We start from the raw sequence: 72,089 nt of genomic DNA, 5'->3' as shown, positions 1-72,089 counted from the left end.
TCTTCAGTCTAAGCTTGTTGAAAAGATGTCTGCTGTTTTTCCAGGTCAAAGTGTGAAAGGCTGTAGAGTTGACTATGCTGTGATCTCAGGTCACATCCGGCATCATGTGTGTGGGGTGGGCCTGTCAGGTCCCCATCCCTACACTGCAGGCCAACCCATGGTTGCCATCTTGGTCCGTCAGGAACCACTCAGATACACATAAATTACATCAGATGCCACTCTGTGACCTCCGACCCAGCGAAGGCGACCCAGCGAAGGTGACAAAACATCTTTTTTTTTTCATAATATAAATGATGAAACCTTCACCATCAGCGGCTGTGTGGATCTGCACACTTGTGCTTATAACTGTGCCATCTAAGGGCGTTGGGGGACTATTTTGGATCTCTTGTGATGCAATGGCATCCTGTGGATCTCTCAGACTTGTGTGGAGGAGCCCCTCCCCATGATCTAACGTGTCTGAGAGCAGTCTTTTTCCGAGACTGCGACGTGCCCATTTCAGCGCAATCAGCCATGGATCTACCCAGTCATAGGAGGATAAAACACATTCATTTAGCGAGTTCTATTGCCAAACTAGACTCATAATGGTCTCTCAAAATGAGCATTGTGGTGTACGCCCAGTTACCAGCGTTACCTTTAAGGAGAGACTCTGTGTCTTCTGTAGGGTATGCAGGTTTAATGATGGTAGAGAGATGATTCTGTATTTTAAGAATTGTGTTTGATTCCTCCTCTAGGCGACACATTATTTTGGTGGTGGGTCAATTTGATGATCTTATAAATAGATCGGACTTAACGCTACAAATCTAAATGAGTCTTCTTCAGTCTAAGCTTGTTGAAAAGATGTCTGCAGTTTTTCCAGGTCAAAGTGTGAAAGGCTGTAGAGTTGACTATGCTGTGATCTCAGGTCACATCTGGCATCATGTGTGTGGGATGGGCCTGTCAGGTCCCCATCCCTACACTGCAGGCCAACCCATGGTTGCCATCTTGGTCCGTCAGGAACCACTCAGATACACATAAATTACATCAGATGCCACTCTGTGACCTCCGACCCAGCGAAGGTGACAAAACATATTTTTTTTTTCATAATATAAATGATGAAACCTGCTAATAAAAATGCAATGTAGTCTGCTGAGATAATAAATAACCCTTATATTGAGCATTTGTATCAATTCCTCCTATTTTGGAACAAGGTTTCGGTTAACCATACATTCATCCTTCAATATTAAGACTTGTTTGCATGCTACACATTTTGTAACATTTTAAACAAGTCCACACACATCAAGTGCATTATTTTTATCCCCGGGGCTATGAATTCTATTTCTTACTCATTCCATTTTTAAATACTGAGTGTGTTAATTATTATAGAGATTAGGGTTATAGGTTACAAAATTAGATGAATGTTTAGGGGTCAACCTAGGGGTTACTTTTAGGATTGAGGTTAGGGTTAGAGATCATCTTTGCTTTGGGTTTGGAGTTTGACTTTTGACCTGAGATGTTCAGTTTAGGTCAAAAGGAAAGGGAAAAACAAGCTATTTTTTTACTGTGCTGTTTCAATATTCAGACTTGTTTGCATAATATACATTTTATCACATTTTCAACAAGTCCACACACATCAAGTGCATTACATTGATCCCCAAAGCTATGGATTCTGTTTCTTATTCATTAAAATCCCTTTTTAAATACAGAATGTGTTTCTTACAAAAGAGATTAGGTTTATGAATTATATAATAAGATATACGTTTAAAAGCCCCCCTAGGGGTCAGGGTTAGAATAAAGGTAAGGGTCAAAGGTGATCTTTACTTAGGGTTTGAAATTTTGACCTTTCACCTGAGATGTTAAGGTTGGATTCCTCACTGAAGAGGAGGAAGTCGTGATGTCCAAGTCATGTCCCAGATGGAAAAGGTCATCTAATGTGCTATCACCCAGAGGCTCAGCAGTTTGCTCCGTCTGAAACATAGAGTGTGTGGCTGCTCCCAGCCTAATTAATGTGTCTTCAGGATTTGTTGGAGGCATTTATTCCACCCTCTGGGGTGATAAAACAGAGGGGGTGACATCTAACTCATCTCCCAATAACAGGAGATCTACTGTCTCTGCAACTCCCTCAGTCTGTGTCTCTGGTACACAAACATCTACCATTTAAGTGAGGAGGAGGGGAGGAGGGAGGAGAGACGTTCTTGACCTCTCCCGACACTTTTTGGGCAGGAGAGTAGGAGGAGGAGTGGTGGAGAATATAGCATCATGCTCGTCCATCTCCATGTTCAGTTCCTGAGTCTGGCCACCGGAGGGCGACAGTGATCTGGATTGAGATTCACCATCAGCGGCTGTGTGGATCTGCACACTTGTGCTTATAACTGTGCCATCTAACGGCGTTGGGGGACTATTTTGGATCTCTTGTGATGCAATGGCATCCTGTGGATCTCTCAGACTTGTGTGGAGGAGCCCCTCCCCATGATCTAACGTGTCTGAGAGCAGTCTTTTTCCAAGACTGCGACGTGCCCATTTCAGCGCAATCAGCCATGGATCTACCCAGTCATAGCAGGATAAAACACATTCATTTAGCGAGTTCTATTGCCAAGCTAGACTCATAATGGTCTCTCAAAATGAGCATTGTGGTGTACGCCCAGTTACCAGCGTTACCTTAAAGGAGAGACTCTGTGTCTTCTGTAGGGTATGCAGGTTTAATGATGGTAGAGAGATGATTCTGTATTTTAAGAATTGTGTTTGATTCCTCCTCTAGGCGACACATTATTTTGGTAGTGGGTCAATTTGATGATCTTATAAATAGATCGGACTTAACGCTACAAATCTAAATGAGTCTTCTTCAGTCTAAGCTTGTTGAAAAGATGTCTGCTGTTTTTCCAGGTCAAAGTGTGAAAGGCTGTAGAGTTGACTATGCTGTGATCTCAGGTCACATCCGGCATCATGTGTGTGGGGTGGGCCTGTCAGGTCCCCATCCCTACACTGCAGGCCAACCCATGGTTGCCATCTTGGTCCGTCAGGAACCACTCAGATACACATAAATTACATCAGATGCCACTCTGTGACCTCCGACCCAGCGAAGGTGACAAAACATCTTTTTTTTTTCATAATATAAATGATGAAACCTTCACCATCAGCGGCTGTGTGGATCTGCACACTTGTGCTTATAACTGTGCCATCTAACGGCGTTGGGGGACTATTTTGGATCTCTTGTGATGCAATGGCATCCTGTGGATCTCTCAGACTTGTGTGGAGGAGCCCCTCCCCATGATCTTACGTGTTTGAGAGCAGTCACTTTCCAAGACTGCGACGTGCCCATTTCAGCGCAATCAGCCATGGATCTACCCAGTCATAGGAGGATAAAACACATTCATTTAGCGAGTTCTATTGCCAAACTAGACTCATAATGGTCTCTCAAAATGAGCATTGTGGTGTACGCCCAGTTACCAGCGTTACCTTTAAGGAGAGACTCTGTGTCTTCTGTAGGGTATGCAGGTTTAATGATGGTAGAGGGATGATTCTGTATTTTAAGAATTGTGTTTGATTCCTCCTCTAGGCGACACATTATTTTGGTGGTGGGTCAATTTGATGAGTTTATAAATAGATCGGACTTAACGCTACAAATCTAAATGAGTCTTCTTCAGTCTAAGCTTGTTGAAAAGATGTCTGCTGTTTTTCCAGGTCAAAGTGTGAAAGGCTGTAGAGTTGACTATGCTGTGATCTCAGGTCACATCCGGCATCATGTGTGTGGGGTGGGCCTGTCAGGTCCCCATCCCTACACTGCAGGCCAACCCATGGTTGCCATCTTGGTCCGTCAGGAACCACTCAGATACACATAAATTACATCAGATGCCACTCTGTGACCTCCGACCCAGCGAAGGTGACAAAACATCTTTTTTTTTCATAATATAAATGATGAAACCTGCTAATAAAAATGCAATGTAGTCTGCTGAGATAATAAATAACCCTTATATTGAGCATTTGTATCAATTCCTCCTATTTTGGAACAAGGTTTCGGTTAACCATACATTCATCCTTCAATATTAAGACTTGTTTGCATGCTACACATTTTGTAACATTTTAAACAAGTCCACACACATCAAGTGCATTATATTTATCCCCGGGGCTATGAATTCTATTTCTTACTCATTCCATTTTTAAATACTGAGTGTGTTAATTATTATAGAGATTAGGGTTATAGGTTACAAAATTAGATGAATGTTTAGGGGTCAACCTAGGGGTTACTTTTAGGATTGAGGTTAGGGTTAGAGATCATCTTTGCTTTGGGTTTGGAGTTTGACTTTTGACCTGAGATGTTCAGTTTAGGTCAAAAGGAAAGGGAAAAACAAGCTATTTTTTTACTGTGCTGTTTCAATATTCAGACTTGTTTGCATAATTTACATTTTATCACATTTTCAACAAGTCCACACACATCAAGTGCATTACATTGATCCTCAAAGCTATGGATTCTGTTTCTTATTCATTAAAATCCCTTTTTAAATACAGAATGTGTTTCTTACAAAAGAGATTAGGTTTATGAATTATATAATAAGATATACGTTTAAAAGCCCCCCTAGGGGTCAGGGTTAGAATAAAGGTAAGGGTCAAAGGTGATCTTTACTTAGGGTTTGAAATTTTGACCTTTCACCTGAGATGTTAAGGTTGGATTCCTCACTGAAGAGGAGGAAGTCGTGATGTCCAAGTCATGTCCCAGATGGAAAAGGTCATCTAATGTGCTATCACCCAGAGGCTCAGCAGTTTGCTCCGTCTGAAACATAGAGTGTGTGGCTGCTCCCAGCCTAATTAATGTGTCTTCAGGATTTGTTGGAGGCATTTATTCCACCCTCTGGGGTGATAAAACAGAGGGGGTGACATCTAACTCATCTCCCAATAACAGGAGATCTACTGTCTCTGCAACTCCCTCAGTCTGTGTCTCTGGTACACAAACATCTACCATTTAAGTGAGGAGGAGGGGAGGAGGGAGGAGAGACGTTCTTGACCTCTCCCGACACTTTTTGGGCAGGAGAGTAGGAGGAGGAGTGGTGGAGAATATAGCATCATGCTTGTCCATCTCCATGTTCAGTTCCTGAGTCTGGCCACCGGAGGGCGACAGTGATCTGGATTGAGATTCACCATCAGCGGCTGTGTGGATCTGCACACTTGTGCTTATAACTGTGCCATCTAACGGCGTTGGGGGACTATTTTGAATCTCTTCTGATGCAATGGCATCCTGTGGATCTCTCAGACTTGTGTGGAGGAGCCCCTCCCCATGATCTAACGTGTCTGAGAGCAGTCTTTTTCCAAGACTGCGACGTGCCCATTTCAGCGCAATCAGCCATGGATCTACCCAGTCATAGGAGGATAAAACACATTCATTTAGCGAGTTCTATTGCCAAACTAGACTCATAATGGTCTCTCAAAATGAGCATTGTGGTGTACGCCCAGTTACCAGCGTTACCTTTAAGGAGAGACTCTGTGTCTTCTGTAGGGTATGCAGGTTTAATGATGGTAGAGGGATGATTCTGTATTTTAAGAATTGTGTTTGATTCCTCCTCTAGGCGACACATTATTTTGGTGGTGGGTCAATTTGATGAGTTTATAAATAGATCGGACTTAACGCTACAAATCTTAATGAGTCTTCTTCAGTCTAAGCTTGTTGAAAAGATGTCTGCTGTTTTTCCAGGTCAAAGTGTGAAAGGCTGTAGAGTTGACTATGCTGTGATCTCAGGTCACATCCGGCATCATGTGTGTGGGGTGGGCCTGTCAGGTCCCCATCCCTACACTGCAGGCCAACCCATGGTTGCCATCTTGGTCCGTCAGGAACCACTCAGATACACATAAATTACATCAGATGCCACTCTGTGACCTCCGACCCAGCGAAGGTGACAAAACATCTTTTTTTTTCATAATATAAATGATGAAACCTGCTAATAAAAATGCAATGTAGTCTGCTGAGATAATAAATAACCCTTATATTGAGCATTTGTATCAATTCCTCCTATTTTGGAACAAGGTTTCGGTTAACCATACATTCATCCTTCAATATTAAGACTTGTTTGCATGCTACACATTTTGTAACATTTTAAACAAGTCCACACACATCAAGTGCATTATTTTTATCCCCGGGGCTATGAATTCTATTTCTTACTCATTCCATTTTTAAATACTGAGTGTGTTAATTATTATAGAGATTAGGGTTATAGGTTACAAAATTAGATGAATGTTTAGGGGTCAACCTAGGGGTTACTTTTAGGATTGAGGTTAGGGTTAGAGATCATCTTTGCTTTGGGTTTGGAGTTTGACTTTTGACCTGAGATGTTCAGTTTAGGTCAAAAGGAAAGGGAAAAACAAGCTATTTTTTTACTGTGCTGTTTCAATATTCAGACTTGTTTGCATAATTTACATTTTATCACATTTTCAACAAGTCCACACACATCAAGTGCATTACATTGATCCTCAAAGCTATGGATTCTGTTTCTTATTCATTAAAATCCCTTTTTAAATACAGAATGTGTTTCTTACAAAAGAGATTAGGTTTATGAATTATATAATAAGATATACGTTTAAAAGCCCCCCTAGGGGTCGGGGTTAGAATAAAGGTAAGGGTCAAAGGTGATCTTTACTTAGGGTTTGAAATTTTGACCTTTCACCTGAGATGTTAAGGTTGGATTCCTCACTGAAGAGGAGGAAGTCGTGATGTCCAAGTCATGTCCCAGATGGAAAAGGTCATCTAATGTGCTATCACCCAGAGGCTCAGCAGTTTGCTCCGTCTGAAACATAGAGTGTGTGGCTGCTCCCAGCCTAATTAATGTGTCTTCAGGATTTGTTGGAGGCATTTATTCCACCCTCTGGGGTGATAAAACAGAGGGGGTGACATCTAACTCATCTCCCAATAACAGGAGATCTACTGTCTCTGCAACTCCCTCAGTCTGTGTCTCTGGTACACAAACATCTACCATTAAAGTGAGGAGGAGGGGAGGAGGGAGGAGAGACGTTCTTGACCTCTCCCGACACTTTTTGGGCAGGAGAGTAGGAGGAGGAGTGGTGGAGAATATAGCATCATGCTCGTCCATCTCCATGTTCAGTTCCTGAGTCTGGCCACCGGAGGGCGACAGTGATCTGGATTGAGATTCACCATCAGCGGCTGTGTGGATCTGCACACTTGTGCTTATAACTGTGCCATCTAACGGCGTTGGGGGACTATTTTGGATCTCTTGTGATGCAATGGCATCCTGTGGATCTCTCAGACTTGTGTGGAGGAGCCCCTCCCCATGATCTAACGTGTCTGAGAGCAGTCTTTTTCCAAGACTGCGACGTGCCCATTTCAGCGCAATCAGCCATGGATCTACCCAGTCATAGCAGGATAAAACACATTCATTTAGCGAGTTCTATTGCCAAGCTAGACTCATAATGGTCTCTCAAAATGAGCATTGTGGTGTACGCCCAGTTACCAGCGTTACCTTTAAGGAGAGACTCTGTGTCTTCTGTAGGGTATGCAGGTTTAATGATGGTAGAGAGATGATTCTGTATTTTAAGAATTGTGTTTGATTCCTCCTCTAGGCGACACATTATTTTGGTGGTGGGTCAATTTGATGATCTGATAAATAGATCGGACTTAACGCTACAAATCTAAATGAGTCTTCTTCAGTCTAAGCTTGTTGAAAAGATGTCTGCTGTTTGTCCAGGTCAAAGTGTGAAAGGCTGTAGAGTTGACTATGCTGTGATCTCAGGTCACATCCGGCATCATGTGTGTGGGGTGGGCCTGTCAGGTCCCCATCCCTACACTGCAGGCCAACCCATGGTTGCCATCTTGGTCCGTCAGGAACCACTCAGATACACATAAATTACATCAGATGCCACTCTGTGACCTCCGACCCAGCGAAGGTGACAAAACATCTTTTTTTTTTCATAATATAAATGATGAAACCTGCTAATAAAAATGCAATGTAGTCTGCTGAGATAATAAATAACCCTTATATTGAGCATTTGTATCAATTCCTCCTATTTTGGAACAAGGTTTCGGTTAACCATACATTCATCCTTCAATATTAAGACTTGTTTGCATGCTACACATTTTGTAACATTTTAAACAAGTCCACACACATCAAGTGCATTATATTTATCCCCGGGGCTATGAATTCTATTTCTTACTCATTCCATTTTTAAATACTGAGTGTGTTAATTATTATAGAGATTAGGGTTATAGGTTACAAAATTAGATGAATGTTTAGGGGTCAACCTAGGGGTTACTTTTAGGATTGAGGTTAGGGTTAGAGATCATCTTTGCTTTGGGTTTGGAGTTTGACTTTTGACCTGAGATGTTCTGTTTAGGTCAAAAGGAAAGGGAAAAACAAGCTATTTTTTTACTGTGCTGTTTCAATATTCAGACTTGTTTGCATAATATACATTTTATCACATTTTCAACAAGTCCACACACATCAAGTGCATTACATTGATCCCCAAAGCTATGGATTCTGTTTCTTATTCATTAAAATCCCTTTTTAAATACAGAATGTGTTTCTTACAAAAGAGATTAGGTTTATGAATTATATAATAAGATATACGTTTAAAAGCCCCCCTAGGGGTCAGGGTTAGAATAAAGGTAAGGGTCAAAGGTGATCTTTACTTAGGGTTTGAAATTTTGACCTTTCACCTGAGATGTTAAGGTTGGATTCCTCACTGAAGAGGAGGAAGTCGTGATGTCCAAGTCATGTCCCAGATGGAAAAGGTCATCTAATGTGCTATCACCCAGAGGCTCAGCAGTTTGCTCCGTCTGAAACATAGAGTGTGTGGCTGCTCCCATCCTAGTTAATGTGTCTTGAGGATTTGTTGGAGGCATTTATTCCACCCTCTGGGGTGATAAAACAGAGGGGGTGACATCTAACTCATCTCCCAATAACAGGAGATCTACTGTCTCTGCAACTCCCTCAGTCTGTGTCTCTGGTACACAAACATCTACATTTTAAGTGACGGGGAGGGGAGGAGGGAGGAGAGACGTTCTTGACCTCTCCCGACACTTTTTGGGCAGGAGAGTAGGAGGAGGAGTGGTGGAGAATATAGCATCATGCTCGTCCATCTCCATGTTCAGTTCCTGAGTCTGGCCACCGGAGGGCGACAGTGATCTGGATTGAGATTCACCATCAGTGGCTGTGTGGATCTGCACACTTGTGCTTATAACTGTGCCATCTAACGGCGTTGGGGGACTATTTTGGATCTCTTGTGATGCAATGGCATCCTGTGGATCTCTCAGACTTGTGTGGAGGAGCCCCTCCCCATGATCTAACGTGTCTGAGAGCAGTCTTTTTCCAAGACTGCGACGTGCCCATTTCAGCGCAATCAGCCATGGATCTACCCAGTCATAGCAGGATAAAACACATTCATTTAGCGAGTTCTATTGCCAAGCTAGACTCAAAATGGTCTCTCAAAATGAGCATTGTGGTGTACGCCCAGTTACCAGCGTTACCTTAAAGGAGAGACTCTGTGTCTTCTGTAGGGTATGCAGGTTTAATGATGGTAGAGAGATGATTCTGTATTTTAAGAATTGTGTTTGATTCCTCCTCTAGGCGACACATTATTTTGGTGGTGGGTCAATTTGATGATCTTATAAATAGATCGGACTTAACGCTACAAATCTAAATGAGTCTTCTTCAGTCTAAGCTTGTTGAAAAGATGTCTGCTGTTTGTCCAGGTCAAAGTGTGAAAGGCTGTAGAGTTGACTATGCTGTGATCTCAGGTCACATCCGGCATCATGTGTGTGGGGTGGGCCTGTCAGGTCCCCATCCCTACACTGCAGGCCAACCCATGGTTGCCATCTTGGTCCGTCAGGAACCACTCAGATACACATAAATTACATCAGATGCCACTCTGTGACCTCCGACCCAGCGAAGGTGACTTGTTTGCATGCTTCACATTTTGTAACATTTTAAACAAGTCCACACACATCAAGTGCATTATATTTATCCCCGGGGCTATGAATTCTATTTCTTACTCATTCCATTTTTAAATACTGAGTGTGTTAATTATTATAGAGATTAGGGTTATAGGTTACAAAGTTAGATGAATGTTTAGGGGTCAACCTAGGGGTTACTTTTAGGATTGAGGTTAGGGTTAGAGATCATCTTTGCTTTGGGTTTGGAGTTTGACTTTTGACCTGAGATGTTCAGTTTAGGTCAAAAGGAAAGGGAAAAACAAGCTATTTTTTTACTGTGCTGTTTCAATATTCAGACTTGTTTGCATAATATACATTTTATCACATTTTCAACAAGTCCACACACATCAAGTGCATTACATTGATCCCCAAAGCTATGGATTCTGTTTCTTATTCATTAAAATCCCTTTTTAAATACAGAATGTGTTTCTTACAAAAGAGATTAGGTTTATGAATTATATAATAAGATATACGTTTAAAAGCCCCCCTAGGGGTCAGGGTTAGAATAAAGGTAAGGGTCAAAGGTGATCTTTACTTAGGGTTTGAAATTTTGACCTTTCACCTGAGATGTTAAGGTTGGATTCCTCACTGAAGAGGAGGAAGTCGTGATGTCCAAGTCATGTCCCAGATGGAAAAGGTCATCTAATGTGCTATCACCCAGAGGCTCAGCAGTTTGCTCCGTCTGAAACATAGAGTGTGTGGCTGCTCCCAGCCTAATTAATGTGTCTTCAGGATTTGTTGGAGGCATTTATTCCACCCTCTGGGGTGATAAAACAGAGGGGGTGACATCTAACTCATCTCCCAATAACAGGAGATCTACTGTCTCTGCAACTCCCTCAGTCTGTGTCTCTGGTACACAAACATCTACCATTTAAGTGAGGAGGAGGGGAGGAGGGAGGAGAGACGTTCTTGACCTCTCCCGCCACTTTTTGGGCAGGAGAGTAGGAGGAGGAGTGGTGGAGAATATAGCATCATGCTCGTCCATCTCCATGTTCAGTTCCTGAGTCTGGCCACCGGAGGGCGACAGTGATCTGGATTGAGATTCACCATCAGCGGCTGTGTGGATCTGCACACTTGTGCTTATAACTGTGCCATCTAACGTCGTTGGGGGACTATTTTGGATCTCTTGTGATGCAATGGCATCCTGTGGATCTCTCAGACTTGTGTGGAGGAGCCCCTCCCCATGATCTAACGTGTCTGAGAGCAGTCTTTTTCCAAGACTGCGACGTGCCCATTTCAGCGCAATCAGCCATGGATCTACCCAGTCATAGGAGGATAAAACACATTCATTTAGCGAGTTCTATTGCCAAACTAGACTCATAATGGTCTCTCAAAATGAGCATTGTGGTGTACGCCCAGTTACCAGCGTTACCTTTAAGGAGAGACTCTGTGTCTTCTGTAGGGTATGCAGGTTTAATGATGGTAGAGAGATGATTCTGTATTTTAAGAATTGTGTTTGATTCCTCCTCTAGGAGACACATTATTTTGGTGGTGGGTCAATTTGATGATCTTATAAATAGATCGGACTTAACGCTACAAATCTAAATGAGTCTTCTTCAAGTCTAAGCTTGTTGAAAAGATGTCTGCTGTTTGTCCAGGTCAAAGTGTGAAAGGCTGTAGAGTTGACTATGCTGTGATCTCAGGTCACATCCGGCATCATGTGTGTGGGGTGGGCCTGTCAGGTCCCCATCCCTACACTGCAGGCCAACCCATGGTTGCCATCTTGGTCCGTCAGGAACCACTCAGATACACATAAATTACATCAGATGCCACTCTGTGACCTCCGACCCAGCGAAGGTGACAAAACATCTTTTTTTGTCATAATATAAATGATGAAACCTGCTAATAAAAATGCAACGTAGTCTGCTGAGATAATAAATAACCCTTATATTGAGCATTTGTATCAATTCCTCCTATTTTGGAACAAGGTTTCGGTTTACCATACATTCATCCTTCAATATTAAGACTTGTTTGCATGCTACACATTTTGTAACATTTTAAACAAGTCCACACACATCAAGTGCATTATATTTATCCCCGGGGCTATGAATTCTATTTCTTACTCATTCCATTTTTAAATACTGAGTGTGTTAATTATTATAGAGATTAGGGTTATAGGTTACAAAATTAGATGAATGTTTAGGGGTCAACCTAGGGGTTACTTTTAGGATTGAGGTTAGGGTTAGAGATCATCTTTGCTTTGGGTTTGGAGTTTGACTTTTGACCTGAGATGTTCAGTTTAGGTCAAAAGGAAAGGGAAAAACAAGCTATTTTTTTACTGTGCTGTTTCAATATTCAGACTTGTTTGCATAATATACATTTTATCACATTTTCAACAAGTCCACACACATCAAGTGCATTACATTGATCCCCAAAGCTATGGATTCTGTTTCTTATTCATTAAAATCCCTTTTTAAATACAGAATGTGTTTCTTACAAAAGAGATTAGGTTTATGAATTATATAATAAGATATACGTTTAAAAGCCCCCCTAGGGGTCAGGGTTAGAATAAAGGTAAGGGTCAAAGGTGATCTTTACTTAGGGTTTGAAATTTTGACCTTTCACCTGAGATGTTAAGGTTGGATTCCTCACTGAAGAGGAGGAAGTCGTGATGTCCAAGTCATGTCCCAGATGGAAAAGGTCATCTAATGTGCTATCACCCAGAGGCTCAGCAGTTTGCTCCGTCTGAAACATAGAGTGTGTGGCTGCTCCCAGCCTAATTAATGTGTCTTCAGGATTTGTTGGAGGCATTTATTCCACCCTCTGGGGTGATAAAACAGAGGGGGTGACATCTAACTCATCTCCCAATAACAGGAGATCTACTGTCTCTGCAACTCCCTCAGTCTGTGTCTCTGGTACACAAACATCTACCATTTAAGTGAGGAGGAGGGGAGGAGGGAGGAGAGACGTTCTTGACCTCTCCCGCCACTTTTTGGGCAGGAGAGTAGGAGGAGGAGTGGTGGAGAATATAGCATCATGCTTGTCCATCTCCATGTTCAGTTCCTGAGTCTGGCCACCGGAGGGCGACAGTGATCTGGATTGAGATTCACCATCAGTGGCTGTGTGGATCTGCACACTTGTGCTTATAACTGTGCCATCTAACGGCGTTGGGGGACTATTTTGGATCTCTTGTGATGCAATGGCATCCTGTGGATCTCTCAGACTTGTGTGGAGGAGCCCCTCCCCATGATCTAACGTGTCTGAGAGCAGTCTTTTTCCAAGACTGCGACGTGCCCATTTCAGCGCAATCAGCCATGGATCTACCCAGTCATAGGAGGATAAAACACATTCATATATTGAGTTCTATTGCCAAACTAGACTCATAATGGTCTCTCAAAATGAGCATTGTGGTGTACGCCCAGTTACCAGCGTTACCTTTAAGGAGAGACTCTGTGTCTTCTGTAGGGTATGCAGGTTTAATGATGGTAGAGAGATGATTCTGTATTTTAAGAATTGTGTTTGATTCCTCCTCTAGGCGACACATTATTTTGGTGGTGGGTCAATTTGATGATCTTATAAATAGATCGGACTTAACGCTACAAATCTAAATGAGTCTTCTTCAGTCTAAGCTTGTTGAAAAGATGTCTGCTGTTTGTCCAGGTCAAAGTGTGAAAGGCTGTAGAGTTGACTATGCTGTGATCTCAGGTCACATCCGGCATCATGTGTGTGGGGTGGGCCTGTCAGGTCCCCATCCCTACACTGCAGGCCAACCCATGGTTGCCATCTTGGTCCGTCAGGAACCACTCAGATACACATAAATTACATCAGATGCCACTCTGTGACCTCCGACCCAGCGAAGGTGACAAAACATCTTTTTTTTTCATAATATAAATGATGAAACCTGCTAATAAAAATGCAATGTAGTCTGCTGAGATAATAAATAACCCTTATATTGAGCATTTGTATCAATTCCTCCTATTTTGGAACAAGGTTTCGGTTAACCATACATTCATCCTTCAATATTAAGACTTGTTTGCATGCTACACATTTTGTAACATTTTAAACAAGTCCACACACATCAAGTGCATTATATTTATCCCCGGGGCTATGAATTCTATTTCTTACTCATTCCATTTTTAAATACAAAGTGTGTTAATTATTATAGAGATTAGGGTTATAGGTTACAAAATTAGATGAATGTTTAGGGGTCAACCTAGGGGTTACTTTTAGGATTGAGGTAAGGGTTAAAGATCATCTTTGCTTTGGGTTTGGAGTTTGACTTTTGACCTGAGATGTTCAGTTTAGGTCAAAAGGAAAGGGAAAAACAAGCTATTTTTTTACTGTGCTGTTTCAATATTCAGACTTGTTTGCATAATATACATTTTATCACATTTTCAACAAGTCCACACACATCAAGTGCATTACATTGATCCCCAAAGCTATGGATTCTGTTTCTTATTCATTAAAATCCCTTTTTAAATACAGAATGTGTTTCTTACAAAAGAGATTAGGTTTATGAATTATATAATAAGATATACGTTTAAAAGCCCCCCTAGGGGTCAGGGTTAGAATAAAGGTAAGGGTCAAAGGTGATCTTTACTTAGGGTTTGAAATTTTGACCTTTCACCTGAGATGTTAAGGTTGGATTCCTCACTGAAGAGGAGGAAGTCGTGATGTCCAAGTCATGTCCCAGATGGAAAAGGTCATCTAATGTGCTATCACCCAGAGGCTCAGCAGTTTGCTCCGTCTGAAACATAGAGTGTGTGGCTGCTCCCAGCCTAATTAATGTGTCTTCAGGATTTGTTGGAGGCATTTATTCCACCCTCTGGGGTGATAAAACAGAGGGGGTGACATCTAACTCATCTCCCAATAACAGGAGATCTACTGTCTCTGCAACTCCCTCAGTCTGTGTCTCTGGTACACAAACATCTACCATTTAAGTGAGGAGGAGGGGAGGAGGGAGGAGAGACGTTCTTGACCTCTCCCGACACTTTTTGGGCAGGAGAGTAGGAGGAGGAGTGGTGGAGAATATAGCATCATGCTCGTCCATCTCCATGTTCAGTTCCTGAGTCTGGCCACCGGAGGGCGACAGTGATCTGGATTGAGATTCACCATCAGCGGCTGTGTGGATCTGCACACTTGTGCTTATAACTGTGCCATCTAACGGCGTTGGGGGACTATTTTGGATCTCTTGTGATGCAATGGCATCCTGTGGATCTCTCAGACTTGTGTGGAGGAGCCCCTCCCCATGATCTAACGTGTCTGAGAGCAGTCTTTTTCCAAGACTGCGACGTGCCCATTTCAGCGCAATCAGCCATGGATCTACCCAGTCATAGCAGGATAAAACACATTCATTTAGCGAGTTCTATTGCCAAGCTAGATTCATAATGGTCTCTCAAAATGAGCATTGTGGTGTACGCCCAGTTACCAGCGTTACCTTTAAGGAGAGACTCTGTGTCTTCTGTAGGGTATGCAGGTTTAATGATGGTAGAGAGATGATTCTGTATTTTAAGAATTGTGTTTGATTCCTCCTCTAGGCGACACATTATTTTGGTGGTGGGTCAATTTGATGATCTGATAAATAGATCGGACTTAACGCTACAAATCTAAATGAGTCTTCTTCAGTCTAAGCTTGTTGAAAAGATGTCTGCTGTTTGTCCAGGTCAAAGTGTGAAAGGCTGTAGAGTTGACTATGCTGTGATCTCAGGTCACATCCGGCATCATGTGTGTGGGGTGGGCCTGTCAGGTCCCCATCCCTACACTGCAGGCCAACCCATGGTTGCCATCTTGGTCCGTCAGGAACCACTCAGATACACATAAATTACATCAGATGCCACTCTGTGACCTCCGACCCAGCGAAGGTGACAAAACATCTTTTTTTTTTCATAATATAAATGATGAAACCTGCTAATAAAAATGCAATGTAGTCTGCTGAGATAATAAATAACCCTTATATTGAGCATTTGTATCAATTCCTCCTATTTTGGAACAAGGTTTCGGTTAACCATACATTCATCCTTCAATATTAAGACTTGTTTGCATGCTACACATTTTGTAACATTTTAAACAAGTCCACACACATCAAGTGCATTATATTTATCCCCGGGGCTATGAATTCTATTTCTTACTCATTCCATTTTTAAATACTGAGTGTGTTAATTATTATAGAGATTAGGGTTATAGGTTACAAAATTAGATGAATGTTTAGGGGTCAACCTAGGGGTTACTTTTAGGATTGAGGTTAGGGTTAGAGATCATCTTTGCTTTGGGTTTGGAGTTTGACTTTTGACCTGAGATGTTCTGTTTAGGTCAAAAGGAAAGGGAAAAACAAGCTATTTTTTTACTGTGCTGTTTCAATATTCAGACTTGTTTGCATAATATACATTTTATCACATTTTCAACAAGTCCACACACATCAAGTGCATTACATTGATCCCCAAAGCTATGGATTCTGTTTCTTATTCATTAAAATCCCTTTTTAAATACAGAATGTGTTTCTTACAAAAGAGATTAGGTTTATGAATTATATAATAAGATATACGTTTAAAAGCCCCCCTAGGGGTCAGGGTTAGAATAAAGGTAAGGGTCAAAGGTGATCTTTACTTAGGGTTTGAAATTTTGACCTTTCACCTGAGATGTTAAGGTTGGATTCCTCACTGAAGAGGAGGAAGTCGTGATGTCCAAGTCATGTCCCAGATGGAAAAGGTCATCTAATGTGCTATCACCCAGAGGCTCAGCAGTTTGCTCCGTCTGAAACATAGAGTGTGTGGCTGCTCCCATCCTAGTTAATGTGTCTTGAGGATTTGTTGGAGGCATTTATTCCACCCTCTGGGGTGATAAAACAGAGGGGGTGACATCTAACTCATCTCCCAATAACAGGAGATCTACTGTCTCTGCAACTCCCTCAGTCTGTGTCTCTGGTACACAAACATCTACATTTTAAGTGACGGGGAGGGGAGGAGGGAGGAGAGACGTTCTTGACCTCTCCCGACACTTTTTGGGCAGGAGAGTAGGAGGAGGAGTGGTGGAGAATATAGCATCATGCTCGTCCATCTCCATGTTCAGTTCCTGAGTCTGGCCACCGGAGGGCGACAGTGATCTGGATTGAGATTCACCATCAGTGGCTGTGTGGATCTGCACACTTGTGCTTATAACTGTGCCATCTAACGGCGTTGGGGGACTATTTTGGATCTCTTGTGATGCAATGGCATCCTGTGGATCTCTCAGACTTGTGTGGAGGAGCCCCTCCCCATGATCTAACGTGTCTGAGAGCAGTCTTTTTCCAAGACTGCGACGTGCCCATTTCAGCGCAATCAGCCATGGATCTACCCAGTCATAGCAGGATAAAACACATTCATTTAGCGAGTTCTATTGCCAAGCTAGACTCAAAATGGTCTCTCAAAATGAGCATTGTGGTGTACGCCCAGTTACCAGCGTTACCTTAAAGGAGAGACTCTGTGTCTTCTGTAGGGTATGCAGGTTTAATGATGGTAGAGAGATGATTCTGTATTTTAAGAATTGTGTTTGATTCCTCCTCTAGGCGACACATTATTTTGGTGGTGGGTCAATTTGATGATCTTATAAATAGATCGGACTTAACGCTACAAATCTAAATGAGTCTTCTTCAGTCTAAGCTTGTTGAAAAGATGTCTGCTGTTTGTCCAGGTCAAAGTGTGAAAGGCTGTAGAGTTGACTATGCTGTGATCTCAGGTCACATCCGGCATCATGTGTGTGGGGTGGGCCTGTCAGGTCCCCATCCCTACACTGCAGGCCAACCCATGGTTGCCATCTTGGTCCGTCAGGAACCACTCAGATACACATAAATTACATCAGATGCCACTCTGTGACCTCCGACCCAGCGAAGGTGACTTGTTTGCATGCTTCACATTTTGTAACATTTTAAACAAGTCCACACACATCAAGTGCATTATATTTATCCCCGGGGCTATGAATTCTATTTCTTACTCATTCCATTTTTAAATACTGAGTGTGTTAATTATTATAGAGATTAGGGTTATAGGTTACAAAGTTAGATGAATGTTTAGGGGTCAACCTAGGGGTTACTTTTAGGATTGAGGTTAGGGTTAGAGATCATCTTTGCTTTGGGTTTGGAGTTTGACTTTTGACCTGAGATGTTCAGTTTAGGTCAAAAGGAAAGGGAAAAACAAGCTATTTTTTTACTGTGCTGTTTCAATATTCAGACTTGTTTGCATAATATACATTTTATCACATTTTCAACAAGTCCACACACATCAAGTGCATTACATTGATCCCCAAAGCTATGGATTCTGTTTCTTATTCATTAAAATCCCTTTTTAAATACAGAATGTGTTTCTTACAAAAGAGATTAGGTTTATGAATTATATAATAAGATATACGTTTAAAAGCCCCCCTAGGGGTCAGGGTTAGAATAAAGGTAAGGGTCAAAGGTGATCTTTACTTAGGGTTTGAAATTTTGACCTTTCACCTGAGATGTTAAGGTTGGATTCCTCACTGAAGAGGAGGAAGTCGTGATGTCCAAGTCATGTCCCAGATGGAAAAGGTCATCTAATGTGCTATCACCCAGAGGCTCAGCAGTTTGCTCCGTCTGAAACATAGAGTGTGTGGCTGCTCCCAGCCTAATTAATGTGTCTTCAGGATTTGTTGGAGGCATTTATTCCACCCTCTGGGGTGATAAAACAGAGGGGGTGACATCTAACTCATCTCCCAATAACAGGAGATCTACTGTCTCTGCAACTCCCTCAGTCTGTGTCTCTGGTACACAAACATCTACCATTTAAGTGAGGAGGAGGGGAGGAGGGAGGAGAGACGTTCTTGACCTCTCCCGCCACTTTTTGGGCAGGAGAGTAGGAGGAGGAGTGGTGGAGAATATAGCATCATGCTCGTCCATCTCCATGTTCAGTTCCTGAGTCTGGCCACCGGAGGGCGACAGTGATCTGGATTGAGATTCACCATCAGCGGCTGTGTGGATCTGCACACTTGTGCTTATAACTGTGCCATCTAACGTCGTTGGGGGACTATTTTGGATCTCTTGTGATGCAATGGCATCCTGTGGATCTCTCAGACTTGTGTGGAGGAGCCCCTCCCCATGATCTAACGTGTCTGAGAGCAGTCTTTTTCCAAGACTGCGACGTGCCCATTTCAGCGCAATCAGCCATGGATCTACCCAGTCATAGGAGGATAAAACACATTCATTTAGCGAGTTCTATTGCCAAACTAGACTCATAATGGTCTCTCAAAATGAGCATTGTGGTGTACGCCCAGTTACCAGCGTTACCTTTAAGGAGAGACTCTGTGTCTTCTGTAGGGTATGCAGGTTTAATGATGGTAGAGAGATGATTCTGTATTTTAAGAATTGTGTTTGATTCCTCCTCTAGGAGACACATTATTTTGGTGGTGGGTCAATTTGATGATCTTATAAATAGATCGGACTTAACGCTACAAATCTAAATGAGTCTTCTTCAAGTCTAAGCTTGTTGAAAAGATGTCTGCTGTTTGTCCAGGTCAAAGTGTGAAAGGCTGTAGAGTTGACTATGCTGTGATCTCAGGTCACATCCGGCATCATGTGTGTGGGGTGGGCCTGTCAGGTCCCCATCCCTACACTGCAGGCCAACCCATGGTTGCCATCTTGGTCCGTCAGGAACCACTCAGATACACATAAATTACATCAGATGCCACTCTGTGACCTCCGACCCAGCGAAGGTGACAAAACATCTTTTTTTGTCATAATATAAATGATGAAACCTGCTAATAAAAATGCAACGTAGTCTGCTGAGATAATAAATAACCCTTATATTGAGCATTTGTATCAATTCCTCCTATTTTGGAACAAGGTTTCGGTTTACCATACATTCATCCTTCAATATTAAGACTTGTTTGCATGCTACACATTTTGTAACATTTTAAACAAGTCCACACACATCAAGTGCATTATATTTATCCCCGGGGCTATGAATTCTATTTCTTACTCATTCCATTTTTAAATACTGAGTGTGTTAATTATTATAGAGATTAGGGTTATAGGTTACAAAATTAGATGAATGTTTAGGGGTCAACCTAGGGGTTACTTTTAGGATTGAGGTTAGGGTTAGAGATCATCTTTGCTTTGGGTTTGGAGTTTGACTTTTGACCTGAGATGTTCAGTTTAGGTCAAAAGGAAAGGGAAAAACAAGCTATTTTTTTACTGTGCTGTTTCAATATTCAGACTTGTTTGCATAATATACATTTTATCACATTTTCAACAAGTCCACACACATCAAGTGCATTACATTGATCCCCAAAGCTATGGATTCTGTTTCTTATTCATTAAAATCCCTTTTTAAATACAGAATGTGTTTCTTACAAAAGAGATTAGGTTTATGAATTATATAATAAGATATACGTTTAAAAGCCCCCCTAGGGGTCAGGGTTAGAATAAAGGTAAGGGTCAAAGGTGATCTTTACTTAGGGTTTGAAATTTTGACCTTTCACCTGAGATGTTAAGGTTGGATTCCTCACTGAAGAGGAGGAAGTCGTGATGTCCAAGTCATGTCCCAGATGGAAAAGGTCATCTAATGTGCTATCACCCAGAGGCTCAGCAGTTTGCTCCGTCTGAAACATAGAGTGTGTGGCTGCTCCCAGCCTAATTAATGTGTCTTCAGGATTTGTTGGAGGCATTTATTCCACCCTCTGGGGTGATAAAACAGAGGGGGTGACATCTAACTCATCTCCCAATAACAGGAGATCTACTGTCTCTGCAACTCCCTCAGTCTGTGTCTCTGGTACACAAACATCTACCATTTAAGTGAGGAGGAGGGGAGGAGGGAGGAGAGACGTTCTTGACCTCTCCCGCCACTTTTTGGGCAGGAGAGTAGGAGGAGGAGTGGTGGAGAATATAGCATCATGCTTGTCCATCTCCATGTTCAGTTCCTGAGTCTGGCCACCGGAGGGCGACAGTGATCTGGATTGAGATTCACCATCAGTGGCTGTGTGGATCTGCACACTTGTGCTTATAACTGTGCCATCTAACGGCGTTGGGGGACTATTTTGGATCTCTTGTGATGCAATGGCATCCTGTGGATCTCTCAGACTTGTGTGGAGGAGCCCCTCCCCATGATCTAACGTGTCTGAGAGCAGTCTTTTTCCAAGACTGCGACGTGCCCATTTCAGCGCAATCAGCCATGGATCTACCCAGTCATAGGAGGATAAAACACATTCATATATTGAGTTCTATTGCCAAACTAGACTCATAATGGTCTCTCAAAATGAGCATTGTGGTGTACGCCCAGTTACCAGCGTTACCTTTAAGGAGAGACTCTGTGTCTTCTGTAGGGTATGCAGGTTTAATGATGGTAGAGAGATGATTCTGTATTTTAAGAATTGTGTTTGATTCCTCCTCTAGGCGACACATTATTTTGGTGGTGGGTCAATTTGATGATCTTATAAATAGATCGGACTTAACGCTACAAATCTAAATGAGTCTTCTTCAGTCTAAGCTTGTTGAAAAGATGTCTGCTGTTTGTCCAGGTCAAAGTGTGAAAGGCTGTAGAGTTGACTATGCTGTGATCTCAGGTCACATCCGGCATCATGTGTGTGGGGTGGGCCTGTCAGGTCCCCATCCCTACACTGCAGGCCAACCCATGGTTGCCATCTTGGTCCGTCAGGAACCACTCAGATACACATAAATTACATCAGATGCCACTCTGTGACCTCCGACCCAGCGAAGGTGACAAAACATCTTTTTTTTTCATAATATAAATGATGAAACCTGCTAATAAAAATGCAATGTAGTCTGCTGAGATAATAAATAACCCTTATATTGAGCATTTGTATCAATTCCTCCTATTTTGGAACAAGGTTTCGGTTAACCATACATTCATCCTTCAATATTAAGACTTGTTTGCATGCTACACATTTTGTAACATTTTAAACAAGTCCACACACATCAAGTGCATTATATTTATCCCCGGGGCTATGAATTCTATTTCTTACTCATTCCATTTTTAAATACAAAGTGTGTTAATTATTATAGAGATTAGGGTTATAGGTTACAAAATTAGATGAATGTTTAGGGGTCAACCTAGGGGTTACTTTTAGGATTGAGGTAAGGGTTAAAGATCATCTTTGCTTTGGGTTTGGAGTTTGACTTTTGACCTGAGATGTTCAGTTTAGGTCAAAAGGAAAGGGAAAAACAAGCTATTTTTTTACTGTGCTGTTTCAATATTCAGACTTGTTTGCATAATATACATTTTATCACATTTTCAACAAGTCCACACACATCAAGTGCATTACATTGATCCCCAAAGCTATGGATTCTGTTTCTTATTCATTAAAATCCCTTTTTAAATACAGAATGTGTTTCTTACAAAAGAGATTAGGTTTATGAATTATATAATAAGATATACGTTTAAAAGCCCCCCTAGGGGTCAGGGTTAGAATAAAGGTAAGGGTCAAAGGTGATCTTTACTTAGGGTTTGAAATTTTGACCTTTCACCTGAGATGTTAAGGTTGGATTCCTCACTGAAGAGGAGGAAGTCGTGATGTCCAAGTCATGTCCCAGATGGAAAAGGTCATCTAATGTGCTATCACCCAGAGGCTCAGCAGTTTGCTCCGTCTGAAACATAGAGTGTGTGGCTGCTCCCAGCCTAATTAATGTGTCTTCAGGATTTGTTGGAGGCATTTATTCCACCCTCTGGGGTGATAAAACAGAGGGGGTGACATCTAACTCATCTCCCAATAACAGGAGATCTACTGTCTCTGCAACTCCCTCAGTCTGTGTCTCTGGTACACAAACATCTACCATTTAAGTGAGGAGGAGGGGAGGAGGGAGGAGAGACGTTCTTGACCTCTCCCGCCACTTTTTGGGCAGGAGAGTAGGAGGAGGAGTGGTGGAGAATATAGCATCATGCTTGTCCATCTCCATGTTCAGTTCCTGAGTCTGGCCACCGGAGGGCGACAGTGATCTGGATTGAGATTCACCATCAGTGGCTGTGTGGATCTGCACACTTGTGCTTATAACTGTGCCATCTAACGGCGTTGGGGGACTATTTTGGATCTCTTGTGATGCAATGGCATCCTGTGGATCTCTCAGACTTGTGTGGAGGAGCCCCTCCCCATGATCTAACGTGTCTGAGAGCAGTCTTTTTCCAAGACTGCGACGTGCCCATTTCAGCGCAATCAGCCATGGATCTACCCAGTCATAGGAGGATAAAACACATTCATATATTGAGTTCTATTGCCAAACTAGACTCATAATGGTCTCTCAAAATGAGCATTGTGGTGTACGCCCAGTTACCAGCGTTACCTTTAAGGAGAGACTCTGTGTCTTCTGTAGGGTATGCAGGTTTAATGATGGTAGAGAGATGATTCTGTATTTTAAGAATTGTGTTTGATTCCTCCTCTAGGCGACACATTATTTTGGTGGTGGGTCAATTTGATGATCTTATAAATAGATCGGACTTAACGCTACAAATCTAAATGAGTCTTCTTCAGTCTAAGCTTGTTGAAAAGATGTCTGCTGTTTGTCCAGGTCAAAGTGTGAAAGGCTGTAGAGTTGACTATGCTGTGATCTCAGGTCACATCCGGCATCATGTGTGTGGGGTGGGCCTGTCAGGTCCCCATCCCTACACTGCAGGCCAACCCATGGTTGCCATCTTGGTCCGTCAGGAACCACTCAGATACACATAAATTACATCAGATGCCACTCTGTGACCTCCGACCCAGCGAAGGTGACAAAACATCTTTTTTTTTCATAATATAAATGATGAAACCTGCTAATAAAAATGCAATGTAGTCTGCTGAGATAATAAATAACCCTTATATTGAGCATTTGTATCAATTCCTCCTATTTTGGAACAAGGTTTCGGTTAACCATACATTCATCCTTCAATATTAAGACTTGTTTGCATGCTACACATTTTGTAACATTTTAAACAAGTCCACACACATCAAGTGCATTATATTTATCCCCGGGGCTATGAATTCTATTTCTTACTCATTCCATTTTTAAATACAAAGTGTGTTAATTATTATAGAGATTAGGGTTATAGGTTACAAAATTAGATGAATGTTTAGGGGTCAACCTAGGGGTTACTTTTAGGATTGAGGTTAGGGTTAAAGATCATCTTTGCTTTGGGTTTGGAGTTTGACTTTTGACCTGAGATGTTCAGTTTAGGTCAAAAGGAAAGGGAAAAACAAGCTATTTTTTTACTGTGCTGTTTCAATATTCAGACTTGTTTGCATAATATACATTTTATCACATTTTCAACAAGTCCACACACATCAAGTGCATTACATTGATCCCCAAAGCTATGGATTCTGTTTCTTATTCATTAAAATCCCTTTTTAAATACAGAATGTGTTTCTTACAAAAGAGATTAGGTTTATGAATTATATAATAAGATATACGTTTAAAAGCCCCCCTAGGGGTCAGGGTTAGAATAAAGGTAAGGGTCAAAAGTGATCTTTACTTAGGGTTTGAAATTTTGACCTTTCACCTGAGATGTTAAGGTTGGATTCCTCACTGAAGAGGAGGAAGTCGTGATGTCCAAGTCATGTCCCAGATGGAAAAGGTCATCTAATGTGCTATCACCCAGAGGCTCAGCAGTTTGCTCCGTCTGAAACATAGAGTGTGTGGCTGCTCCCAGCCTAATTAATGTGTCTTCAGGATTTGTTGGAGGCATTTATTCCACCCTCTGCGGTGATAAAACAGAGGGGGTGACATCTAACTCATCTCCCAATAACAGGAGATCTACTGTCTCTGCAACTCCCTCAGTCTGTGTCTCTGGTACACAAACATCTACCATTTAAGTGAGGAGGAGGGGAGGAGGGAGGAGAGACGTTCTTGACCTCTCCCGCCACTTTTTGGGCAGGAGAGTAGGAGGAGGAGTGGTGGAGAATATAGCATCATGCTTGTCCATCTCCATGTTCAGTTCCTGAGTCTGGCCACCGGAGGGCGACAGTGATCTGGATTGAGATTCACCATCAGCGGCTGTGTGGATCTGCACACTTGTGCTTATAACTGTGCCATCTAACGGCGTTGGGGGACTATTTTGGATCTCTTGTGATGCAATGGCATCCTGTGGATCTCTCAGACTTGTGTGGAGGAGCCCCTCCCCATGATCTAACGTGTCTGAGAGCAGTCTTTTTCCAAGACTGCGACGTGCCCATTTCAGCGCAATCAGCCATGGATCTACCCAGTCATAGGAGGATAAAACACATTCATTTAGCGAGTTCTATTGCCAAACTAGACTCATAATGGTCTCTCAAAATGAGCATTGTGGTGTACGCCCAGTTACCAGCGTTACCTTTAAGGAGAGACTCTGTGTCTTCTGTAGGGTATGCAGGTTTAATGATGGTAGAGAGATGATTCTGTAATTTAAGAATTGTGTTTGATTCCTCCTCTAGGCGACACATTATTTTGGTGGTGGGTCAATTTGATGATCTTATCAATAGATCGGACTTAACGCTACAAATCTAAATGAGTCTTCTTCAGTCTAAGCTTGTTGAAAAGATATCTGCTGTTTGTCCAGGTCAAAGTGTGAAAGGCTGTAGAGTTGACTATGCTGTGATCTCAGGTCACATCCGGCATCATGTGTGTGGGGTGGGCCTGTCAGGTCCCCATCCCTACACTGCAGGCCAACCCATGGTTGCCATCTTGGTCCGTCAGGAACCACTCAGATACACATAAATTACATCAGATGCCACTCTGTGACCTCCGACCCAGTGAAGGTGACAAAACATCTTTTTTTTTATAATATAAATGATGAAACCTGCTAATAAAAATGCAATGTAGTCTGCTGAGATAATAAATAACCCTTATATTGAGCATTTGTATCAATTCCTCCTATTTTGGAACAAGGTTTCGGTTAACCATACATTCATCCTTCAATATTAAGACTTGTTTGCATGCTACACATTTTGTAACATTTTAAACAAGTCCACACACATCAAGTGCATTATATTTATCCCCGGGGCTATGAATTCTATTTCTTACTCATTCCATTTTTAAATACTGAGTGTGTTAATTATTATAGAGATTAGGGTTATAGGTAACAAAATTAGATGAATGTTTAGGGGTCAACCTAGGGGTTACTTTTAGGTTTGAGCTTAGGGTTAGAGATCATCTTTGCTTTGGGTTTGGAGTTTGACTTTTGACCTGAGATGTTCAGTTTAGGTCAAAAGGAAAGGGAAAAACAAGCTATTTTTTTACTGTGCTGTTTCAATATTCAGACTTGTTTGCATAATATACATTTTATCACATTTTCAACAAGTCCACACACATCAAGTGCATTACATTGATCCCCAAAGCTATGGATTCTGTTTCTTATTCATTAAAATCCCTTTTTAAATACAGAATGTGTTTCTTACAAAAGAGATTAGGTTTATGAATTATATAATAAGATATACGTTTAAAAGCCCCCCTAGGGGTCAGGGTTAGAATAAAGGTAAGGGTCAAAAGTGATCTTTACTTAGGGTTTGAAATTTTGACCTTTCACCTGAGATGTTAAGGTTGGATTCCTCACTGAAGAGGAGGAAGTCGTGATGTCCAAGTCATGTCCCAGATGGAAAAGGTCATCTAATGTGCTATCACCCAGAGGCTCAGCAGTTTGCTCCGTCTGAAACATAGAGTGTGTGGCTGCTCCCAGCCTAATTAATGTGTCTTCAGGATTTGTTGGAGGCATTTATTCCACCCTCTGCGGTGATAAAACAGAGGGGGTGACATCTAACTCATCTCCCAATAACAGGAGATCTACTGTCTCTGCAACTCCCTCAGTCTGTGTCTCTGGTACACAAACATCTACCATTTAAGTGAGGAGGAGGGGAGGAGGGAGGAGAGACGTTCTTGACCTCTCCCGCCACTTTTTGGGCAGGAGAGTAGGAGGAGGAGTGGTGGAGAATATAGCATCATGCTCGTCCATCTCCATGTTCAGTTCCTGAGTCTGGCCACCGGAGGGCGACAGTGATCTGGATTGAGATTCACCATCAGCGGCTGTGTGGATCTGCACACTTGTGCTTATAACTGTGCCATCTAACGGCGTTGGGGGACTATTTTGGATCTCTTGTGATGCAATGGCATCCTGTGGATCTCTCAGACTTGTGTGGAGGAGCCCCTCCCCATGATCTAACGTGTCTGAGAGCAGTCTTTTTCCAAGACTGCGACGTGCCCATTTCAGCGCAATCAGCCATGGATCTACCCAGTCATAGGAGGATAAAACACATTCATTTAGCGAGTTCTATTGCCAAACTAGACTCATAATGGTCTCTCAAAATGAGCATTGTGGTGTACGCCCAGTTACCAGCGTTACCTTTAAGGAGAGACTCTGTGTCTTCTGTAGGGTATGCAGGTTTAATGATGGTAGAGAGATGATTCTGTATTTTAAGAATTGTGTTTGATTCCTCCTCTAGGCGACACATTATTTTGGTGGTGGGTCAATTTGATGATCTTATAAATAGATCGGACTTAACGCTACAAATCTAAATGAGTCTTCTTCAGTCTAAGCTTGTTGAAAAGATGTCTGCAGTTTTTCCAGGTCAAAGTGTGAAAGGCTGTAGAGTTGACTATGCTGTGATCTCAGGCCACATCTGGCATCATGTGTGTGGGATGGGCCTGTCAGGTCCCCATCCCTACACTGCAGGCCAACCCATGGTTGCCATCTTGGTCCGTCAGGAACCACTCAGATACACATAAATTACATCAGATGCCACTCTGTGACCTCCGACCCAGCGAAGGTGACAAAACATATTTTTTTTTTCATAATATAAATGATGAAACCTGCTTATAAAAATGCAATGTAGTCTGCTGAGATAATAAATAACCCTTATATTGAGCATTTGTATCAATTCCTCCTATTTTGGAACAAGGTTTCAGTTAACCATACATTCATCCTTCAATATTAAGACTTGTTTGCATGCTACACATTTTGTAACATTTTAAACAAGTCCACACACATCAAGTGCATTATATTTATTCCCGGGGCTATGAATTCTATTTCTTACTCATTCCATTTTTAAATACTGAGTGTGTTAATTATTATAGAGATTAGGGTTATAGGTTACAAAATTAGATGAATGTTTAGGGGTCAACCTAGGGGTTACTTTTAGGATTGAGCTTAGGGTTAGAGATCATCTTTGCTTTGGGTTTGGAGTTTGACTTTTGACCTGAGATGTTCAGTTTAGGTCAAAAGGAAAGGGAAAAACAAGCTATTTTTTTACTGTGCTGTTTCAATATTCAGACTTGTTTGCATAATATACATTTTATCACATTTTCAACAAGTCCACACACATCAAGTGCATTACATTGATCCCCAAAGCTATGGATTCTGTTTCTTATTCATTAAAATCCCTTTTTAAATACAGAATGTGTTTCTTACAAAAGAGATTAGGTTTATGAATTATATAATAAGATATACGTTTAAAAGCCCCCCTAGGGGTCAGGGTTAGAATAAAGGTAAGGGTCAAAGGTGATCTTTACTTAGGGTTTGAAATTTTGACCTTTCACCTGAGATGTTGAGGTTGGATTCCTCACTGAAGAGGAGGAAGTCGTGATGTCCAAGTCATGTCCCAGATGGAAAAGGTCATCTAATGTGCTATCACCCAGAGGCTCAGCAGTTTGCTCCGTCTGAAACATAGAGTGTGTGGCTGCTCCCAGCCTAATTAATGTGTCTTCAGGATTTGTTGGAGGCATTTATTCCACCCTCTGGGGTGATAAAACAGAGGGGGTGACATCTAACTCATCTCCCAATAACAGGAGATCTACTGTCTCTGCAACTCCCTCAGTCTGTGTCTCTGGTACACAAACATCTACCATTTAAGTGAGGAGGAGGGGAGGAGGGAGGAGAGACGTTCTTGACCTCTCCCGCCACTTTTTGGGCAGGAGAGTAGGAGGAGGAGTGGTGGAGAATATAGCATCATGCTCGTCCATCTCCATGTTCAGTTCCTGAGTCTGGCCACCGGAGGGCGACAGTGATCTGGATTGAGATTCACCATCAGCGGCTGTGTGGATCTGCACACTTGTGCTTATAACTGTGCCATCTAACGGCGTTGGGGGACTATTTTGGATCTCTTGTGATGCAATGGCATCCTGTGGATCTCTCAGACTTGTGTGGAGGAGCCCCTCCCCATGATCTAACGTGTCTGAGAGCAGTCTTTTTCCAAGACTGCGACGTGCCCATTTCAGCGCAATCAGCCATGGATCTACCCAGTCATAGGAGGATAAAACACATTCATTTAGCGAGTTCTATTGCCAAACTAGACTCATAATGGTCTCTCAAAATGAGCATTGTGGTGTACGCCCAGTTACCAGCGTTACCTTTAAGGAGAGACTCTGTGTCTTCTGTAGGGTATGCAGGTTTAATGATGGTAGAGAGATGATTCTGTATTTTAAGAATTGTGTTTGATTCCTCCTCTAGGCGACACATTATTTTGGTGGTGGGTCAATTTGATGATCTTATAAATAGATCGGACTTAACGCTACAAATCTAAATGAGTCTTCTTCAGTCTAAGCTTGTTGAAAAGATGTCTGCTGTTTTTCCAGGTCAAAGTGTGAAAGGCTGTAGAGTTGACTATGCTGTGATCTCAGGTCACATCCGGCATCATGTGTGTGGGGTGGGCCTGTCAGGTCCCCATCCCTACACTGCAGGCCAACCCATGGTTGCCATCTTGGTCCGTCAGGAACCACTCAGATACACATAAATTACATCAGATGCCACTCTGTGACCTCCGACCCAGCGAAGGTGACAAAACATCTTTTTTTTTTCATAATATAAATGATGAAACCTGCTTATAAAAATGCAATGTAGTCTGCTGAGATAATAAATAACCCTTATATTGAGCATTTGTATCAATTCCTCCTATTTTGGAACAAGGTTTCAGTTAACCATACATTCATCCTTCAATATTAAGACTTGTTTGCATGCTACACATTTTGTAACATTTTAAACAAGTCCACACACATCAAGTGCATTATATTTATCCCCGGGGCTATGAATTCTATTTCTTACTCATTCCATTTTTAAATACTGAGTGTGTTAATTATTATAGAGATTAGGGTTATAGGTTACAAAATTAGATGAATGTTTAGGGGTCAACCTAGGGGTTACTTTTAGGATTGAGCTTAGGGTTAGAGATCATCTTTGCTTTGGGTTTGGAGTTTGACTTTTGACCTGAGATGTTCAGTTTAGGTCAAAAGGAAAGGGAAAAACAAGCTATTTTTTTACTGTGCTGTTTCAATATTCAGACTTGTTTGCATAATATACATTTTATCACATTTTCAACAAGTCCACACACATCAAGTGCATTACATTGATCCCCAAAGCTATGGATTCTGTTTCTTATTCATTAAAATCCCTTTTTAAATACAGAATGTGTTTCTTACAAAAGAGATTAGGTTTATGAATTATATAATAAGATATACGTTTAAAAGCCCCCCTAGGGGTCAGGGTTAGAATAAAGGTAAGGGTCAAAGGTGATCTTTACTTAGGGTTTGAAATTTTGACCTTTCACCTGAGATGTTGAGGTTGGATTCCTCACTGAAGAGGAGGAAGTCGTGATGTCCAAGTCATGTCCCAGATGGAAAAGGTCATCTAATGTGCTATCACCCAGAGGCTCAGCAGTTTGCTCCGTCTGAAACATAGAGTGTGTGGCTGCTCCCAGCCTAATTAATGTGTCTTCAGGATTTGTTGGAGGCATTTATTCCACCCTCTGGGGTGATAAAACAGAGGGGGTGACATCTAACTCATCTCCCAATAACAGGAGATCTACTGTCTCTGCAACTCCCTCAGTCTGTGTCTCTGGTACACAAACATCTACCATTTAAGTGAGGAGGAGGGGAGGAGGGAGGAGAGACGTTCTTGACCTCTCCCGCCACTTTTTGGGCAGGAGAGTAGGAGGAGGAGTGGTGGAGAATATAGCATCATGCTCGTCCATCTCCATGTTCAGTTCCTGAGTCTGGCCACCGGAGGGCGACAGTGATCTGGATTGAGATTCACCATCAGCGGCTGTGTGGATCTGCACACTTGTGCTTATAACTGTGCCATCTAACGGCGTTGGGGGACTATTTTGGATCTCTTGTGATGCAATGGCATCCTGTGGATCTCTCAGACTTGTGTGGAGGAGCCCCTCCCCATGATCTAACGTGTCTGAGAGCAGTCTTTTTCCAAGACTGCGACGTGCCCATTTCAGCGCAATCAGCCATGGATCTACCCAGTCATAGGAGGATAAAACACATTCATTTAGCGAGTTCTATTGCCAAACTAGACTCATAATGGTCTCTCAAAATGAGCATTGTGGTGTACGCCCAGTTACCAGCGTTACCTTTAAGGAGAGACTCTGTGTCTTCTGTAGGGTATGCAGGTTTAATGATGGTAGAGAGATGATTCTGTATTTTAAGAATTGTGTTTGATTCCTCCTCTAGGCGACACATTATTTTGGTGGTGGGTCAATTTGATGATCTTATAAATAGATCGGACTTAACGCTACAAATCTAAATGAGTCTTCTTCAGTCTAAGCTTGTTGAAAAGATGTCTGCTGTTTTTCCAGGTCAAAGTGTGAAAGGCTGTAGAGTTGACTATGCTGTGATCTCAGGTCACATCCGGCATCATGTGTGTGGGGTGGGCCTGTCAGGTCCCCATCCCTACACTGCAGGCCAACCCATGGTTGCCATCTTGGTCCGTCAGGAACCACTCAGATACACATAAATTACATCAGATGCCACTCTGTGACCTCCGACCCAGCGAAGGTGACAAAACATCTTTTTTTTTTCATAATATAAATGATGAAACCTTCACCATCAGCGGCTGTGTGGATCTGCACACTTGTGCTTATAACTGTGCCATCTAACGGCGTTGGGGGACTATTTTGGATCTCTTGTGATGCAATGGCATTTTGTGGATCTCTCAGACTTGTGTGGAGGAGCCCCTCCCCATGATCTAACATGTCTGAGAGCAGTCTTTTTCCAAGACTGCGACGTGCCCATTTCAGCGCAATCAGCCATGGATCTACCCAGTCATAGGAGGATAAAACACATTCATTTAGCGAGTTCTATTGCCAAACTAGACTCATAATGGTCTCTCAAAATGAGCATTGTGGTGTACGCCCAGTTACCAGCGTTACCTTTAAGGAGAGACTCTGTGTCTTCTGTAGGGTATGCAGGTTTAATGATGGTAGAGAGATGATTCTGTATTTTAAGAATTGTGTTTGATTCCTCCTCTAGGCGACACATTATTTTGGTGGTGGGTCAATTTGATGATCTTATAAATAGATCGGACTTAACGCTACAAATCTAAATGAGTCTTCTTCAGTCTAAGCTTGTTGAAAAGATGTCTGCTGTTTTTCCAGGTCAAAGTGTGAAAGGCTGTAGAGTTGACTATGCTGTGATCTCAGGTCACATCCGGCATCATGTGTGTGGGGTGGGCCTGTCAGGTCCCCATCCCTACACTGCAGGCCAACCCATGGTTGCCATCTTGGTCCGTCAGGAACCACTCAGATACACATAAATTACATCAGATGCCACTCTGTGACCTCCGACCCAGCGAAGGTGACAAAACATCTTTTTTTTTTCATAATATAAATGATGAAACCTGCTAATAAAAATGCAATGTAGTCTGCTGAGATAATAAATAACCCTTATATTGAGCATTTGTATCAATTCCTCCTATTTTGGAACAAGGTTTCGGTTAACCATACATTCATCCTTCAATATTAAGACTTGTTTGCATGCTACACATTTTGTAACATTTTAAACAAGTCCACACACATCAAGTGCATTATATTTATCCCCGGGGCTATGAATTCTATTTCTTACTCATTCCATTTTTAAATACTGAGTGTGTTAATTATTATAGAGATTAGGGTTATAGGTTACAAAATTAGATGAATGTTTAGGGGTCAACCTAGGGGTTACTTTTAGGATTGAGCTTAGGGTTAGAGATCATCTTTGCTTTGGGTTTGGAGTTTGACTTTTGACCTGAGATGTTCAGTTTAGGTCAAAAGGAAAGGGAAAAACAAGCTATTTTTTTACTGTGCTGTTTCAATATTCAGACTTGTTTGCATAATATACATTTTATCACATTTTCAACAAGTCCACACACATCAAGTGCATTACATTGATCCCCAAAGCTATGGATTCTGTTTCTTATTCATTAAAATCCCTTTTTAAATACAGAATGTGTTTCTTACAAAAGAGATTAGGTTTATGAATTATATAATAAGATATACGTTTAAAAGCCCCCCTAGGGGTCAGGGTTAGAATAAAGGTAAGGGTCAAAGGTGATCTTTACTTAGGGTTTGAAATTTTGACCTTTCACCTGAGATGTTAAGGTTGGATTCCTCACTGAAGAGGAGGAAGTCGTGATGTCCAAGTCATGTCCCAGATGGAAAAGGTCATCTAATGTGCTATCACCCAGAGGCTCAGCAGTTTGCTCCGTCTGAAACATAGAGTGTGTGGCTGCTCCCAGCCTAATTAATGTGTCTTCAGGATTTGTTGGAGGCATTTATTCCACCCTCTGGGGTGATAAAACAGAGGGGGTGACATCTAACTCATCTCCCAATAACAGGAGATCTACTGTCTCTGCAACTCCCTCAGTCTGTGTCTCTGGTACACAAACATCTACCATTTAAGTGAGGAGGAGGGGAGGAGGGAGGAGAGACGTTCTTGACCTCTCCCGCCACTTTTTGGGCAGGAGAGTAGGAGGAGGAGTGGTGGAGAATATAGCATCATGCTCGTCCATCTCCATGTTCAGTTCCTGAGTCTGGCCACCGGAGGGCGACAGTGATCTGGATTGAGATTCACCATCAGCGGCTGTGTGGATCTGCACACTTGTGCTTATAACTGTGCCATCTAACGGCGTTGGGGGACTATTTTGGATCTCTTGTGATGCAATGGCATCCTGTGGATCTCTCAGACTTGTGTGGAGGAGCCCCTCCCCATGATCTAACGTGTCTGAGAGCAGTCTTTTTCCAAGACTGCGACGTGCCCATTTCAGCGCAATCAGCCATGGATCTACCCAGTCATAGGAGGATAAAACACATTCATTTAGCGAGTTCTATTGCCAAACTAGACTCATAATGGTCTCTCAAAATGAGCATTGTGGTGTACGCCCAGTTACCAGCGTTACCTTTAAGGAGAGACTCTGTGTCTTCTGTAGGGTATGCAGGTTTAATGATGGTAGAGAGATGATTCTGTATTTTAAGAATTGTGTTTGATTCCTCCTCTAGGAGACACATTATTTTGGTGGTGGGTCAATTTGATGATCTTATAAATAGATCGGACTTAACGCTACAAATCTAAATGAGTCTTCTTCAAGTCTAAGCTTGTTGAAAAGATGTCTGCTGTTTGTCCAGGTCAAAGTGTGAAAGGCTGTAGAGTTGACTATGCTGTGATCTCAGGTCACATCCGGCATCATGTGTGTGGGGTGGGCCTGTCAGGTCCCCATCCCTACACTGCAGGCCAACCCATGGTTGCCATCTTGGTCCGTCAGGAACCACTCAGATACACATAAATTACATCAGATGCCACTCTGTGACCTCCGACCCAGCGAAGGTGACAAAACATCTTTTTTTGTCATAATATAAATGATGAAACCTGCTAATAAAAATGCAACGTAGTCTGCTGAGATAATAAATAACCCTTATATTGAGCATTTGTATCAATTCCTCCTATTTTGGAACAAGGTTTCGGTTTACCATACATTCATCCTTCAATATTAAGACTTGTTTGCATGCTACACATTTTGTAACATTTTAAACAAGTCCACACACATCAAGTGCATTATATTTATCCCCGGGGCTATGAATTCTATTTCTTACTCATTCCATTTTTAAATACTGAGTGTGTTAATTATTATAGAGATTAGGGTTATAGGTTACAAAATTAGATGAATGTTTAGGGGTCAACCTAGGGGTTACTTTTAGGATTGAGGTAAGGGTTAAAGATCATATTTGCTTTGGGTTTGGAGTTTGACTTTTGACCTGAGATGTTCAGTTTAGGTCAAAAGGAAAGGGAAAAACAAGCTATTTTTTTACTGTGCTGTTTCAATATTCAGACTTGTTTGCATAATATACATTTTATCACATTTTCAACAAGTCCACACACATCAAGTGCATTACATTGATCCCCAAAGCTATGGATTCTGTTTCTTATTCATTAAAATCCCTTTTTAAATACAGAATGTGTTTCTTACAAAAGAGATTAGGTTTATGAATTATATAATAAGATATACGTTTAAAAGCCCCCCTAGGGGTCAGGGTTAGAATAAAGGTAAGGGTCAAAGGTGATCTTTACTTAGGGTTTGAAATTTTGACCTTTCACCTGAGATGTTAAGGTTGGATTCCTCACTGAAGAGGAGGAAGTCGTGATGTCCAAGTCATGTCCCAGATGGAAAAGGTCATCTAATGTGCTATCACCCAGAGGCTCAGCAGTTTGCTCCGTCTGAAACATAGAGTGTGTGGCTGCTCCCAGCCTAATTAATGTGTCTTCAGGATTTGTTGGAGGCATTTATTCCACCCTCTGGGGTGATAAAACAGAGGGGGTGACATCTAACTCATCTCCCAATAACAGGAGATCTACTGTCTCTGCAACTCCCTCAGTCTGTGTCTCTGGTACACAAACATCTACCATTTAAGTGAGGAGGAGGGGAGGAGGGAGGAGAGACGTTCTTGACCTCTCCCGCCACTTTTTGGGCAGGAGAGTAGGAGGAGGAGTGGTGGAGAATATAGCATCATGCTTGTCCATCTCCATGTTCAGTTCCTGAGTCTGGCCACCGGAGGGCGACAGTGATCTGGATTGAGATTCACCATCAGTGGCTGTGTGGATCTGCACACTTGTGCTTATAACTGTGCCATCTAACGGCGTTGGGGGACTATTTTGGATCTCTTGTGATGCAATGGCATCCTGTGGATCTCTCAGACTTGTGTGGAGGAGCCCCTCCCCATGATCTAACGTGTCTGAGAGCAGTCTTTTTCCAAGACTGCGACGTGCCCATTTCAGCGCAATCAGCCATGGATCTACCCAGTCATAGGAGGATAAAACACATTCATATATTGAGTTCTATTGCCAAACTAGACTCATAATGGTCTCTCAAAATGAGCATTGTGGTGTACGCCCAGTTACCAGCGTTACCTTTAAGGAGAGACTCTGTGTCTTCTGTAGGGTATGCAGGTTTAATGATGGTAGAGAGATGATTCTGTATTTTAAGAATTGTGTTTGATTCCTCCTCTAGGCGACACATTATTTTGGTGGTGGGTCAATTTGATGATCTTATAAATAGATCGGACTTAACGCTACAAATCTAAATGAGTCTTCTTCAGTCTAAGCTTGTTGAAAAGATGTCTGCTGTTTGTCCAGGTCAAAGTGTGAAAGGCTGTAGAGTTGACTATGCTGTGATCTCAGGTCACATCCGGCATCATGTGTGTGGGGTGGGCCTGTCAGGTCCCCATCCCTACACTGCAGGCCAACCCATGGTTGCCATCTTGGTCCGTCAGGAACCACTCAGATACACATAAATTACATCAGATGCCACTCTGTGACCTCCGACCCAGCGAAGGTGACAAAACATCTTTTTTTTTCATAATATAAATGATGAAACCTGCTAATAAAAATGCAATGTAGTCTGCTGAGATAATAAATAACCCTTATATTGAGCATTTGTATCAATTCCTCCTATTTTGGAACAAGGTTTCGGTTAACCATACATTCATCCTTCAATATTAAGACTTGTTTGCATGCTACACATTTTGTAACATTTTAAACAAGTCCACACACATCAAGTGCATTATATTTATCCCCGGGGCTATGAATTCTATTTCTTACTCATTCCATTTTTAAATACAAAGTGTGTTAATTATTATAGAGATTAGGGTTATAGGTTACAAAATTAGATGAATGTTTAGGGGTCAACCTAGGGGTTACTTTTAGGATTGAGGTTAGGGTTAAAGATCATCTTTGCTTTGGGTTTGGAGTTTGACTTTTGACCTGAGATGTTCAGTTTAGGTCAAAAGGAAAGGGAAAAACAAGCTATTTTTTTACTGTGCTGTTTCAATATTCAGACTTGTTTGCATAATATACATTTTATCACATTTTCAACAAGTCCACACACATCAAGTGCATTACATTGATCCCCAAAGCTATGGATTCTGTTTCTTATTCATTAAAATCCCTTTTTAAATACAGAATGTGTTTCTTACAAAAGAGATTAGGTTTATGAATTATATAATAAGATATACGTTTAAAAGCCCCCCTAGGGGTCAGGGTTAGAATAAAGGTAAGGGTCAAAAGTGATCTTTACTTAGGGTTTGAAATTTTGACCTTTCACCTGAGATGTTAAGGTTGGATTCCTCACTGAAGAGGAGGAAGTCGTGATGTCCAAGTCATGTCCCAGATGGAAAAGGTCATCTAATGTGCTATCACCCAGAGGCTCAGCAGTTTGCTCCGTCTGAAACATAGAGTGTGTGGCTGCTCCCAGCCTAATTAATGTGTCTTCAGGATTTGTTGGAGGCATTTATTCCACCCTCTGCGGTGATAAAACAGAGGGGGTGACATCTAACTCATCTCCCAATAACAGGAGATCTACTGTCTCTGCAACTCCCTCAGTCTGTGTCTCTGGTACACAAACATCTACCATTTAAGTGAGGAGGAGGGGAGGAGGGAGGAGAGACGTTCTTGACCTCTCCCGCCACTTTTTGGGCAGGAGAGTAGGAGGAGGAGTGGTGGAGAATATAGCATCATGCTCGTCCATCTCCATGTTCAGTTCCTGAGTCTGGCCACCGGAGGGCGACAGTGATCTGGATTGAGATTCACCATCAGCGGCTGTGTGGATCTGCACACTTGTGCTTATAACTGTGCCATCTAACGGCGTTGGGGGACTATTTTGGATCTCTTGTGATGCAATGGCATCCTGTGGATCTCTCAGACTTGTGTGGAGGAGCCCCTCCCCATGATCTAACGTGTCTGAGAGCAGTCTTTTTCCAAGACTGCGACGTGCCCATTTCAGCGCAATCAGCCATGGATCTACCCAGTCATAGGAGGATAAAACACATTCATTTAGCGAGTTCTATTGCCAAACTAGACTCATAATGGTCTCTCAAAATGAGCATTGTGGTGTACGCCCAGTTACCAGCGTTACCTTTAAGGAGAGACTCTGTGTCTTCTGTAGGGTATGCAGGTTTAATGATGGTAGAGAGATGATTCTGTATTTTAAGAATTGTGTTTGATTCCTCCTCTAGGCGACACGTTATTTTGGTGGTGGGTCAATTTGATGATCTTATAAATAGATCGGACTTAACGCTACAAATCTAAATGAGTCTTCTTCAGTCTAAGCTTGTTGAAAAGATGTCTGCTGTTTTTCCAGGTCAAAGTGTGAAAGGCTGTAGAGTTGACTATGCTGTGATCTCAGGTCACATCCGGCATCATGTGTGTGGGGTGGGCCTGTCAGGTCCCCATCCCTACACTGCAGGCCAACCCATGGTTGCCATCTTGGTCCGTCAGGAACCACTCAGATACACATAAATTACATCAGATGCCACTCTGTGACCTCCGACCCAGCGAAGGTGACAAAACATCTTTTTTTTTTCATAATATAAATGATGAAACCTGCTAATAAAAATGCAATGTAGTCTGCTGAGATAATAAATAACCCTTATATTGAGCATTTGTATCAATTCCTCCTATTTTGGAACAAGGTTTCGGTTAACCATACATTCATCCTTCAATATTACGATTGTTTGCATGCTACACATTTTGTATCATTTTAAACAAGTCCACACACATCAAGTGCATTATATTTATCCCCGGGGCTATGAATTCTATTTCTTACTCATTCCATTTTTAAATACTGAGTGTGTTAATTATTATAGAGATTAGGGTTATAGGTTACAAAATTAGATGAATGTTTAGGGGTCAACCTAGGGGTTACTTTTAGGATTGAGCTTAGGGTTAGAGATCATCTTTGCTTTGGGTTTGGAGTTTGACTTTTGACCTGAGATGTTCAGTTTAGGTCAAAAGGAAAGGGAAAAACAAGCTATTTTTTTACTGTGCTGTTTCAATATTCAGACTTGTTTGCATAATATACATTTTATCACATTTTCAACAAGTCCACACACATCAAGTGCATTACATTGATCCCCAAAGCTATGGATTCTGTTTCTTATTCATTAAAATCCCTTTTTAAATACAGAATGTGTTTCTTACAAAAGAGATTAGGTTTATGAATTATATAATAAGATATACGTTTAAAAGCCCCCCTAGGGGTCAGGGTTAGAATAAAGGTAAGGGTCAAAGGTGATCTTTACTTAGGGTTTGAAATTTTGACCTTTCACCTGAGATGTTAAGGTTGGATTCCTCACTGAAGAGGAGGAAGTCGTGATGTCCAAGTCATGTCCCAGATGGAAAAGGTCATCTAATGTGCTATCACCCAGAGGCTCAGCAGTTTGCTCCGTCTGAAACATAGAGTGTGTGGCTGCTCCCAGCCTAATTAATGTGTCTTCAGGATTTGTTGGAGGCATTTATTCCACCCTCTGGGGTGATAAAACAGAGGGGGTGACATCTAACTCATCTCCCAATAACAGGAGATCTACTGTCTCTGCAACTCCCTCAGTCTGTGTCTCTGGTACACAAACATCTACCATTTAAGTGAGGAGGAGGGGAGGAGGGAGGAGAGACGTTCTTGACCTCTCCCGCCACTTTTTGGGCAGGAGAGTAGGAGGAGGAGTGGTGGAGAATATAGCATCATGCTCGTCCATCTCCATGTTCAGTTCCTGAGTCTGGCCACCGGAGGGCGACAGTGATCTGGATTGAGATTCACCATCAGCGGCTGTGTGGATCTGCACACTTGTGCTTATAACTGTGCCATCTAACGGCGTTGGGGGACTATTTTGGATCTCTTGTGATGCAATGGCATCCTGTGGATCTCTCAGACTTGTGTGGAGGAGCCCCTCCCCATGATCTAACGTGTCTGAGAGCAGTCTTTTTCCAAGACTGCGACGTGCCCATTTCAGCGCAATCAGCCATGGATCTACCCAGTCATAGGAGGATAAAACACATTCATTTAGCGAGTTCTATTGCCAAACTAGACTCATAATGGTCTCTCAAAATGAGCATTGTGGTGTACGCCCAGTTACCAGCGTTACCTTTAAGGAGAGACTCTGTGTCTTCTGTAGGGTATGCAGGTTTAATGATGGTAGAGAGATGATTCTGTATTTTAAGAATTGTGTTTGATTCCTCCTCTAGGCGACACGTTATTTTGGTGGTGGGTCAATTTGATGATCTTATAAATAGATCGGACTTAACGCTACAAATCTAAATGAGTCTTCTTCAGTCTAAGCTTGTTGAAAAGATGTCTGCTGTTTTTCCAGGTCAAAGTGTGAAAGGCTGTAGAGTTGACTATGCTGTGATCTCAGGTCACATCCGGCATCATGTGTGTGGGGTGGGCCTGTCAGGTCCCCATCCCTACACTGCAGGCCAACCCATGGTTGCCATCTTGGTCCGTCAGGAACCACTCAGATACACATAAATTACATCAGATGCCACTCTGTGACCTCCGACCCAGCGAAGGTGACAAAACATCTTTTTTTTTTCATAATATAAATGATGAAACCTGCTAATAAAAATGCAATGTAGTCTGCTGAGATAATAAATAACCCTTATATTGAGCATTTGTATCAATTCCTCCTATTTTGGAACAAGGTTTCGGTTAACCATACATTCATCCTTCAATATTACGATTGTTTGCATGCTACACATTTTGTATCATTTTAAACAAGTCCACACACATCAAGTGCATTATATTTATCCCCGGGGCTATGAATTCTATTTCTTACTCATTCCATTTTTAAATACTGAGTGTGTTAATTATTATAGAGATTAGGGTTATAGGTTACAAAATTAGATGAATGTTTAGGGGTCAACCTAGGGGTTACTTTTAGGATTGAGCTTAGGGTTAGAGATCATCTTTGCTTTGGGTTTGGAGTTTGACTTTTGACCTGAGATGTTCAGTTTAGGTCAAAAGGAAAGGGAAAAACAAGCTATTTTTTTACTGTGCTGTTTCAATATTCAGACTTGTTTGCATAATATACATTTTATCACATTTTCAACAAGTCCACACACATCAAGTGCATTACATTGATCCCCAAAGCTATGGATTCTGTTTCTTATTCATTAAAATCCCTTTTTAAATACAGAATGTGTTTCTTACAAAAGAGATTAGGTTTATGAATTATATAATAAGATATACGTTTAAAAGCCCCCCTAGGGGTCAGGGTTAGAATAAAGGTAAGGGTCAAAGGTGATCTTTACTTAGGGTTTGAAATTTTGACCTTTCACCTGAGATGTTAAGGTTGGATTCCTCACTGAAGAGGAGGAAGTCGTGATGTCCAAGTCATGTCCCAGATGGAAAAGGTCATCTAATGTGCTATCACCCAGAGGCTCAGCAGTTTGCTCCGTCTGAAACATAGAGTGTGTGGCTGCTCCCAGCCTAATTAATGTGTCTTCAGGATTTGTTGGAGGCATTTATTCCACCCTCTGGGGTGATAAAACAGAGGGGGTGACATCTAACTCATCTCCCAATAACAGGAGATCTACTGTCTCTGCAACTCCCTCAGTCTGTGTCTCTGGTACACAAACATCTACCATTTAAGTGAGGAGGAGGGGAGGAGGGAGGAGAGACGTTCTTGACCTCTCCCGCCACTTTTTGGGCAGGAGAGTAGGAGGAGGAGTGGTGGAGAATATAGCATCATGCTCGTCCATCTCCATGTTCAGTTCCTGAGTCTGGCCACCGGAGGGCGACAGTGATCTGGATTGAGATTCACCATCAGCGGCTGTGTGGATCTGCACACTTGTGCTTATAACTGTGCCATCTAACGGCGTTGGGGGACTATTTTGGATCTCTTGTGATGCAATGGCATCCTGTGGATCTCTCAGACTTGTGTGGAGGAGCCCCTCCCCATGATCTAACGTGTCTGAGAGCAGTCTTTTTCCAAGACTGCGACGTGCCCATTTCAGCGCAATCAGCCATGGATCTACCCAGTCATAGGAGGATAAAACACATTCATTTAGCGAGTTCTATTGCCAAACTAGACTCATAATGGTCTCTCAAAATGAGCATTGTGGTGTACGCCCAGTTACCAGCGTTACCTTTAAGGAGAGACTCTGTGTCTTCTGTAGGGTATGCAGGTTTAATGATGGTAGAGAGATGATTCTGTATTTTAAGAATTGTGTTTGATTCCTCCTCTAGGCGACACATTATTTTGGTGGTGGGTCAATTTGATGATCTTATAAATAGATCGGACTTAACGCTACAAATCTAAATGAGTCTTCTTCAGTCTAAGCTTGTTGTAAAGATGTCTGCTGTTTTTCCAGGTCAAAGTGTGAAAGGCTGTAGAGTTGACTATGCTGTGATCTCAGGTCACATCCGGCATCATGTGTGTGGGGTGGGCCTGTCAGGTCCCCATCCCTACACTGCAGGCCAACCCATGGTTGCCATCTTGGTCCGTCAGGAACCACTCAGATACACATAAATTACATCAGATGCCACTCTGTGACCTCCGACCCAGCGAAGGTGACAAAACATCTTTTTTTTTTCATAATATAAATGATGAAACCTGCTAATAAAAATGCAATGTAGTCTGCTGAGATAATAAATAACCCTTATATTGAGCATTTGTATCAATTCCTCCTATTTTGGAACAAGGTTTCAGTTAACCATACATTCATCCTTCAATATTAAGACTTGTTTGCATGCTACACATTTTGTATCATTTTAAACAAGTCCACACACATCAAGTGCATTATATTTATCCCCGGGGCTATGAATTCTATTTCTTACTCATTCCATTTTTAAATACTGAGTGTGTTAATTATTATAGAGATTAGGGTTATAGGTTACAAAATTAGATGAATGTTTAGGGGTCAACCTAGGGGTTACTTTTAGGATTGAGGTTAGGGTTAGAGATCATCTTTGCTTTGGGTTTGGAGTTTGACTTTTGACCTGAGATGTTCAGTTTAGGTCAAAAGGAAAGGGAAAAACAAGCTATTTTTTTACTGTGCTGTTTCAATATTCAGACTTGTTTGCATAATATACATTTTATCACATTTTCAACAAGTCCACACACATCAAGTGCATTACATTGATCCCCAAAGCTATGGATTCTGTTTCTTATTCATTAAAATCCCTTTTTAAATACAGAATGTGTTTCTTACAAAAGAGATTAGGTTTATGAATTATATAATAAGATATACGTTTAAAAGCCCCCCTAGGGGTCAGGGTTAGAATAAAGGTAAGGGTCAAAGGTGATCTTTACTTAGGGTTTGAAATTTTGACCTTTCACCTGAGATGTTAAGGTTGGATTCCTCACTGAAGAGGAGGAAGTCGTGATGTCCAAGTCATGTCCCAGATGGAAAAGGTCATCTAATGTGCTATCACCCAGAGGCTCAGCAGTTTGCTCTGTCTGAAACATAGAGTGTGTGGCTGCTCCCAGCCTAATTAATGTGTCGACAGGATTTGTTGGAGGCATTTATTCCACCCTCTGGAGTGATAAAACAGAGGGGGTGACATCTAACTCATCTCCCAATAACAGGAGATCTACTGTCTCTGCAACTCCCTCAGTCTGTGTCTCTGGTACACAAACATCTACCATTTAAGTGAGGAGGAGGGGAGGAGGGAGGAGAGACGTTCTTGACCTCTCCCGCCACTTTTTGGGCAGGAGAGTAGGAGGAGGAGTGGTGGAGAATATAGCATCATGCTCGTCCATCTCCATGTTCAGTTCCTGAGTCTGGCCACCGGAGGGCGACAGTGATCTGGATTGAGATTCACCATCAGCGGCTGTGTGGATCTGCACACTTGTGCTTATAACTGTGCCATCTAACGGCGTTGGGGGACTATTTTGGATCTTTTGTGATGCAATGGCATCCTGTGGATCTCTCAGACTTGTGTGGAGGAGCCCCTCCCCATGATCTAACGTGTCTGAGAGCAGTCTTTTTCCAAGACTGCGACGTGCCCATTTCAGCGCAATCAGCCATGGATCTACCCAGTCATAGGAGGATAAAACACATTCATTTAGCGAGTTCTATTGCCAAACTAGACTCATAATGGTCTCTCAAAATGAGCATTGTGGTGTACGCCCATTTACCAGCGTTACCTTTAAGGAGAGACTCTGTGTCTTCTGTAGGGTATGCAGGTTTAATGATGGTAGAGAGATGATTCTGTATTTTAAGAATTGTGTTTGATTCCTCCTCTAGGCGACACATTATTTTGGTGGTGGGTCAATTTGATGATCTTATAAAAAGATCGGACTTAACGCTACAAATCTAAATGAGTCTTCTTCAGTCTAAGCTTGTTGAAAAGATGTCTGCTGTTTTTCCAGGTCAAAGTGTGAAAGGCTGTAGAGTTGACTATGCTGTGATCTCAGGTCACATCCGGCATCATGTGTGTGGGGTGGGCCTGTCAGGTCCCCATCCCTACACTGCAGGCCAACCCATGGTTGCCATCTTGGTCCGTCAGGAACCACTCAGATACACATAAATTACATCAGATGCCACTCTGTGACCTCCGACCCAGCGAAGGTGACAAAACATCTTTTTTTTTTCATAATATAAATGATGAAACCTGCTAATAAAAATGCAATGTAGTCTGCTGAGATAATAAATAACCCTTATATTGAGCATTTGTACCAATTCCTCCTATTTTGGAACAAGGTTTCGGTTAACCATACATTCATCCTTCAATATTAAGACTTGTTTGCATGCTACACATTTTGTAACATTTTAAACAAGTCCACACACATCAAGTGCATTATATTTATCCCGGGGGCTATGAATTCTATTTCTTACTCATTCCATTTTTAAATACTGAGTGTGTTAATTATTATAGAGATTAGGGTTATAGGTTACAAAATTAGATGAATGTTTAGGGGTCAACCTAGGGGTTACTTTTAGGATTGAGCTTAGGGTTAGAGATCATCTTTGCTTTGGGTTTGGAGTTTGACTTTTGACCTGAGATGTTCAGTTTAGGTCAAAAGGAAAGGGAAAAACAAGTTATTTTTTTACTGTGCTGTTTCAATATTCAGACTTGTTTGCATAATTTACATTTTATCACATTTTCAACAAGTCCACACACATCAAGTGCATTACATTGATCCTCAAAGCTATGGATTCTGTTTCTTATTCATTAAAATCCCTTTTTAAATACAGAATGTGTTTCTTACAAAAGAGATTAGGTTTATGAATTATATAATAAGATATACGTTTAAAAGCCCCCCTAGGGGTCAGGGTTAGAATAAAGGTAAGGGTCAAAGGTGATCTTTACTTAGGGTTTGAAATTTTGACCTTTCACCTGAGATGTTAAGGTTGGATTCCTCACTGAAGAGGAGGAAGTCGTGATGTCCAAGTCATGTCCCAGATGGAAAAGGTCATCTAATGTGCTATCACCCAGAGGCTCAGCAGTTTGCTCCGTCTGAAACATAGAGTGTGTGGCTGCTCCCAGCCTAATTAATGTGTCTTCAGGATTTGTTGGAGGCATTTATTCCACCCTCTGGGGTGATAAAACAGAGGGGGTGACATCTAACTCATCTCCCAATAACAGGAGATCTACTGTCTCTGCAACTCCCTCAGTCTGTGTCTCTGGTACACAAACATCTACCATTTAAGTGAGGAGGAGGGGAGGAGGGAGGAGAGACATTCTTGACCTCTCCCGCCACTTTTTGGGCAGGAGAGTAGGAGGAGGAGTGGTGGAGAATATAGCATCATGCTCGTCCATCTCCATGTTCAGTTCCTGAGTCTGGCCACCGGAGGGCGACAGTGATCTGGATTGAGATTCACCATCAGCGGCTGTGTGGATCTGCACACTTGTGCTTATAACTGTGCCATCTAACGGCGTTGGGGGACTATTTTGGATCTCTTGTGATGCAATGGCATCCTGTGGATCTCTCAGACTTGTGTGGAGGAGCCCCTCCCCATGATCTAACGTGTCTGAGAGCAGTCTTTTTCCAAGACTGCGACGTGCCCATTTCAGCGCAATCAGCCATGGATCTACCCAGTCATAGCAGGATAAAACACATTCATTTAGCGAGTTCTATTGCCAAACTAGACTCATAATGGTCTCTCAAAATGAGCATTGTGGTGTACGCCCAGTTACCAGCGTTACCTTTAAGGAGAGACTCTGTGTCTTCTGTAGGGTATGCAGGTTTAATGATGGTAGAGAGATGATTCTGTATTCTAAGAATTGTGTTTGATTCCTCCTCTAGGCGACACATTATTTTGGTGGTGGGTCAATTTGATGATCTTATAAATAGATCGGACTTAACGCTACAAATCTAAATGAGTCTTCTTCAGTCTAAGCTTGTTGAAAAGATGTCTGCTGTTTTTCCAGGTCAAAGTGTGAAAGGCTGTAGAGTTGACTATGCTGTGATCTCAGGTCACATCCGGCATCATGTGTGTGGGGTGGGCCTGTCAGGTCCCCATCCCTACACTGCAGGCCAACCCATGGTTGCCATCTTGGTCCGTCAGGAACCACTCAGATACACATAAATTACATCAGATGCCACTCTGTGACCTCCGACCCAGCGAAGGTGACAAAACATCTTTTTTTTTTCATAATATAAATGATGAAACCTGCTAATAAAAATGCAATGTAGTCTGCTGAGATAATAAATAACCCTTATATTGAGCATTTGTATCAATTCCTCCTATTTTGGAACAAGGTTTCGGTTAACCATACATTCATCCTTCAATATTAAGACTTGTTTGCATGCTACACATTTTGTAACATTTTAAACAAGTCCACACACATCAAGTGCATTATATTTATCCCCGGGGCTATGAATTCTATTTCTTACTCATTCCATTTTTAAATACTGAGTGTGTTAATTATTATAGAGATTAGGGTTATAGGTTACAAAATTAGATGAATGTTTAGGGGTCAACCTAGGGGTTACTTTTAGGATTGAGGTTAGGGTTAGAGATCATCTTTGCTTTGGGTTTGGAGTTTGACTTTTGACCTGAGATGTTCAGTTTAGGTCAAAAGGAAAGGGAAAAACAAGCTATTTTTTTACTGTGCTGTTTCAATATTCAGACTTGTTTGCATAATATACATTTTATCACATTTTCAACAAGTCCACACACATCAAGTGCATTACATTGATCCCCAAAGCTATGGATTCTGTTTCTTATTCATTAAAATCCCTTTTTAAATACAGAATGTGTTTCTTACAAAAGAGATTAGGTTTATGAATTATATAATAAGATATACGTTTAAAAGCCCCCCTAGGGGTCAGGGTTAGAATAAAGGTAAGGGTCAAAGGTGATCTTTACTTAGGGTTTGAAATTTTGACCTTTCACCTGAGATGTTAAGGTTGGATTCCTCACTGAAGAGGAGGAAGTCGTGATGTCCAAGTCATGTCCCAGATGGAAAAGGTCATCTATTGTGCTATCACCCAGAGGCTCAGCAGTTTGCTCCGTCTGAAACATAGAGTGTGTGGCTGCTCCCAGCCTAATTAATGTGTCTTCAGGATTTGTTGGAGGCATTTATTCCACCCTCTGGGGTGATAAAACAGAGGGGGTGACATCTAACTCATCTCCCAATAACAGGAGATCTACTGTCTCTGCAACTCCCTCAGTCTGTGTCTCTGGTACACAAACATCTACCATTTAAGTGAGGAGGAGGGGAGGAGGGAGGAGAGACGTTCTTGACCTCTCCCGCCACTTTTTGGGCAGGAGAGTAGGAGGAGGAGTGGTGGAGAATATAGCATCATGCTCGTCCATCTCCATGTTCAGTTCCTGAGTCTGGCCACCGGAGGGCGACAGTGATCTGGATTGAGATTCACCATCAGCGGCTGTGTGGATCTGCACACTTGTGCTTATAACTGTGCCATCTAACGGCGTTGGGGGACTATTTTGGATCTCTTGTGATGCAATGGCATCCTGTGGATCTCTCAGACTTGTGTGGAGGAGCCCCTCCCCATGATCTAACGTGTCTGAGAGCAGTCTTTTTCCAAGACTGCGACGTGCCCATTTCAGCGCAATCAGCCATGGATCTACCCAGTCATAGCAGGATAAAACACATTCATTTAGCGAGTTCTATTGCCAAACTAGACTCATAATGGTCTCTCAAAATGAGCATTGTGGTGTACGCCCAGTTACCAGCGTTACCTTTAAGGAGAGACTCTGTGTCTTCTGTAGGGTATGCAGGTTTAATGATGGTAGAGAGATGATTCTGTATTTTAAGAATTGTGTTTGATTCCTCCTCTAGGCGACACATTATTTTGGTGGTGGGTCAATTTGATGATCTTATAAATAGATCGGACTTAACGCTACAAATCTAAATGAGTCTTCTTCAGTCTAAGCTTGTTGAAAAGATGTCTGCTGTTTTTCCAGGTCAAAGTGTGAAAGGCTGTAGAGTTGACTATGCTGTGATCTCAGGTCACATCCGGCATCATGTGTGTGGGGTGGGCCTGTCAGGTCCCCATCCCTACACTGCAGGCCAACCCATGGTTGCCATCTTGGTCCGTCAGGAACCACTCAGATACACATAAATTACATCAGGTGCCACTCTGTGACCTCCGACCCAGCGAAGGTGACAAAACATCTTTTTTTTTTCATAATATAAATGATGAAACCTGCTAATAAAAATGCAATGTAGTCTGCTGAGATAATAAATAACCCTTATATTGAGCATTTGTATCAATTCCTCCTATTTTGGAACGAGGTTTCGGTTAACCATACATTCATCCTTCAATATTAAGACTTGTTTGCATGCTACACATTTTGTAACATTTTAAACAAGTCCACACACATCAAGTGCATTATATTTATCCCCGGGGCTATGAATTCTATTTCTTACTCATTCCATTTTTAAATACTGAGTGTGTTAATTATTATAGAGATTAGGGTTATAGGTTACAAAATTAGATGAATGTTTAGGGGTCAACCTAGGGGTTACTTTTAGGATTGAGGTTAGGGTTAGAGATCATCTTTGCTTTGGGTTTGGAGTTTGACTTTTGACCTGAGATGTTCAGTTTAGGTCAAAAGGAAAGGGAAAAACAAGCTATTTTTTTACTGTGCTGTTTCAATATTCAGACTTGTTTGCATAATATACATTTTATCACATTTTCAACAAGTCCACACACATCAAGTGCATTACATTGATCCCCAAAGCTATGGATTCTGTTTCTTATTCATTAAAATCCCTTTTTAAATACAGAATGTGTTTCTTACAAAAGAGATTAGGTTTATGGATTATATAATAAGATATACGTTTAAAAGCCCCCCTAGGGGTCAGGGTTAGAATAAAGGTAAGGGTCAAAGGTGATCTTTACTTAGGGTTTGAAATTTTGACCTTTCACCTGAGATGTTAAGGTTGGATTCCTCACTGAAGAGGAGGAAGTCGTGATGTCCAAGTCATGTCCCAGATGGAAAAGGTCATCTAATGTGCTATCACCCAGAGGCTCAGCAGTTTGCTCCGTCTGAAACATAGAGTGTGTGGCTGCTCCCAGCCTAATTAATGTGTCTTCAGGATTTGTTGGAGGCATTTATTCCACCCTCTGGGGTGATAAAACAGAGGGGGTGACATCTAACTCATCTCCCAATAACAGGAGATCTACTGTCTCTGCAACTCCCCAGTCTGTGTCTCTGGTACACAAACATCTACCATTTAAGTGAGGAGGAGGGGAGGAGGGAGGAGAGACGTTCTTGACCTCTCCCGACACTTTTTGGGCAGGAGAGTAGGAGGAGGAGTGGTGGAGAATATAGCATCATGCTCGTCCATCTCCATGTTCAGTTCCTGAGTCTGGCCACCGGAGGGCGACAGTGATCTGGATTGAGATTCACCATCAGCGGCTGTGTGGATCTGCACACTTGTGCTTATAACTGTGCCATCTAACGGCGTTGGGGGACTATTTTGGATCTCTTGTGATGCAATGGCATCCTGTGGATCTCTCAGACTTGTGTGGAGGAGCCCCTCCCCATGATCTAACGTGTCTGAGAGCAGTCTTTTTCCAAGACTGCGACGTGCCCATTTCAGCGCAATCAGCCATGGATCTACCCAGTCATAGGAGGATAAAACACATTCATTTAGCGAGTTCTATTGCCAAACTAGACTCATAATGGTCTCTCAAAATGAGCATTGTGGTGTACGCCCAGTTACCAGCGTTACCTTTAAGGAGAGACTCTGTGTCTTCTGTAGGGTATGCAGGTTTAATGATGGTAGAGAGATGATTCTGTATTTTAAGAATTGTGTTTGATTCCTCCTCTAGGCGACACATTATTTTGGTGGTGGGTCAATTTGATGAGTTTATAAATAGATCGGACTTAACGCTACAAATCTAAATGAGTCTTCTTCAGTCTAAGCTTGTTGAAAAGATGTCTGCTGTTTTTCCAGGTCAAAGTGTGAAAGGCTGTAGAGTTGACTATGCTGTGATCTCAGGTCACATCCGGCATCATGTGTGTGGGGTGGGCCTGTCAGGTCCCCATCCCTACACTGCAGGCCAACCCATGGTTGCCATCTTGGTCCGTCAGGAACCACTCAGATACACATAAATTACATCAGATGCCACTCTGTGACCTCCGACCCAGCGAAGGTGACAAAACATTTTTTTTTTTTCATAATATAAATGATGAAACCTTCACCATCAGCGGCTGTGTGGATCTGCACACTTGTGCTTATAACTGTGCCATCTAACGGCGTTGGGGGACTATTTTGGATCTCTTGTGATGCAATGGCATCCTGTGGATCTCTCAGACTTGTGTGGAGGAGCCCCTCCCCATGATCTAACGTGTTTGAGAGCAGTCTTTTTCCAAGACTGCGACGTGCCCATTTCAGCGCAATCAGCCAATGATCTACCCAGTCATAGGAGGATAAAACACATTCATTTAGCGAGTTCTATTGCCAAACTAGACTCATAATGGTCTCTCAAAATGAGCATTGTGGTGTACGCCCAGTTACCAGCGTTACCTTTAAGGAGAGACTCTGTGTCTTCTGTAGGGTATGCAGGTTTAATGATGGTAGAGAGATGATTCTGTATTTTAAGAATTGTGTTTGATTCCTCCTCTAGGCGACACATTATTTTGGTGGTGGGTCAATTTGATGATCTTATAAATAGATCGGACTTAACGCTACAAATCTAAATGAGTCTTCTTCAGTCTAAGCTTGTTGAAAAGATGTCTGCTGTTTTTCCAGGTCAAAGTGTGAAAGGCTGTAGAGTTGACTATGCTGTGATCTCAGGTCACATCCGGCATCATGTGTGTGGGGTGGGCCTGTCAGGTCCCCATCCCTACACTGCAGGCCAACCCATGGTTGCCATCTTGGTCCGTCAGGAACCACTCAGATACACATAAATTACATCAGATGCCACTCTGTGACCTCCGACCCAGCGAAGGTGACAAAACATCTTTTTTTTTCATAATATAAATGATGAAACCTTCACCATCAGCGGCTGTGTGGATCTGCACACTTGTGCTTATAACTGTGCCATCTAAGGGCGTTGGGGGACTATTTTGGATCTCTTGTGATGCAATGGCATCCTGTGGATCTCTCAGACTTGTGTGGAGGAGCCCCTCCCCATGATCTAACGTGTCTGAGAGCAGTCTTTTTCCAAGACTGCGACGTGCCCATTTCAGCGCAATCAGCCATGGATCTACCCAGTCATAGGAGGATAAAACACATTCATTTAGCGAGTTCTATTGCCAAACTAGACTCATAATGGTCTCTCAAAATGAGCATTGTGGTGTACGCCCAGTTACCAGCATTACCTTTAAGGAGTGACTCTGTGTCTTCTGTAGGGTATGCAGGTTTAATGATGGTAGAGAGATGATTCTGTATTTTAAGAATTGTGTTTGATTCCTCCTCTAGGCGACACATTATTTTGGTGGTGGGTCAATTTGATGATCTTATAAATAGATCGGACTTAACGCTACAAATCTAAATGAGTCTTCTTCAGTCTAAGCTTGTTGAAAAGATGTCTGCTGTTTTTCCAGGTCAAAGTGTGAAAGGCTGTAGAGTTGACTATGCTGTGATCTCAGGTCACATCCGGCATCATGTGTGTGGGGGGCGGGCCTGTCAGGTCCCCATCCCTACACTGCAGGCCAACCCATGGTTGCCATCTTGGTCCGTCAGGAACCACTCAGATACACATAAATTACATCAGATGCCACTCTGTGACCTCCGACCCAGCGAGGGTGACAAAACATCTTTTTTTTTCATAATATAAATGATGAAACCTGCTAATAAAAATGCAATGTAGTCTGCTGAGATAATAAATAACCCTTATATTGAGCATTTGTATCAATTCCTCCTACTTTGGAACAAGGTTTCGGTTAACCATACATTCATCCTTCAATATTAAGACTTGTTTGCATGCTACACATTTTGTAACATTTTAAACAAGTCCACACACATCAAGTGCATTATATTTATCCCCGGGGCTATGAATTCTATTTCTTACTCATTCCATTTTTAAATACAAAGTGTGTTAATTATTATAGAGATTAGGGTTATAGGTTACAAAATTAGATGAATGTTTAGGGGTCAACCTAGGGGTTACTTTTAGGATTGAGGTAAGGGTTAAAGATCATCTTTGCTTTGGGTTTGGAGTTTGACTTTTGACCTGAGATGTTCAGTTTAGGTCAAAAGGAAAGGGAAAAACAAGCTATTTTTTTACTGTGCTGTTTCAATATTCAGACTTGTTTGCATAATATACATTTTATCACATTTTCAACAAGTCCACACACATCAAGTGCATTACATTGATCCCCAAAGCTATGGATTCTGTTTCTTATTCATTAAAATCCCTTTTTAAATACAGAATGTATTTCTCACAAAAGAGATTAGGTTTATGAATTATATAATAAGATATACGTTTAAAAGCCCCCCTAGGGGTCAGGGTTAGAATAAAGGTAAGGGTCAAAGGTGATCTTTACTTAGGGTTTGAAATTTTGACCTTTCACCTGAGATGTTGAGGTTGGATTCCTCACTGAAGAGGAGGAAGTCGTGATGTCCAAGTCATGTCCCAGATGGAAAAGGTCATCTAATGTGCTATCACCCAGAGGCTCAGCAGTTTGCTCCGTCTGAAACATAGAGTGTGTGGCTGCTCCCAGCCTAATTAATGTGTCTTCAGGATTTGTTGGAGGCATTTATTCCACCCTCTGGGGTGATAAAACAGAGGGGGTGACATCTAACTCATCTCCCAATAACAGGAGATCTACTGTCTCTGCAACTCCCTCAGTCTGTGTCTCTGGTACACAAACATCTACCATTTAAGTGAGGAGGAGGGGAGGAGGGAGGAGAGACGTTCTTGACCTCTCCCGCCACTTTTTGGGCAGGAGAGTAGGAGGAGGAGTGGTGGAGAATATAGCATCATGCTCGTCCATCTCCATGTTCAGTTCCTGAGTCTGGCCACCGGAGGGCGACAGTAATCTGGATTGAGATTCACCCTCAGCGGCTGTGTGGATCTGCACACTTGTGCTTATAACTGTGCCATCTAACGGCGTTGGGGGACTATTTTGGATCTCTTGTGATGCAATGGCATCCTGTGGATCTCTCAGACTTGTGTGGAGGAGCCCCTCCCCATGATCTAACGTGTCTGAGAGCAGTCTTTTTCCAAGACTGCGACGTGCCCATTTCAGCGCAATCAGCCATGGATCTACCCAGTCATAGGAGGATAAAACACATTCATTTAGCGAGTTCTATTGCCAAACTAGACTCATAATGGTCTCTCAAAATGAGCATTGTGGTGTACGCCCAGTTACCAGCGTTACCTTTAAGGAGAGACTCTGTGTCTTCTGTAGGGTATGCAGGTTTAATGATGGTAGAGAGATGATTCTGTATTTTAAGAATTGTGTTTGATTCCTCCTCTAGGCGACACATTATTTTGGTGGTGGGTCAATTTGATGATCTTATAAATAGATCGGACTTAACGCTACAAATCTAAATGAGTCTTCTTCAGTCTAAGCTTGTTGAAAAGATGTCTGCTGTTTTTCCAGGTCAAAGTGTGAAAGGCTGTAGAGTTGACTATGCTGTGATCTCAGGTCACATCCGGCATCATGTGTGTGGGGTGGGCCTGTCAGGTCCCCATCCCTACACTGCAGGCCAACCCATGGTTGCCATCTTGTTCCGTCAGGAACCACTCAGATACACATAAATTACATCAGGTGCCACTCTGTGACCTCCGACCCAGCGAAGGTGACAAAACATCTTTTTTTTTTCATAATATAAATGATGAAACCTTCACCATCAGCGGCTGTGTGGATCTGCACACTTGTGCTTATAACTGTGCCATCTAACGGCGTTGGGGGACTATTTTGGATCTCTTGTGATGCAATGGCATCCTGTGGATCTCTCAGACTTGTGTGGAGGAGCCCCTCCCCATGATCTAACGTGTCTGAGAGCAGTCTTTTTCCAAGACTGCGACGTGCCCATTTCAGCGCAATCAGCCATGGATCTACCCAGTCATAGGAGGATAAAACACATTCATTTAGCGAGTTCTATTGCCAAACTAGACTCATAATGGTCTCTCAAAATGAGCATTGTGGTGTACGCCCAGTTACCAGCGTTACCTTTAAGGAGTGACTCTGTGTCTTCTGTAGGGTATGCAGGTTTAATGATGGTAGAGAGATGATTCTGTATTTTAAGAATTGTGTTTGATTCCTCCTCTAGGCGACACATTATTTTGGTGGTGGGTCAATTTGATGATCTTATAAATAGATCGGACTTAACGCTACAAATCTAAATGAGTCTTCTTCAGTCTAAGCTTGTTGAAAAGATGTCTGCTGTTTTTCCAGGTCAAAGTGTGAAAGGCTGTAGAGTTGACTGTGCTGTGATCTCAGGTCACATCCGGCATCATGTGTGTGGGGTGGGCCTGTCAGGTCCCCATCCCTACACTGCAGGCCAACCCATGGTTGCCATCTTGGTCCGTCAGGAACCACTCAGATACACATAAATTACATCAGATGCCACTCTGTGACCTCCGACCCAGCGAAGGTGACAAAACATTTTTTTTTTTTCATAATATAAATGATGAAACCTTCACCATCAGCGGCTGTGTGGATCTGCACACTTGTGCTTATAACTGTGCCATCTAACGGCGTTGGGGGACTATTTTGGATCTCTTGTGATGCAATGGCATCCTGTGGATCTCTCAGACTTGTGTGGAGGAGCCCCTCCCCATGATCTAACGTGTTTGAGAGCAGTCTTTTTCCAAGACTGCGACGTGCCCATTTCAGCGCAATCAGCCATTGATCTACCCAGTCATAGGAGGATAAAACACATTCATTTAGCGAGTTCTATTGCCAAACTAGACTCATAATGGTCTCTCAAAATGAGCATTGTGGTGTACGCCCAGTTACCAGCGTTACCTTTAAGGAGAGACTCTGTGTCTTCTGTAGGGTATGCAGGTTTAATGATGGTAGAGAGATGATTCTGTATTTTAAGAATTGTGTTTGATTCCTCCTCTAGGCGACACATTATTTTGGTGGTGGGTCAATTTGATGATCTTATAAATAGATCGGACTTAACGCTACAAATCTAAATGAGTCTTCTTCAGTCTAAGCTTGTTGAAAAGATGTCTGCTGTTTTTCCAGGTCAAAGTGTGAAAGGCTGTAGAGTTGACTATGCTGTGATCTCAGGTCACATCCGGCATCATGTGTGTGGGGTGGGCCTGTCAGGTCACCATCCCTACACTGCAGGCCAACCCATGGTTGCCATCTTGGTCCGTCAGGAACCACTCAGATACACATAAATTACATCAGATGCCACTCTGTGACCTCCGACCCAGCGAAGGTGACAAAACATCTTTTTTTTTTCATAATATAAATGATGAAACCTGCTAATAAAAATGCAATGTAGTCTGCTGAGATAATAAATAACCCTTATATTGAGCATTTGTATCAATTCCTCCTATTTTGGAACAAGGTTTCGGTTAACCATACATTCATCCTTCAATATTAAGACTTGTTTGCATGCTACACATTTTGTAACATTTTAAACAAGTCCACACACATCAAGTGCATTATATTTATCCCCGGGGCTATGAATTCTATTTCTTACTCATTCCATTTTTAAATACTGAGTGTGTTAATTATTATAGAGATTAGGGTTATAGGTTACAAAATTAGATGAATGTTTAGGGGTCAACCTAGGGGTTACTTTTAGGATTGAGGTTAGGGTTAGAGATCATCTTTGCTTTGGGTTTGGAGTTTGACTTTTGACCTGAGATGTTCAGTTTAGGTCAAAAGGAAAGGGAAAAACAAGCTATTTTTTTACTGTGCTGTTTCAATATTCAGACTTGTTTGCATAATTTACATTTTATCACATTTTCAACAAGTCCACACACATCAAGTGCATTACATTGATCCTCAAAGCTATGGATTCTGTTTCTTATTCATTAAAATCCCTTTTTAAATACAGAATGTGTTTCTTACAAAAGAGATTAGGTTTATGAATTATATAATAAGATATACGTTTAAAAGCCCCCCTAGGGGTCAGGGTTAGAATAAAGGTAAGGGTCAAAGGTGATCTTTACTTAGGGTTTGAAATTTTGACCTTTCACCTGAGATGTTAAGGTTGGATTCCTCACTGAAGAGGAGGAAGTCGTGATGTCCAAGTCATGTCCCAGATGGAAAAGGTCATCTAATGTGCTATCACCCAGAGGCTCAGCAGTTTGCTCCGTCTGAAACATAGAGTGTGTGGCTGCTCCCAGCCTAATTAATGTGTCTTCAGGATTTGTTGGAGGCATTTATTCCACTGTCTGGGGTGATAAAACAGAGGGGGTGACATCTAACTCATCTCCCAATAACAGGAGATCTACTGTCTCTGCAACTCCCTCAGTCTGGGTCTCTGGTACACAAACATCTACCATTTAAGTGAGGAGGAGGGGAGGAGGGAGGAGAGACGTTCTTGACCTCTCCCGCCACTTTTTGGGCAGGAGAGTAGGAGGAGGAGTGGTGGAGAATATAGCATCATGCTCGTCCATCTCCATGTTCAGTTCCTGAGTCTGGCCACCGGAGGGCGACAGTGATCTGGATTGAGATTCACCATCAGCGGCTGTTAGTCTGCACACTTGTGCTTATAACTGTGCCATCTAACGGCGTTGGGGGACTATTTTGGATCTCTTGTGATGCAATGGCATCCTGTGGATCTCTCAGACTTGTGTGGAGGAGCCCCTCCCCATGATCTAACGTGTCTGAGAGCAGTCTTTTTCCAAGACTGCGACGTGCCCATTTCAGCGCAATCAGCCATGGATCTACCCAGTCATAGGAGGATAAAACACATTCATTTAGCGAGTTCTATTGCCAAACTAGACTCATAATGGTCTCTCAAAATGAGCATTGTGGTGTACGCCCAGTTACCAGCGTTACCTTTAAGGAGAGACTCTGTGTCTTCTGTAGGGTATGCAGGTTTAATGATGGTAGAGAGATGATTCTGTATTTTAAGAATTGTGTTTGATTCCTCCTCTAGGCGACACATTATTTTGGTGGTGGGTCAATTTGATGATCTTATAAATAGATCGGACTTAACGCTACAAATCTAAATGAGTCTTCTTCAGTCTAAGCTTGTTGAAAAGATGTCTGCTGTTTTTCCAGGTCAAAGTGTGAAAGGCTGTAGAGTTGACTATGCTGTGATCTCAGGTCACATCCGGCATCATGTGTGTGGGGTGGGCCTGTCAGGTCCCCATCCCTACACTGCAGGCCAACCCATGGTTGCCATCTTGGTCCGTCAGGAACCACTCAGATACACATAAATTACATCAGATGCCACTCTGTGACCTCCGACCCAGCGAAGGTGACAAAACATCTTTTTTTTTTCATAATATAAATGATGAAACCTGCTAATAAAAATGCAATGTAGTCTGCTGAGATAATAAATAACCCTTATATTGAGCATTTGTATCAATTCCTCCTATTTTGGAACAAGGTTTCGGTTAACCATACATTCATCCTTCAATATTAAGACTTGTTTGCATGCTACACATTTTGTAACATTTTAAACAAGTCCACACACATCAAGTGCATTATATTTATCCCCGGGGCTATGAATTCTATTTCTTACTCATTCCATTTTTAAATACTGAGTGTGTTAATTATTATAGAGATTAGGGTTATAGGTTACAAAATTAGATGAATGTTTAGGGGTCAACCTAGGGGTTACTTTTAGGATTGAGGTTAGGGTTAGAGATCATCTTTGCTTTGGGTTTGGAGTTTGACTTTTGACCTGAGATGTTCAGTTTAGGTCAAAAGGAAAGGGAAAAACAAGCTATTTTTTTACTGTGCCGTTTCAATATTCAGACTTGTTTGCATAATATACATTTTATCACATTTTCAACAAGTCCACACACATCAAGTGCATTACATTGATCCCCAAAGCTATGGATTCTGTTTCTTATTCATTAAAATCCCTTTTTAAATACAGAATGTGTTTCTTACAAAAGAGATTAGGTTTATGAATTATATAATAAGATATACGTTTAAAAGCCCCCCTAGGGGTCAGGGTTAGAATAAAGGTAAGGGTCAAAGGTGATCTTTACTTAGGGTTTGAAATTTTGACCTTTCACCTGAGATGTTAAGGTTGGATTCCTCACTGAAGAGGAGGAAGTCGTGATGTCCAAGTCATGTCCCAGATGGAAAAGGTCATCTAATGTGCTATCACCCAGAGGCTCAGCAGTTTGCTCCGTCTGAAACATAGAGTGTGTGGCTGCTCCCAGCCTAATTAATGTGTCTTCAGGATTTGTTGGAGGCATTTATTCCACCCTCTGGGGTGATAAAACAGAGGGGGTGACATCTAACTCATCTCCCAATAACAGGAGATCTACTGTCTCTGCAACTCCCTCAGTCTGTGTCTCTGGTACACAAACATCTACCATTTAAGTGAGGAGGAGGGGAGGAGGGAGGAGAGACATTCTTGACCTCTCCCGCCACTTTTTGGGCAGGAGAGTAGGAGGAGGAGTGGTGGAGAATATAGCATCATGCTCGTCCATCTCCATGTTCAGTTCCTGAGTCTGGCCACCGGAGGGCGACAGTGATCTGGATTGAGATTCACCATCAGCGGCTGTGTGGATCTGCACACTTGTGCTTATAACTGTGCCATCTAACGGCGTTGGGGGACTATTTTGGATCTCTTGTGATGCAATGGCATCCTGTGGATCTCTCAGACTTGTGTGGAGGAGCCCCTCCCCATGATCTAACGTGTCTGAGAGCAGTCTTTTTCCAAGACTGCGACGTGCCCATTTCAGCGCAATCAGCCATGGATCTACCCAGTCATAGCAGGATAAAACACATTCATTTAGCGAGTTCTATTGCCAAACTAGACTCATAATGGTCTCTCAAAATGAGCATTGTGGTGTACGCCCAGTTACCAGCGTTACCTTTAAGGAGAGACTCTGTGTCTTCTGTAGGGTATGCAGGTTTAATGATGGTAGAGAGATGATTCTGTATTCTAAGAATTGTGTTTGATTCCTCCTCTAGGCGACACATTATTTTGGTGGTGGGTCAATTTGATGATCTTATAAATAGATCGGACTTAACGCTACAAATCTAAATGAGTCTTCTTCAGTCTAAGCTTGTTGAAAAGATGTCTGCTGTTTTTCCAGGTCAAAGTGTGAAAGGCTGTAGAGTTGACTATGCTGTGATCTCAGGTCACATCCGGCATCATGTGTGTGGGGTGGGCCTGTCAGGTCCCCATCCCTACACTGCAGGCCAACCCATGGTTGCCATCTTGGTCCGTCAGGAACCACTCAGATACACATAAATTACATCAGATGCCACTCTGTGACCTCCGACCCAGCGAAGGTGACAAAACATCTTTTTTTTTTCATAATATAAATGATGAAACCTGCTAATAAAAATGCAATGTAGTCTGCTGAGATAATAAATAACCCTTATATTGAGCATTTGTATCAATTCCTCCTATTTTGGAACAAGGTTTCGGTTAACCATACATTCATCCTTCAATATTAAGACTTGTTTGCATGCTCAAATTTTGTAACATTTTAAACAAGTCCACACACATCAAGTGCATTATATTTATCCCCGGGGCTATGAATTCTATTTCTTACTCATTCCATTTTTAAATACTGAGTGTGTTAATTATTATAGAGATTAGGGTTATAGGTTACAAAATTAGATGAATGTTTAGGGGTCAACCTAGGGGTTACTTTTAGGATTGAGGTTAGGGTTAGAGATCATCTTTGCTTTGGGTTTGGAGTTTGACTTTTGACCTGAGATGTTCAGTTTAGGTCAAAAGGAAAGGGAAAAACAAGCTATTTTTTTACTGTGCTGTTTCAATATTCAGACTTGTTTGCATAATATACATTTTATCACATTTTCAACAAGTCCACACACATCAAGTGCATTACATTGATCCCCAAAGCTATGGATTCTGTTTCTTATTCATTAAAATCCCTTTTTAAATACAGAATGTGTTTCTTACAAAAGAGATTAGGTTTATGAATTATATAATAAGATATACGTTTAAAAGCCCCCCTAGGGGTCAGGGTTAGAATAAAGGTAAGGGTCAAAGGTGATCTTTACTTAGGGTTTGAAATTTTGACCTTTCACCTGAGATGTTAAGGTTGGATTCCTCACTGAAGAGGAGGAAGTCGTGATGTCCAAGTCATGTCCCAGATGGAAAAGGTCATCTATTGTGCTATCACCCAGAGGCTCAGCAGTTTGCTCCGTCTGAAACATAGAGTGTGTGGCTGCTCCCAGCCTAATTAATGTGTCTTCAGGATTTGTTGGAGGCATTTATTCCACCCTCTGGGGTGATAAAACAGAGGGGGTGACATCTAACTCATCTCCCAATAACAGGAGATCTACTGTCTCTGCAACTCCCTCAGTCTGTGTCTCTGGTACACAAACATCTACCATTTAAGTGAGGAGGAGGGGAGGAGGGAGGAGAGACGTTCTTGACCTCTCCCGCCACTTTTTGGGCAGGAGAGTAGGAGGAGGAGTGGTGGAGAATATAGCATCATGCTCGTCCATCTCCATGTTCAGTTCCTGAGTCTGGCCACCGGAGGGCGACAGTGATCTGGATTGAGATTCACCATCAGCGGCTGTGTGGATCTGCACACTTGTGCTTATAACTGTGCCATCTAACGGCGTTGGGGGACTATTTTGGATCTCTTGTGATGCAATGGCATCCTGTGGATCTCTCAGACTTGTGTGGAGGAGCCCCTCCCCATGATCTAACGTGTCTGAGAGCAGTCTTTTTCCAAGACTGCGACGTGCCCATTTCAGCGCAATCAGCCATGGATCTACCCAGTCATAGCAGGATAAAACACATTCATTTAGCGAGTTCTATTGCCAAACTAGACTCATAATGGTCTCTCAAAATGAGCATTGTGGTGTACGCCCAGTTACCAGCGTTACCTTTAAGGAGAGACTCTGTGTCTTCTGTAGGGTATGCAGGTTTAATGATGGTAGAGAGATGATTCTGTATTTTAAGAATTGTGTTTGATTCCTCCTCTAGGCGACACATTATTTTGGTGGTGGGTCAATTTGATGATCTTATAAATAGATCGGACTTAACGCTACAAATCTAAATGAGTCTTCTTCAGTCTAAGCTTGTTGAAAAGATGTCTGCTGTTTTTCCAGGTCAAAGTGTGAAAGGCTGTAGAGTTGACTATGCTGTGATCTCAGGTCACATCCGGCATCATGTGTGTGGGGTGGGCCTGTCAGGTCCCCATCCCTACACTGCAGGCCAACCCATGGTTGCCATCTTGGTCCGTCAGGAACCACTCAGATACACATAAATTACATCAGATGCCACTCTGTGACCTCCGACCCAGCGAAGGTGACAAAACATCTTTTTTTTTTCATAATATAAATGATGAAACCTGCTAATAAAAATGCAATGTAGTCTGCTGAGATAATAAATAACCCTTATATTGAGCATTTGTATCAATTCCTCCTATTTTGGAACAAGGTTTCGGTTAACCATACATTCATCCTTCAATATTAAGACTTGTTTGCATGCTACACATTTTGTAACATTTTAAACAAGTCCACACACATCAAGTGCATTATATTTATCCCCGGGGCTATGAATTCTATTTCTTACTCATTCCATTTTTAAATACAAAGTGTGTTAATTATTATAGAGATTAGGATTATAGGTTACAAAATTAGATGAATGTTTAGGGGTCAACCTAGGGGTTACTTTTAGGATTGAGGTAAGGGTTAAAGATCATCTTTGCTTTGGGTTTGGAGTTTGACTTTTGACCTGAGATGTTCAGTTTAGGTCAAAAGGAAAGGGAAAAACAAGCTATTTTTTTACTGTGCTGTTTCAATATTCAGACTTGTTTGCATAATATACATTTTATCACATTTTCAACAAGTTCACACACATCAAGTGCATTACATTGATCCCCAAAGCTATGGATTCTGTTTCTTATTCATTAAAATCCCTTTTTAAATACAGAATGTGTTTCTTACAAAAGAGATTAGGTTTATGAATTATATAATAAGATATACGTTTAAAAGCCCCCCTAGGGGTCAGGGTTAGAATAAAGGTAAGGGTCAAAGGTGATCTTTACTTAGGGTTTGAAATTTTGACCTTTCACCTGAGATGTTAGTTAAGGTTGGATTCCTCACTGAAGAGGAGGAAGTCGTGATGTCCAAGTCATGTCCCAGATGGAAAAGGTCATCTAATGTGCTATCACCCAGAGGCTCAGCAGTTTGCTCCGTCTGAAACATAGAGTGTGTGGCTGCTCCCAGCCTAATTAATGTGTCTTCAGGATTTGTTGGAGGCATTTATTCCACCCTCTGGGGTGATAAAACAGAGGGGGTGACATCTAACTCATCTCCCAATAACAGGAGATCTACTGTCTCTGCAACTCCCTCAGTCTGTGTCTCTGGTACACAAACATCTACCATTTAAGTGAGGAGGAGGGGAGGAGGGAGGAGAGACGTTCTTGACCTCTCCCGCCACTTTTTGGGCAGGAGAGTAGGAGGAGGAGTGGTGGAGAATATAGCATCATGCTCGTCCATCTCCATGTTCAGTTCCTGAGTCTGGCCACCGGAGGGCGACAGTGATCTGGATTGAGATTCGCCATCAGCGGCTGTGTGGATCTGCACACTTGTGCTTATAACTGTGCCATCTAACGGCGTTGGGGGACTATTTTGGATCTTTTGTGATGCAATGGCATCCTGTGGATCTCTCAGACTTGTGTGGAGGAGCCCCTCCCCATGATCTAACGTGTCTGAGAGCAGTCTTTTTCCAAGACTGCGACGTGCCCATTTCAGCGCAATCAGCCATGGATCTACCCAGTCATAGCAGGATAAAACACATTCATTTAGCGAGTTCTATTGCCAAGCTAGACTCATAATGGTCTCTCAAAATGAGCATTGTGGTGTACGCTCAGTTACCAGCGTTACCTTAAAGGAGAGACTCTGTGTCTTCTGTAGGGTATGCAGGTTTAATGATGGTAGAGAGATGATTCTGTATTTTAAGAATTGTGTTTGATTCCTCCTCTAGGCGACACATTATTTTGGTGGTGGGTCAATTTGATGATCTTATAAATAGATCGGACTTAACGCTACAAATCTAAATGAGTCTTCTTCAGTCTAAGCTTGTTGAAAAGATGTCTGCTGTTTTTCCAGGTCAAAGTGTGAAAGGCTGTAGAGTTGACTATGCTGTGATCTCAGGTCACATCCGGCATCATGTGTGTGGGGTGGGCCTGTCAGGTCCCCATCCCTACACTGCAGGCCAACCCATGGTTGCCATCTTGGTCCGTCAGGAACCACTCAGATACACATAAATTACATCAGGTGCCACTCTGTGACCTCCGACCCAGCGAAGGTGACAAAACATCTTTTTTTTTTCATAATATAAATGATGAAACCTGCTAATAAAAATGCAATGTAGTCTGCTGAGATAATAAATAACCCTTATATTGAGCATTTGTATCAATTCCTCCTACTTTGGAACAAGGTTTCGGTTAACCATACATTCATCCTTCAATATTAAGACTTGTTTGCATGCTACACATTTTGTAACATTTTAAACAAGTCCACACACATCAAGTGCATTATATTTATCCCCGGGGCTATGAATTCTATTTCTTACTCATTCCATTTTTAAATACAAAGTGTGTTAATTATTATAGAGATTAGGGTTATAGGTTACAAAATTAGATGAATGTTTAGGGGTCAACCTAGGGGTTACTTTTAGGATTGAGGTAAGGGTTAAAGATCATCTTTGCTTTGGGTTTGGAGTTTGACTTTTGACCTGAGATGTTCAGTTTAGGTCAAAAGGAAAGGGAAAAACAAGCTATTTTTTTACTGTGCTGTTTCAATATTCAGACTTGTTTGCATAATATACATTTTATCACATTTTCAACAAGTCCACACACATCAAGTGCATTACATTGATCCCCAAAGCTATGGATTCTGTTTCTTATTCATTAAAATCCCTTTTTAAATACAGAATGTATTTCTCACAAAAGAGATTAGGTTTATGAATTATATAATAAGATATACGTTTAAAAGCCCCCCTAGGGGTCAGGGTTAGAATAAAGGTAAGGGTCAAAGGTGATCTTTACTTAGGGTTTGAAATTTTGACCTTTCACCTGAGATGTTGAGGTTGGATTCCTCACTGAAGAGGAGGAAGTCGTGATGTCCAAGTCATGTCCCAGATGGAAAAGGTCATCTAATGTGCTATCACCCAGAGGCTCAGCAGTTTGCTCCGTCTGAAACATAGAGTGTGTGGCTGCTCCCAGCCTAATTAATGTGTCTTCAGGATTTGTTGGAGGCATTTATTCCACCCTCTGGGGTGATAAAACAGAGGGGGTGACATCTAACTCATCTCCCAATAACAGGAGATCTACTGTCTCTGCAACTCCCTCAGTCTGTGTCTCTGGTACACAAACATCTACCATTTAAGTGAGGAGGAGGGGAGGAGGGAGGAGAGACGTTCTTGACCTCTCCCGCCACTTTTTGGGCAGGAGAGTAGGAGGAGGAGTGGTGGAGAATATAGCATCATGCTCGTCCATCTCCATGTTCAGTTCCTGAGTCTGGCCACCGGAGGGCGACAGTAATCTGGATTGAGATTCACCCTCAGCGGCTGTGTGGATCTGCACACTTGTGCTTATAACTGTGCCATCTAACGGCGTTGGGGGACTATTTTGGATCTCTTGTGATGCAATGGCATCCTGTGGATCTCTCAGACTTGTGTGGAGGAGCCCCTCCCCATGATCTAACGTGTCTGAGAGCAGTCTTTTTCCAAGACTGCGACGTGCCCATTTCAGCGCAATCAGCCATGGATCTACCCAGTCATAGGAGGATAAAACACATTCATTTAGCGAGTTCTATTGCCAAACTAGACTCATAATGGTCTCTCAAAATGAGCATTGTGGTGTACGCCCAGTTACCAGCGTTACCTTTAAGGGGAGACTCTGTGTCTTCTGTAGGGTATGCAGGTTTAATGATGGTAGAGAGATGATTCTGTATTTTAAGAATTGTGTTTGATTCCTCCTCTAGGCGACACATTATTTTGGTGGTGGGTCAATTTGATGATCTTATAAATAGATCGGACTTAACGCTACAAATCTAAATTAGTCTTCTTCAGTCTAAGCTTGTTGAAAAGATGTCTGCTGTTTTTCCAGGTCAAAGTGTGAAAGGCTGTAGAGTTGACTATGCTGTGATCTCAGGTCACATCCGGCATCATGTGTGTGGGGTGGGCCTGTCAGGTCCCCATCCCTACACTGCAGGCCAACCCATGGTTGCCATCTTGGTCCGTCAGGAACCACTCAGATACACATAAATTACATCAGATGCCACTCTGTGACCTCCGACCCAGCGAAGGTGACAAAACATCTTTTTTTTTCATAATATAAATGATGAAACCTTCACCATCAGCGGCTGTGTGGATCTGCACACTTGTGCTTATAACTGTGCCATCTAAGGGCGTTGGGGGACTATTTTGGATCTCTTGTGATGCAATGGCATCCTGTGGATCTCTCAGACTTGTGTGGAGGAGCCCCTCCCCATGATCTAACGTGTCTGAGAGCAGTCTTTTTCCAAGACTGCGACGTGCCCATTTCAGCGCAATCAGCCATGGATCTACCCAGTCATAGGAGGATAAAACACATTCATTTAGCGAGTTCTATTGCCAAACTAGACTCATAATGGTCTCTCAAAATGAGCATTGTGGTGTACGCCCAGTTACCAGCATTACCTTTAAGGAGTGACTCTGTGTCTTCTGTAGGGTATGCAGGTTTAATGATGGTAGAGAGATGATTCTGTATTTTAAGAATTGTGTTTGATTCCTCCTCTAGGCGACACATTATTTTGGTGGTGGGTCAATTTGATGATCTTATAAATAGATCGGACTTAACGCTACAAATCTAAATGAGTCTTCTTCAGTCTAAGCTTGTTGAAAAGATGTCTGCTGTTTTTCCAGGTCAAAGTGTGAAAGGCTGTAGAGTTGACTATGCTGTGATCTCAGGTCACATCCGGCATCATGTGTGTGGGGTGGGCCTGTCAGGTCCCCATCCCTACACTGCAGGCCAACCCATGGTTGCCATCTTGGTCCGTCAGGAACCACTCAGATACACATAAATTACATCAGATGCCACTCTGTGACCTCCGACCCAGCGAGGGTGACAAAACATCTTTTTTTTTCATAATATAAATGATGAAACCTGCTAATAAAAATGCAATGTAGTCTGCTGAGATAATAAATAACCCTTATATTGAGCATTTGTATCAATTCCTCCTACTTTGGAACAAGGTTTCGGTTAACCATACATTCATCCTTCAATATTAAGACTTGTTTGCATGCTACACATTTTGTAACATTTTAAACAAGTCCACACACATCAAGTGCATTATATTTATCCCCGGGGCTATGAATTCTATTTCTTACTCATTCCATTTTTAAATACAAAGTGTGTTAATTATTATAGAGATTAGGGTTATAGGTTACAAAATTAGATGAATGTTTAGGGGTCAACCTAGGGGTTACTTTTAGGATTGAGGTAAGGGTTAAAGATCATCTTTGCTTTGGGTTTGGAGTTTGACTTTTGACCTGAGATGTTCAGTTTAGGTCAAAAGGAAAGGGAAAAACAAGCTATTTTTTTACTGTGCTGTTTCAATATTCAGACTTGTTTGCATAATATACATTTTATCACATTTTCAACAAGTCCACACACATCAAGTGCATTACATTGATCCCCAAAGCTATGGATTCTGTTTCTTATTCATTAAAATCCCTTTTTAAATACAGAATGTATTTCTCACAAAAGAGATTAGGTTTATGAATTATATAATAAGATATACGTTTAAAAGCCCCCCTAGGGGTCAGGGTTAGAATAAAGGTAAGGGTCAAAGGTGATCTTTACTTAGGGTTTGAAATTTTGACCTTTCACCTGAGATGTTGAGGTTGGATTCCTCACTGAAGAGGAGGAAGTCGTGATGTCCAAGTCATGTCCCAGATGGAAAAGGTCATCTAATGTGCTATCACCCAGAGGCTCAGCAGTTTGCTCCGTCTGAAACATAGAGTGTGTGGCTGCTCCCAGCCTAATTAATGTGTCTTCAGGATTTGTTGGAGGCATTTATTCCACCCTCTGGGGTGATAAAACAGAGGGGGTGACATCTAACTCATCTCCCAATAACAGGAGATCTACTGTCTCTGCAACTCCCTCAGTCTGTGTCTCTGGTACACAAACATCTACCATTTAAGTGAGGAGGAGGGGAGGAGGGAGGAGAGACGTTCTTGACCTCTCCCGCCACTTTTTGGGCAGGAGAGTAGGAGGAGGAGTGGTGGAGAATATAGCATCATGCTCGTCCATCTCCATGTTCAGTTCCTGAGTCTGGCCACCGGAGGGCGACAGTAATCTGGATTGAGATTCACCCTCAGCGGCTGTGTGGATCTGCACACTTGTGCTTATAACTGTGCCATCTAACGGCGTTGGGGGACTATTTTGGATCTCTTGTGATGCAATGGCATCCTGTGGATCTCTCAGACTTGTGTGGAGGAGCCCCTCCCCATGATCTAACGTGTCTGAGAGCAGTCTTTTTCCAAGACTGCGACGTGCCCATTTCAGCGCAATCAGCCATGGATCTACCCAGTCATAGGAGGATAAAACACATTCATTTAGCGAGTTCTATTGCCAAACTAGACTCATAATGGTCTCTCAAAATGAGCATTGTGGTGTACGCCCAGTTACCAGCGTTACCTTTAAGGAGAGACTCTGTGTCTTCTGTAGGGTATGCAGGTTTAATGATGGTAGAGAGATGATTCTGTATTTTAAGAATTGTGTTTGATTCCTCCTCTAGGCGACACATTATTTTGGTGGTGGGTCAATTTGATGATCTTATAAATAGATCGGACTTAACGCTACAAATCTAAATTAGTCTTCTTCAGTCTAAGCTTGTTGAAAAGATGTCTGCTGTTTTTCCAGGTCAAAGTGTGAAAGGCTGTAGAGTTGACTATGCTGTGATCTCAGGTCACATCCGGCATCATGTGTGTGGGGTGGGCCTGTCAGGTCCCCATCCCTACACTGCAGGCCAACCCATGGTTGCCATCTTGTTCCGTCAGGAACCACTCAGATACACATAAATTACATCAGGTGCCACTCTGTGACCTCCGACCCAGCGAAGGTGACAAAACATCTTTTTTTTTTCATAATATAAATGATGAAACCTTCACCATCAGCGGCTGTGTGGATCTGCACACTTGTGCTTATAACTGTGCCATCTAACGGCGTTGGGGGACTATTTTGGATCTCTTGTGATGCAATGGCATCCTGTGGATCTCTCAGACTTGTGTGGAGGAGCCCCTCCCCATGATCTAACGTGTCTGAGAGCAGTCTTTTTCCAAGACTGCGACGTGCCCATTTCAGCGCAATCAGCCATGGATCTACCCAGTCATAGGAGGATAAAACACATTCATTTAGCGAGTTCTATTGCCAAACTAGACTCATAATGGTCTCTCAAAATGAGCATTGTGGTGTACGCCCAGTTACCAGCGTTACCTTTAAGGAGTGACTCTGTGTCTTCTGTAGGGTATGCAGGTTTAATGATGGTAGAGAGATGATTCTGTATTTTAAGAATTGTGTTTGATTCCTCCTCTAGGCGACACATTATTTTGGTGGTGGGTCAATTTGATGATCTTATAAATAGATCGGACTTAACGCTACAAATCTAAATGAGTCTTCTTCAGTCTAAGCTTGTTGAAAAGATGTCTGCTGTTTTTCCAGGTCAAAGTGTGAAAGGCTGTAGAGTTGACTGTGCTGTGATCTCAGGTCACATCCGGCATCATGTGTGTGGGGTGGGCCTGTCAGGTCCCCATCCCTACACTGCAGGCCAACCCATGGTTGCCATCTTGGTCCGTCAGGAACCACTCAGATACACATAAATTACATCAGATGCCACTCTGTGACCTCCGACCCAGCGAAGGTGACAAAACATTTTTTTTTTTTCATAATATAAATGATGAAACCTTCACCATCAGCGGCTGTGTGGATCTGCACACTTGTGCTTATAACTGTGCCATCTAACGGCGTTGGGGGACTATTTTGGATCTCTTGTGATGCAATGGCATCCTGTGGATCTCTCAGACTTGTGTGGAGGAGCCCCTCCCCATGATCTAACGTGTTTGAGAGCAGTCTTTTTCCAAGACTGCGACGTGCCCATTTCAGCGCAATCAGCCATTGATCTACCCAGTCATAGGAGGATAAAACACATTCATTTAGCGAGTTCTATTGCCAAACTAGACTCATAATGGTCTCTCAAAATGAGCATTGTGGTGTACGCCCAGTTACCAGCGTTACCTTTAAGGAGAGACTCTGTGTCTTCTGTAGGGTATGCAGGTTTAATGATGGTAGAGAGATGATTCTGTATTTTAAGAATTGTGTTTGATTCCTCCTCTAGGCGACACATTATTTTGGTGGTGGGTCAATTTGATGATCTTATAAATAGATCGGACTTAACGCTACAAATCTAAATGAGTCTTCTTCAGTCTAAGCTTGTTGAAAAGATGTCTGCTGTTTTTCCAGGTCAAAGTGTGAAAGGCTGTAGAGTTGACTATGCTGTGATCTCAGGTCACATCCGGCATCATGTGTGTGGGGTGGGCCTGTCAGGTCACCATCCCTACACTGCAGGCCAACCCATGGTTGCCATCTTGGTCCGTCAGGAACCACTCAGATACACATAAATTACATCAGATGCCACTCTGTGACCTCCGACCCAGCGAAGGTGACAAAACATCTTTTTTTTTCATAATATAAATGATGAAACCTTCACCATCAGCGGCTGTGTGGATCTGCACACTTGTGCTTATAACTGTGCCATCTAAGGGCGTTGGGGGACTATTTTGGATCTCTTGTGATGCAATGGCATCCTGTGGATCTCTCAGACTTGTGTGGAGGAGCCCCTCCCCATGATCTAACGTGTCTGAGAGCAGTCTTTTTCCAAGACTGCGACGTGCCCATTTCAGCGCAATCAGCCATGGATCTACCCAGTCATAGGAGGATAAAACACATTCATTTAGCGAGTTCTATTGCCAAACTAGACTCATAATGGTCTCTCAAAATGAGCATTGTGGTGTACGCCCAGTTACCAGCATTACCTTTAAGGAGTGACTCTGTGTCTTCTGTAGGGTATGCAGGTTTAATGATGGTAGAGAGATGATTCTGTATTTTAAGAATTGTGTTTGATTCCTCCTCTAGGCGACACATTATTTTGGTGGTGGGTCAATTTGATGATCTTATAAATAGATCGGACTTAACGCTACAAATCTAAATGAGTCTTCTTCAGTCTAAGCTTGTTGAAAAGATGTCTGCTGTTTTTCCAGGTCAAAGTGTGAAAGGCTGTAGAGTTGACTATGCTGTGATCTCAGGTCACATCCGGCATCATGTGTGTGGGGTGGGCCTGTCAGGTCCCCATCCCTACACTGCAGGCCAACCCATGGTTGCCATCTTGGTCCGTCAGGAACCACTCAGATACACATAAATTACATCAGATGCCACTCTGTGACCTCCGACCCAGCGAAGGTGACAAAACATCTTTTTTTTTCATAATATAAATGATGAAACCTTCACCATCAGCGGCTGTGTGGATCTGCACACTTGTGCTTATAACTGTGCCATCTAACGGCGTTGGGGGACTATTTTGGATCTCTTGTGATGCAATGGCATCCTGTGGATCTCTCAGACTTGTGTGGAGGAGCCCCTCCCCATGATCTAACGTGTCTGAGAGCAGTCTTTTTCCAAGACTGCGACGTGCCCATTTCAGCGCAATCAGCCATGGATCTACCCAGTCATAGGAGGATAAAACACATTCATTTAGCGAGTTCTATTGCCAAACTAGACTCATAATGGTCTCTCAAAATGAGCATTGTGGTGTACGCCCAGTTACCAGCATTACCTTTAAGGAGTGACTCTGTGTCTTCTGTAGGGTATGCAGGTTTAATGATGGTAGAGAGATGATTCTGTATTTTAAGAATTGTGTTTGATTCCTCCTCTAGGCGACACATTATTTTGGTGGTGGGTCAATTTGATGATCTTATAAATAGATCGGACTTAACGCTACAAATCTAAATGAGTCTTCTTCAGTCTAAGCTTGTTGAAAAGATGTCTGCTGTTTTTCCAGGTCAAAGTGTGAAAGGCTGTAGAGTTGACTATGCTGTGATCTCAGGTCACATCCGGCATCATGTGTGTGGGGTGGGCCTGTCAGGTCCCCATCCCTACACTGCAGGCCAACCCATGGTTGCCATCTTGGTCCGTCAGGAACCACTCAGATACACATAAATTACATCAGATGCCACTCTGTGACCTCCGACCCAGCGAAGGTGACAAAACATCTTTTTTTTTCATAATATAAATGATGAAACCTGCTAATAATAATGCAATGTAGTCTGCTGAGATAATAAATAACCCTTATATTGAGCATTTGTATCAATTCCTCCTATTTTGGAACAAGGTTTCGGTTAACCATACATTCATCCTTCAATATTAAGACTTGTTTGCATGCTACACATTTTGTAACATTTTAAACAAGTCCACACACATCAAGTGCATTATATTTATCCCCGGGGCTATGAATTCTATTTCTTACTCATTCCATTTTTAAACACTGAGTGTTTTAATTATTATAGAGATTAGGGTTATAGGTTACAAAATTAGATGAATGTTTAGGGGTCAACCTAGGGGTTACTTTTAGGATTGAGGTTAGGGTTAGAGATCATCTTTGCTTTGGGTTTGGAGTTTGACTTTTGACCTGAGATGTTCAGTTTAGGTCAAAAGGAAAGGGAAAAACAAGCTATTTTTTACTGTGCTGTTTCAATATTCAGACTTGTTT

The sequence above is a fragment of the Genypterus blacodes genome, unplaced genomic scaffold, assembly GCF_046128005.1.
Source record: "Genypterus blacodes isolate CSIRO-AG114 ecotype Tasmania unplaced genomic scaffold, CSIRO-AGI_Gbla_v1 ptg000028l_1, whole genome shotgun sequence".
Classification (NCBI taxonomy): domain Eukaryota; kingdom Metazoa; phylum Chordata; class Actinopteri; order Ophidiiformes; family Ophidiidae; genus Genypterus; species Genypterus blacodes.
The sequence above is the reverse complement of the archived record's forward strand: the minus strand, read 5'-3'. Positions refer to the sequence as shown.